At 38.2% G+C, this 69,732-nt stretch overlaps 1 pseudogene across 1 annotated transcript; it reads right to left on the reverse strand.

The window, feature by feature from the left end:
* Positions 1–9,321: 9,321 nt before the first annotated feature.
* LOC149807431 (carnosine synthase 1-like) lies at positions 9,322–48,796 on the reverse strand (annotated as a pseudogene). Its single transcript, XR_016420578.1, has 9 exons — positions 48,655–48,796; positions 47,269–47,424; positions 46,670–46,840; positions 42,803–42,895; positions 38,243–38,456; positions 36,647–36,975; positions 36,079–36,344; positions 34,514–34,727; positions 9,322–11,325 (listed from the first exon to the last, which is right to left on the reverse strand). The product of XR_016420578.1 is annotated as a carnosine synthase 1-like (transcript).
* Between the last annotated feature and the right edge of the window lie 20,936 nt (positions 48,797–69,732).

A 69,732-nucleotide genomic window follows, 5' to 3' on the forward strand; every position in this document is an offset into this window, starting at 1 on the left:
TTATATATAGTCATGAATGATGCAGCCACATAGAATACCAAATTAACACGGATTGAGTTGTATTATTACTGACTTTGTGAGGACGGAAATATATTTAGTTCTGCTTTAATACAGATGGAACTATTCTTAATACTGGCTTGATATCGACGGTGCAATTTTTGTTTGACATTTAAATTGATCATTCAAATATTCAAATACAATTTTAATATCAGGAAATCACTTGAAAGGATTGAAGGCCTTAGTAAGTAACTGTTGCAATATAGTAACATGTGTTAGCAGAAAAATGTTAAATCCAAATATACAGGCGCATAAAGTTTTAAAACATATATATGTTGCTCCCCTTGTTTCCAACAGATCTAAACATTTATGATCATATACATCCTTAAAAAATGCTTAACGATGCTGTGACCGGAGGTACAAAAGTAGAAGTCAAGCACTCCCCACTCTATCCTACCCTCCTTACCATATGCTTGAGTCAAATTATATAAAATGACCATGCCATTTAGGATGCACAACTGTAGCGATACAAATTTCAAGGTGGAAAATTGGAAATATCACAGTTTACCTTATTTCTTGGCAACATTAGCAATGTATTTCAAAGGTGAAAAGTAATGCCTCCACAACCTTTTTGGCACCGGATTTTATGACACTTTTGCCAAAATAAATACAAAATAGTGACTATAAAACCCTACATATTAATGAAAAAAATGTTATAATCTAATTTAATTTCCGCTTTTTAACCTTTACAGAACGCACGTGATAAACTTTAAAATCAACTGTCATACCACATTTATCTGTAAACATTACTAAACATTATCGCGTGTAACTGATCTTAAAATAATCTTTGGCACAACTTAAACACAAGGTTTATTGTCTGAAATGACAAATACACGTGACTCAAACATTAACACATAATAATATAGTCAAACAGTTGTATGACTTATTAGAGAGTGGACACTTAAACAGACCTCACATGCATACTGCTAATAGATCTGTTGCTAGAAGACTTGAACATTAATAGATCTCTGTACATACAGTTAATAGGTCTGTTGCTAGAAGACTTGAACATTAATAGATCTCTGTGCATACGGTTAATATACTTGGTTATAGATAGACCTCTCTGTGTCTACTGCTAATAACCATGTATCTACTAAGGCAGACATATACATACACCTAGCTGTGTATGCTGCTAATAACTATGTATCTACTAAGGCAGATATATACATACACCTAGTTGTGTATACTGCTAATAACTATGTATCTACTAAGGCAGAAGTATACATACACCTAGCTGTGTATACTACTAATATGTATGCTTTTAGTAGGATGAATACATAAATGGATCGTACTGTACATATTGCTGATAGATAAGTATATATATAACACGGTCGTCATGTGACAAAGTCATATTTTTAATGACTATTCTACATGTAAATGAAGCAACACAATTGCTTATGTAGATTCAGCAATTTATTTCGATGCCAGGCACTTTGTGTAAAAGGCCATCATGTGATGCCATGATGTCAATAATCTTAAGAGATCATTTGCGTAAACCCCATTCAATGACAAATTTACCAGTAACGATGTTCAGTTTCAACGGCAACCAGAAAACATAGATCCGCCAATTAAAAGGGTTCGTTTTACCTATCAGAAACTTGCGATTTCTACTCTATGATATCTGACATGAATTTCCTTTTACCAGCATAAAAACACTGGTTATTTGTATCATTGTTTCGTTGTTTTTGTCTTTATTGACACTTTTGTCTGCCTTTTATTTGTGGGTGTGGATCTTTTCGTTTGTTTTGTTTTATCTTGTGTTCTTAAATCAACGGTTACGTACACCCTTCTCTAATGAAAACTGGTGTTTGTTCTACTGTGGTATCAGTTGTTGAAAATATGTCAATTCATGATAGTTTTTTTTTTTTATTATTATTTCAAACTATCATAAAAGTGTTTATCTCATTAGATATCATACATCATCAGGTATGCACTGTGTATACATGGATGTGCAATCTAACCTAATGTTAAATACCCATCGCACGTGTTTTGTGTCAAGTAAAAATGCAATGTGTGCAAACCACGCATGCTGTTTCCTGCCTTTTTTCATAATTTATATGAGTCACATCATGTTTCCGTGGTCGCTGTCCTCCAAGTAGTTATTTTCAAAGTATCGCCAACTCAAGACTCATTCATAAAGCATTTTTTCTAAATATATGCATTTAGCATAAGATAAACCAAACACATAGCATATCCACAAACACAACAGTAATTAAAGGTAATTTTAAAGACTGGAAACTGTTACAATGTGCAGTTATTGCTTAAAATCATCTTTATGTCTGGTTAGGAATAAATTATCGTTCCATTTACCATATTGGAAGTCCTCGTAGCTGTCCTTAGTACAGTGATTTCACAAATTGTCTTGTGTATCAAAATTCCGTGCTTGTAGAAAATAAAATTAATATCTGTGTATATGCCTTTGGGTACGACTTTATATCTGGTTAGGAATAAATTATCGCTCCATTTACTATTACGAAAGTCCACGTAGCTGCCCTTAGTACTGTGATTTCATAAATTATTTTGTGCATCAAATTCAGTGCTTTTACAAATAAAATTATTTTTGTGTATATACCTTTGACTGCGATATGGTACCAATGCCTTCTATGACGGATAACTGAATATTTTTGTACTGTCTTGGCGTATGTGTCTGTACATGTTCAGAGGTTAATGTGATAAGACACATGAATGAAACCATACTTCTGTTATCTCCTTTATTTTGACATTCTACGGCGTTTCTTATAATATACAAGATAACTTTTTTTACGTATTTACGATTGATACCCAAAATGTTAAGAAGGTTATATCTGTTACACTTTTGCGCTCAAGAAAGCATTTGTTTCTAATTTAAATCTTTGTCATGTAGATTTATTCAAGATGTGATATCAGATACAATTACAATACATACTCGATCTCATCAGTACAATGAGACGTGTACCAGTCAGGCTTTATTGCATTGTACCTGCTCTAGGGTAACCTTGTGTGTCTAATCTATTAAATTCGATATGTAATCTGAGCCTTTACATCTCTAGATATATGTACTTTATATATAACGATTGGAAAGACGACGATACGCAGTATAGTTAGTGACGGTAGTGTGTGTGTGCGAGGGGGTTTGCATTACCTTGACTAATCAGAGCCAGGGTCACCGAAACTGGACAGAATAGAAAGGTAGAACATGAGTTTAATTCTTTTTTTAAAACTTTTGGAAAGATGTTAAGGTATTATCTAAATAAACTGAGATTTTTCAAGGAAAGGTGAGGTTCCACGGCCCAAAAACATGTTACCATACTGGAGTACAAAGTAAAATATGTTGTAAAAGCTGATGTCTAAATATGACATTCGAACTATAGATTTCTGAAACTCGAATTCCTGACTCGAGGTTCATGTTCTCACTCATGCGATAGACTAATCTACCTGATTTGCTAACCTTACTTATCTCAGTCCGGATGTCTCAGTCCGGTCGTCTAAGTCAATGTGTCCATGCGAAAGACTAATCTACCTGATTTGCTAACCTTACTTATCTCAGTCCGGTTGTCTCAGTCCGGTCGTCTAAGTCAATGTGTCCATGCGTTATGAACTTCCTGTAAAAAGAAAAACCCGTTTGGTGTTATGCTTAGCTTGATGAAGTTGTTATAAAATCAAACAAACACAACAGCCGCATAGACATAACAGAAAAAATCTTCACTCATAAGCAACGTATGGTCTTTGATAACCCGTCATACAAAACATTTTGACACACATAAACACACACAGACACACACACAATATCTTTTCTTTCTAAATATGCAAGGTGCGCCAAATCTAAGTTTTAAAAAATGATCCATATGCCATCATTCCTGTTCGCACACTTTAGCATAAATTATAATTCTTGCAAAACAGATATAAAACACAATATGCCCTACATACTGTATGAAGAAGCCACATTAAGCGACAAGTCCTAAGTGTCTGTATATATGTATGCATGTATATATGTATGTATGTATGTATATGCATGTATGTGTGTATGTATGTATGTATGTATGTATGTACGCTCGCACGCATGTACGTACGTACGTATGTGTGTGTGTGTGTGTGTGTGTGATTTGGATGTTTAACGTAGCTTTAACAATTATTCAGTCATATCGCTAAGATGTCTGTAGTGTGGCAGTTTATAGTGAAATCGAACCAACGACCTCCCGCATCTGAGGCGGACGCTGTAACCACTAGGCCACCTGAGCGGTCCGTACGTACGTACCTACGCATGTATGTATGTATGTATGTATATATGTATGTATGTATGTATGTATGTATGTATGTATGTATGTATGTATGTATGTATGTATGTATTATGTATGTAGGCTCGCACGCATGTACGTACGTATATTTGAATGTGTGTGTGTGTTTGTGATTTGGATTTTTAACGTAGCTTCAACAATTTTTCAGCCATATCGCTCCGATGTCCGCAGTTTGGCAGTTTATAGTAACGTCTAGCACTGGGGCATCATGATCCAGATAATTAGCATAATGTCCCACTCAGTCACATTATCATAACACAAGGCCGACCATTCCTAACACTAACCTCTTAATGCTAAGCGCTAAGCGAGGCAGCTCTTAGTACCATTTTTATATGTCTTTGGTATGACTCGGCCGGGTATCGAACCCACGTAACCACTATTCCACAGGAGCGGTCCGTACGTATGTACCTACGCATGTATGTATGTATGTATGCATGCATGCATTCATGCATGCGTGTGTGTGTATGTATGCATGTATGTATGTATGTACGCACGCTCGCATGTACGTACGCGCGTACCTACGTATGTATGTAGGTATGGTTCGACCTTTCCGGTGGCATAAGTGGTTAGAGCGTCCGCCTCGGTATCGGAAGATCTCGGGTTAGAACCCCTTCCGAGTGATACCAAAGAATAATAAAAATATTACTAGCAGCTGCCTGTCTGTGCATTCAGCATTAAGAGGTTACTTTTAGGATTGGTCCGCCTTGTTTCAGGTGGTACATGATGCTATATGGCTGCGCTATAATGTCCCAGTGCTGAACATCAGCATACATTGCCAAAATGCAGATATCGTAGCGACATGAGCGAAAAATTGTTAAAGGTACCTTACAAATCTAAGTCACAAAAAAACACACACACACACGAAATCAAGCTATTGGTACAGCTCCAGTCATATAGGCAATGAACATCACTACAAAATACAAAATCTCTAAAGATCTACAGCAAACCGGGCAACAACCAGAAACGTGTTATGTCAAACTAATTGCATCAAACGTAATAATGTGATTGTCAATGAAAACTCCTTCACTTGCCAATCAGAGTCGTTCATTCATCAGTCCACATTCTATTCCACACGATTACTATGCAGCATATCAGTGAAAAAGTGATAGCAACACTTGCCTATTTCAAAGACAGAAAATGCCAATTTCCAAGAAAGACAAAAATCTCCTCAGTCACTACACACTTGGTTAGAACTGCACCCAATATTGTACTTCACAGTTGCCTAACAAATAACGTTTTCCAAATTAGAACCAATGAAAGTTAAACGTTAAGCATATAAAAGATGTTCATGACTTATTGTTATCTTCATATGCCATCTATTGAATAAACGTGATAATAAAGCAATACTAAAAAAAATGTTTTTATGTTTCTATTATCTCATGCGTAGAACTTTACTACTTCATGTCGACGGGTCACACCCCATTGCCCGTATTATCATCATCGAATTAATGCGCGGTATTTGCAAAACAAGAGCAGGTTGCTTCAGACGCCCATTCTGCAATAATTCCAACACAAAACAGTTTTAACTTTTTACTAATGGCGGCATATATAGCCAGATTCAACCTACATAATTATCAAATATACCTGAAGACCTTTATCAAAAGCGAGAGGCTCATTAATTCAATATGTATATGACAGCTAACTATATTGCAAAAATGCAGGGTTATACTAATTTAATCAGAAACGAATGGGTGCGAAAAAATATATGTTGATGTTTACCAAGGCAAGAAAATCCCAGTCGCTGGGTTACATTATCTGTCTTGCCACACGACAGAGCCCTTTGAGGAGATACATTATTTAACCCTTCGACTGGGATTCCATGGTCGTGATTCAAACCTCAAAATAGATTCTATTGTCTAGAATCTCCTGATTTGAGATTCTTAACAGCCTGTGCTATTGTTACTCTTTATTTTGCTAGTACAAAACAGTATCACAGGCAAGACCCATGTGCCATCGTACACCTTTGTTGAGCTTTACTTAGATGTACATCATCATGGAAACGGTTCATACAGCAGGTCAGATGAAAACTCACCCGCTGTAATACTTTACAATTCTATCATATAGACGTATGTATTTGTGAACTTGTAAGATGAGGAAGAACAATGAACTAAAAGGTTGCGTGATAAATATTTTCTTCTTTCATATATATGCCCACCTGCCTTCCACGTTGAGAGTGTGTCAGTGAAACCCTTCACTTTCAACACCATCGCAGATTATGGTTTAACTATATAATGCAAATCACTTTAGTGGAGACAGATCGAGGGAGATTTAACTCTATAACTAGAAATATGTTCATCGAAGATAAATATCCACTCTTGCTAATTTTGCATCAAGGTCAGGATCTAGATCAACACCTGGTGTTTATAAAACTAACAGTTAAGGTCAAACTATTTTCTGGAAAAAGTTTCATCTCCAGTGAACAAATTTACATTACAATATAATGTAGTAACAAAATAAAAAAATAAAACTGGGAAACAATTAAACTTAAATAAATATATATTAAATCAGATATAATTAAATCAAACATACATAACAAGTTGCAAAAAGAACAGATGAAGTTACAGAAAGAGGAGAAACAGATGAAAATGCAAAGGGAGAAGGAAGAGAGGGAAGATCAGTTTAGAATAAACAAAATAGGGATGGCAAGTGAAAAGCACATTCCCACTTTAGATACAAATTCAACTTTTGATGTTACAAAGAATAATTGGTTAGTGCCTTCTTTCAGAGAAAAAGAAGAAGACAAGTATTTTCCTAGTTTTTTAAAAAATAGCGGAAAATTTAAAATGGCCAAGAAAGCATTGGACTCTATTTATCATTACAATGTGAACTTACCGGTAAAGCTACCATTCACTGTCACTACAGCAAAGTTATGACTATGATCTGGTTGAGGATTGCATCTAAAAGGGTTGTGAGGTAGTCCCTGAGGATTATCGGCAAAAATTCAGAAACTATAAAAATGAGGCTGGAAAAACTCATGTCGAATTTGCAAGAGAAAAAGAGTAGTTTTTATAGATGGTGCTTAGCCTAGAAAGTTGATAAAGATTGTGAAAGTCTCAAACAACTTGTATTACTTGAAGAGTTTAATAGCTGTGTAGATTGTGACATTAAGACCTATCTTGATAAGCATTATGTCGACACCTTGGATAATGCTGCTCGTGCCGCTGACGATTATTCTTTAGCTTTTGTAGGCAGGTTATCCACTCAGCAGTGTTCTGGCAGAAAAGTATTTCAGCCTAATACAAGCCCTTCTAAATCTCAATCTGGCACAACTTTTAAAAGTCAAGCTTCTGATTAGCTTGATGAAAAACCCTTGTCTCTTGCTATGTGTACTTATTGCAAGAAGAAAGGGAACGTTATTCTGATTGCTACAAATTGAAAAATAAGCATCAGAATCAAAACAAGCATTTCAGAGAGGTCAAGGTCACGGTCATGTATTGAAAGCAATACATTTGTTGGGTGTAATAAACCCTACACTGATTTTATTATGGAGAAGTATGAAACAATCATGTAGAAGGGTTCTATATCACTCTTGGGTTATTCGGCCAATCATATCTCTATTAAAATTTTAAGGGACACGGGAGATTCTCAGAGTCTTTTATTATTAGGTACGTTGCCTTTTTCTGAGGGGTCTTCTTCTAATGAGAGTGTTCTTATTCAGGGAGTAGAGTGCGGCTTTCTCAGTGTTCCTCTCCATTGTGTACAATTGTCATCAGACTTAGTCTTAGTTACAAATCTAAGTCACAAACAGACACACACACACACACACACACACGCGCGCGCGCGCGAAATCGAGCTGTTGGTACAGCTCCAGTCATATAGACAATAAACATCACTACAAAATACAAACTCTCTAAAGAGCTACAGCAAAGCGGGCAACAACCAGAAATGTGTTATGTCTAGCTAGTTGGATCAAACGTAAATAATGTGATTGTCAATTAAAACTCCTTTACTTGCCAATCAGAGTCGTTCATCCATCAGTCCACATTCTATTCCACACGATTACCATGTAGCATATCAGTGAAAAAGTGATAGCAACACTTGCCTATTTCAAAGAGAGAAAATGACAATTTCCAAGAATGACAAAAATATCCTCAGTCACTACACACTTTGTTAGAACTGCACCCAATACTGTACTTCACTGTTGCCTAAAAAATAATGTTTACCAAATTATAACCGATGAAAGTTAAACGTTAAGCATATAAATGATATCCATTACTTATTGTTATTTTCATATGTCATCTATTGATTAAATGTGATACAATAGAAATAATATAAAATGTTTTTTATCTTTCTATTTTCTCATGCGTAGAACTTGACTACTTCATGTCTACGAGTCACCCCATTGCCAGTATTAACATGATCGAATTAATGCACGGTATTTACAAAACAATAGCAAGATGCTTTAGACGCTAATTGTGCAATAATTCCAACACAAAACAGTTTTAACTTTTTTACTAATGGCGGCATATATAGCCAGATTCAACCTACATAATTATCAAAAATACCTGAAGACCTTTATCAAAAGCGAGAGGCTCATTAATTCAATATGTATATGACAGCTAACTATATTGCAAAAATGCAGGGCTATAAAAATTTAATTAGAAACGAATGGGTGCAAAAAAATATGTGTTGCTGTTTTACCAAGGCAAGAAAATCCCAGTCGCGGGGTTACATTATTTGTCTCCCCCCCCTCACAGAGCCCTTTGAGGAGATACATTATTTAACCCTTTGACTGGTATTCCATGGTCGTGATTCAAACCCCAAAATATATTGTCTAGAATCTCCTGATTTGAGATTCTTAACAGTCTGTGCCATTTTTACTCTTTATTTTGCAAGTACAAAACAGTATCACGGGCAAGACCCATGTGCCATCACCTTTGTTGAGCTTTACTCATCATGGAAACGTTTCATGCTGCAGGTCAGATGAAAACTTACCCGCTGAAATACTTTACAATTCTATCAAAGAAAGAACAAAAGGCTTTCACGTGTTATGAAACCAAGCATATTACATTTAAGATTAAAGCAAAATCTAAAGCAAGAAAACAAAACAGATGACTCTACAGTTACAATGATTCTATTGTGCATGAAAATCAAACCCCAACGACACCAAAATTTTAACTATCGTCGTGTCACTACTAAACTATTGACACTCTCTGACTGATGTAGCCTCTATATCAAAACCTAAAGAGTACATTCATATAACATTTACTCATTTTAAATCAAATTTAAAGTGTTCTTTTAACATTTAACACTAATGCTTTTTAACCAAAGTCTATTCAGTCCTGATTATTGAATGCTCTGTACCTTAACTGTCACCAAGAAACTTCCAGACGAAAGGTATCTATCGCTATGGACTTTTATAGTGGTGGCCATCTACTACGCTTAGGTCAATGTAAAAGTTCGTCGAGTGGAATCGTCAAAATAAAGTGTAGTACGAATTTCTTTATCAATATGCGTAGCTTTCACTGTGACATAACAGCGCGCGACATTCAATATAGATTGTACTGGATCTCACCTTTAGGTTCATTTGATCCAAGCAATGTCTACGTACTGTAACATTGATTTTGCCGTATGCACCTCTGGGGGTGGTGGTGGTGGTGGTGTCTAAATACTGACCATCCGAAGGAATATGGATTTATATAAATCCAAATGAAGTCAATAATTGCCACTATAAGGTATATTTAATCAAATTCTTACAAATGACACCCATTACTGAAATAGTCTGTATTGAATGCCTATATAACCCGTGTGGTTTGTACTATAGGTGTAGCATGTATACATCTTAGTACATTTTAATTCCGGATGTATATATTTTAGTTCCAATATATATGCATATTAGTTCAGCATGAATACCTTTTTATTCATTAAATTCTGCGTCTTGCTGCTGCAAAATTTTTAAACATAAAAACCAGACACCCATACCCCCCTTCCAGTCTGCATTGGCCAAAACCTGCTCTGAAACGTTTCCATTTTTTTTCATATACTCCAGAAATCAGTCAGGAAGCTATCTACTATGTAATCAGGATGGTCCATATTCAGTTCCTTGGAGATTTCCATAAGTTTATGTTTGGCTTTTGGACGGTCTTCCTCCATCACAGCAACGTTGGCAAACTGTTTCTCAAAACCACCAGGACCAACCTCAGGATGTTGATCGAATAGGTTGAAGTGAATTTTCCCGGCTGCCTCTAACTCTACACTTTTGGAGATATAGTAAGGGTTCTGGAGAAGATGGCTATGCAGAGAAGGGCTGCACATTATTCCCATCATCTGACCCTTCGGTATCCGATCTGGCACATATGGCTTAATACCACAAGCGACCTCGAATGCAGACTGGACCAAGTCTACTCCATATATCTTTTTAATCCAGGCCTTGGATAGGAGCCACCCATCCTGCCGTTAATCTCCACCAGTTTTGGACCGGTTGGCTCCATCTTAAACTCCACGTTGAAGACAATTCTTCAGGCCAAGCTCTGTGCAGCATTGGTAAGCAGCGGCAATAAGCTGTCGTTGTTTGCCTTAAGGAAGAACACTTGGCATACGTGTGACAGTCTCGGTGAATGCCTTTCCTCTTATTGGACCATTTTCAGAAACAAAGGCAGCAACCAGCTTTCTTTCATGGAGAATAAGATCAACATCATGCTCTGTACCAACAAAATACTCCATAACCATTAAGGTGTTAACATGACCAAGTCCAATGCCAAAGTAGTCTTTAGGCTCCTGTAACACTGCACGAATTTCCTTGTGCTTCTCCATTTCATCGGCGTTTCTTACGACGGCGACACCAACATCGCTGGACCCGTATCAAATTTCATAACCAGAGGAAACGTTTGTACTTTCTGGACATTTTCAATGTCAGCTTGATATCTCAATGCTGAGAACCCTGACGTGTAGAGGAAAGTCTTTGGCCAGTGTGGGATGTCAGCAGTCCTTTTTCTGATGACAGCTAGTGTTTCACTCTTGTTTTTTGCACTCAAGGCGCCCTTCTCAGTCGATCCTAATGACAAAAAAATTAAATACAGAATTTGGTATTTCAAAAACGGACAAGGTATCATTCGATCAAGGACTTCGCTTAATTGTTTGGGAAGATCTGGTAGCTCATTTGGTTACAAAAAAAACCTCAAATCCAAGATCTGCTTGTTAGATGACGGCGCAGGCCATTCCTGACGCAGCTGCTTCAGTGTACCTATGGGAAAGGTACTTGCTGCAATTGCTTCGGCATAATATATCCAACAATGTGTACAAGGAGCCGTTACAACCAACAGAAACATGCATTGCTTGAATTGGCACATAACTTTAAGCATGTACGAGCTATTTATAACTGTGCTACCCACCCACTGGGTCACCCGTGCACCTGTAATACTTAAAGCTACACATACTGTATTATCAGACGAGAAAGCAAACATGCTGTCATCGAATATAACAATAAGTTGCTCTGTGCGTATGTCGGAGTAATTTCCTTTACCCGATGTGACGTCCAACGATGAATCTGTCGAACGAGGATGATTTAATTAAAGTAGAAAATCCATATTTTTCATGAAAGTCATTCATAGTTGATATGTAATTTTACGTTTCCGTTTTCTTCTTTATCGACCATAGCTAATTACAATATCGTCATTTCTATGAAACTTCATGAACTTACCTTAATCTGACAATATCTTTTCGTTTAAATTAAACCTATGACATCGAAGTAGTAAATGGGGATACCCTAGCCTCAATGGGAATAATCATTACAGGACCCCCTGGGACAATCTAGCCTCAATGGAAATTTAACATGGAGAAAAATCGTGGGACAATCTAGCCTCAAGGGGAATTTAACATGGGAAAAAGTCTTGGGTCACTCTAGCCTCAAGGGGAATTGAACATGGAGAAAAAACCCTGGGCCACTCTAGCCTCAAGGGGAATTGAACATGGGATTTTTTATTATTTTTTTTTAATTTAAATTTAAATTTAAATTTAAAAAAGGGTAGGCAATGGAAAGGCTATCTCTTTTCGAGAAATATGGCTGGCCTTGAAAAGGGCCTTTGGGTTTTCTTCTTCTTCTGCTTATAATTTCTTCTTTTTCTCCACCAACTTCTTATTTTATCTTCAACACTCTTTCTCTTCTTTTCTTTCTTTTTTTCTCCTCCCCTTCTTTCTTCTTCTCTTCCTCCTCTTCTTTCTTCCTCTTTTCATTTTCTTCTTCTTTTTCAATTTTTTCATTCCATGCTCTCATCCTTATCCTTTCCTCTTCATCCTCCTTCTCCTCCTTTATCTCTTTCATGACACCACTTATCTTGTCCTTTACCTTTCTCAAGTTATTAATTTAAATCTTTACACGATGGGGACTATAGGAATAGTGGTCTTCAACGAGTCTTATTAACATCTGCTCCATCATTCCTAAATTGTCTAAAACGCCTTGCAATATTTGCATCTTGTCAATTTGGTTCGAAGCCATCTTCTTTGTAGAATGGTTTGAACGACGAATACTGTGGGTTCTTATAGTGAAAGCGCGGACGTGATGGAAAACATCCCCCTTAAAACATAAAATTGATATTACCTAGATCATGACCTAACATCGTGCAGACGTGAAAGAAAACATCCCTACTTTTCTCATTTCATATAATATACTATCCACATAAGTGAAGCAACAATAAACAAACCCCAAATCTACTATTTACACACGCAAATTATTAAAACAAAATCCATAATCTACTATCCACACAATCGTACGTGAGCGCTTACAAAACCCAAACTATACTCTCCACATACGCTAAGAAACAATAAACAAAATCCATAATCTACTATCCACACAATCGTACGTGAGCGCTTACAGAACCCAAACTATACTCTCCACATACGCTAAGAAACAATAAAGAAACCCATAATCTACCATTCGCACAAACTTACGTGAGCAGTTACAAACACAAACACACAAACACATACCCTCGCACTATGAAAAAAGAGTCAGTGTTTATAATCACACTACTCTACCTACACACACACACACACACACACACACACACACATTGGCAAATCGATAGTTATTTCTTTTCTAGAGTATTGGGTAGCCCTTAAAAGGGTTGTTTTTTTTTGAACTCCAGATGCACCTATCTAATGGTTGCACCTTCCTGGCCTGGCGCCACACACGCATCTTCTTCCCCAGTCTCCTTTCACCTTTCTTCTAGGGAGCGCAGAGGGAGGATGATTCGCTTCAACACCCCAATCCTCTGTCTCGGGAATATTGTACGACATCCTCTCTTCTAGTTTCTTTTCCTCCTCTTCCCTCTGTCTTCTCTCCTCCTCTTCGTTCTTCATTCTTTCCTCTTCTACTATAGCCTCCGCGGCCAGTTCATTTAACAGGCGCCTGACATATTCCAGATGTATCTGGAGTTCAAGAAGTTTGCTTATTCTGCTATTCATTCTTGTGTTGATCAATCAACAAGGGTAGCTAGACTGCCCAGCGAGTTTCAATTTATAGTGAAAGCGCGGACGTGATGGAAAACATCCCCCTAAAAACATAAAATTGATCTTTCCTAGTTAGTTAGTTAGTTAGTTAGTTGGATTATAGTGGTTTTCGTTCTTTTGAACATGTACCACTTTTTTATTCACGCACTGCGTGATTTTTAATTACTCCTGGGGGAAGGAAAAGGAGCCTCATCCCCCAGGCTTTTATGTACTCAAAGAGTACTTTTTAATTTAGCCACTCAGGTGTAGGACTAACTAGTCCTTAACAACCTGACTGAAAGGCTAATAGACATGAGTGGGAATAGTCACACCACACACTCGTGTTTCTTAGTTGGATTGAAATGCCCCAGGTGTCAAACCAAGCAGTATGTGACTCCCGCAACGATTGGTCGGCAGCGATGAGGTCACATTAGGACACCCGGTCTTGTGGCATTGACGAAGTGGCCCGCTTTTTTGATATCATCAATTGCCTTTCCCAGTCCGATATTCCGGTAGACAGAGCCTTCCTTTTTTCCACTCTGTTTAGGTGGTGCAGGTTCATCAGCTTCATCGCCGCTGGATGATGATACTTCCAGGGCCGCTGCCAGCGTGGAAGTTTCAAATTCTTCAGTGTCGTCTGCCAACATTGCCTGGATTTGGCTGAGTATGTTAGTAGAAATAGCTGTGGAAGCTTGATTTAAAAGTTCAGCCAGATGTTGTTTAAGAGACAAGGAGACGGTTAGGAGTATTTTTTTTTTTTTTTTTTTTTTTTTATTCATCAATTCCTTATTTATTTTGATTCCCTATCTTATTGGTTTGGAATGAAAACTTGTTTTTATGGTTGTTTGTATGTTATTATGGAGTCCTGTTTTAATTAATTCCTATTTTCCTATTTTAATTTTTTGTGGCCTTAATTGGTTTTTATTATTCGGGGTATGAACGGCTGTGTCAGTTTGTGAACCTACGAGACCTAGCAGGCCGTCATAATTCCCAAACAGTGATTTTGTAATATTCGTCCTTAACTGGTTTTTATTATTCGGGCTATGAACGGCTGTGTCAGTCTGTGAACCCACGAGACCGAGCCGGCCGTCATAATTCCCAAACAGTGATTTGTTATATTTTTAACTGGTCTTTGATTTACTTTCTTAGATTTTTTTGAGTAGATTGGATTCGTGTATAAAACTTATGACATTTTTGAATGTTAGATTAATATTGGGGTTTGTGTTCATCAAGAATTCTGGGTATGTTGTAGGGGATCCAATTTTATGCTGTTTAACTTTAAACTTAGCCCTTTCTTTTTCAAGTGTATGGCAGTTGTTAAAAATATGCTCTATGTCTTCTGGGACCCTGCAGTGGTAGCAGTTAGGGTTATGTGGTTGTGGTCCTATGTACTGTCCGAAGCTGTTAGCCAGCTTGGTTTTGCCCGTGAGTATTCTATTTATGAATTTTTGTTCACTGCCTTTTGTTTTGGGTGGTTTCCTATTTCTACATACTTCTTTAATGATGGTTTTTAGTTTCCTGCCTTGAGTGCTTGTGTTCCATAATTCCTGCCATTTATTATCAATGAGGGTTTTAGATATGCTATTGAGTTCGCATATGCTATAATCTAGGTTGATGTGAGTGGTTTCGTTTAGTTTTTGTTTAGCTGTTATATCTGCCATATCGTTACCTGGTATGTTAATATGGGATGGTATCCACATAAATTCTACTTGTAAGTTATTATTGTTCAGTATTTTTAACAATAAATTGGTTTGCCTAAGATAGTTTTCTCTTGATTTGGTGTTGTTATTAAGTATTGAGTTTATGACGCTTAGCGAGTCACTTATTATTACCGCTTGGGGTATTTTGTTCTCTTTGATCCATTTGAGTGCTTCAAGTATGGCCCAGAATTCAGCTGTGTATATAGAGCAGAGGTTAGGTAGTCTTCTTCCTACTTTAATGTTAAGTTCGGGGATTACGTAAGCTGCTGCTGTTCTGGGTGGTTCTGTAATTTTGGATCCATCAGTGTAAATCTTAATGTAGTTGCAATATTTTGAGTTGATTTCTTCTGTACAGATTGTGTTTAGTTTGAGTTCCTGTTCGTTTTTATTGCCATATTTCGTAATGAGGGTGTTAACTGTGGGGTTGATATTTATCCATGGTTCTTTGTCATAGTGATTTGCAATTTCTGCTTGGAGTTTGTCTATAGGAAGTTGTTCAACTAATTGATGGACTAATTTCCCTGCTGGTATGTTTTGTGATAATTTAGTTCTAAAAGGTATGTTGCATTTATTTATAGCTAGCCGGGTGGGGTGTGTGTCGGGGTGTGTTGTTAGCCTGGCTGCATATCTGAGGGTGAGTTCTTGTCTTCTAAGGTGGAGCGGCAGTTCTCCAGTTAAGATTTGAAGTTCCACTAGTGATGTGGATGGTAGTGCACCAGTGCAAATAATTAGGGCCTTTCTTTGTATGCTATCTAGTTTTTTGAGGTTATTTTGCGGTGCCGAGTTGTAAATTTGGCATCCGTAATCTAGTTTAGATCTAATTAACGATTTATATAAAGCTAGTAAGGTTTCTTGATTGGATCCCCAGGTGGTTCCTTTAAGGGTTGTAAGGAGGTTAAGGTCTTTATTACACCTTTTGACTAGTTCGTTTATGTGGTGTCCCCAGTTTAGCTTGGAGTCATAATGCATTCCTAAAAATCGTGCTACATTTACGAATTTAATTTCTTGATTTTGGATGGTGAGTTTGGGAAACTGATTTTGTAATTTACGTTTGGTGGTGAATAATACTGCTATGGTTTTTTCATGGGATATTTTGAAACCCCATTTATCAGCCCATTTCCCTATTTTGTTTAAACTTGTTTGAATATCGCTGATTACTTTGTGGTTGGAAGGGTTTCCTGCTCTCCATAATCCACTATCATCAGCAAATTGTGAGAGTTCAATTAGTTTTGATGTTAAGTTGGTGTCCAAGTCATTAATCATGATGTTGAAAAGGGTTGGGCTGAGTACGCTCCCTTGTGGTGTACCGTTTTCAAGTGTGTGTGGTTCAGAGTAGATCATAACCAAAAAAAAAAAAACAACAACGCGCGGACCTAAAAGAAACACTCACTCACTTTTTTATGCTACCCATCACTATTTTAAAAATTTTTATAAATCACTTCAATAGACTATCCACATACGCAAAGCAATCCAATCTAACCCCAAATTTACACCTCAAACACCAAAAAAAAGACATCATTTTAATCTACTATCCATATCAACTTACTTAACCACTTACAAACACAAACACACAAACACATACCCTCACATTTTTTTAAAAAAGAGTTAGTGTTTGTTTTCACACTACTCTACCTACACACATTGGCAAATGGATTGTCATTTCTTTTCTAGAGTATTGGGTAGCCCTGAAAAGGGCTGTTTTTTGTTTGCTATGGCATTCTTTTTTAGTTTCTAAGAATGCGATGTCCTCTGAGGATAGACTTTCTGGCGATAGGTCTGCTTCTTCGAAAAGAGAAGAAGAACTCTTTGGTGTCGATACGACAATCGACAAAGCCTCTGTCAGCTTCAGGTTGCTGCTGCTGTTGTTGTTGTTGCTGCTGTTGCTGCTGTCTCTGAAGTCTGTACTTCTCTGTCCATTCTTCTTTTTCCCTGTTCATTTCTTCTCTGAAGAGTTCTTCTATCAGGTCTTCAGTGATTTTTAACATTCTCACATTCTCTATTTCTTCTGGCTTCGGTATCAGACTGTGTCTGACCCTATGCAAATTCACGTAGGCTTCGTTGAGCTTAGCTAGTTTGGAGCACATCTTCGTAGGAGGATGAGTCGACAATGGATGGTTAGACTGGAAACAACCCCGGTTCCTAAAGTCAAAGCGCGGACGTGAAGGAAAACATCCCCCACACGGTTTTTGAGTCGCAACGTTTAGTGAGTGTCATGAGAGGGATAGTAAGAAATGAAAGAGCATCAATCCAACATTCTTATAGCCAAACAAAAGGCAAAGGCATTTTTTTCAAAACACAACATTTTTTATTCAAAAATCACTTAACACTAAACAACAACTCTAACATTTTTAACAATAATCCAACAGTATAACATCAAACAATTTTTTCAAAACACAACATTTTTTATTCAAAAATCACTTAACACTAAACAACAACAACTCTAACATTTTTTAACAATAATCCAACACTAAAAGTTTCTCCACTAGGTAAAGAGGGATAACAGTCTTCCATGGTTTCTAGTAATCTAGGATGACTTCTCTCAAACTGTTGATTTCTATGGTATTATCGAATTCTGCATACAGGATGACGTTCACCGTTTCATCAGGGTCTCGGTCTTTAAACTGAATTTCCACACGAATCTGGCCGGATTTTATAGGGTAGAAATGTCCCTCGTCGCTGCCTTGGTCTGGAGTGAAATCGAAAGCCCACAAAGCGTAGCCTCCTGCATAATCCTCGTACGTAATACCGTGACTGGTATTGGTTCCTAACTGTCCGGTGGCTTCGTACAGGGACAAGTACGATCTCAAGTAATTCTTCTTGGTAAAGTCAGGTTCGAAAGGTCGGGTACACAAGGTCTTGCCATCGCGACTGACTTCGATTTTGGACACGCCAAAGTGTTGAAAGTAGAAAGGACTTTTTTCGGCAGCTCCGTTGAAGGCTGTATTCTCGAAGATACCAACGATCAAACGTGTGGGTAACTGTCCTTGGAACAGATGATCTTCGATCATGGATCGCTGTCCCTTGGGAATGGTGAAGGTTTTCACTTCCACGCGTCGTATGGGATACTTGGCAGTCGTTCTGCTCAACGTCTGACTGATGTCGTTTCCCACTTTAGGTAACACTTCCACACGGCGTACGTAGAGTCTGGCTTCTAGGATTTTGGTTTTGTAACCGTCACTATCAGCCATCAAATGGAAAGCGGCACTGCTACGATTCAGTCTCAGGCGGACATCCACCCCGTTCAGCAAATACTTTTCTTGCAACCACATGTCCAAATGCAAACGATCCATCAGTTCTAAACTTGTGTCGGCTCCCGTGATTCTCTTTCTTCGTTCTACAAATCCATCTTTGTTGTCTTTCTTTTCATCAGTTTCCAATATTTCAAACTTGGATAGGTTCGTCAGCTTCCCATACCACACAGGCATTGAGATGAGTGTTCTTGGCATCTATTCCGTACGTCAAGAGATTTTCCAGGTAGGCACGATAAGGGTAAGTATCCATGCTGCTACTGACCAGTTTGTTATTCAAGTACAAGTCCACTCCACTGAACAAGGAATGCATGAAATTGTTGACGGGAGCTACTGCTTCATCGTCTATAGCACCTCCAGTCTTATCTAGAATTTTGACTTTCAGGTACAAGTAACTGCTATTCAGATCGATGTAATCTTCGGGCTGTCCTTTGATTTCAAACTCGATGGGAGCGGAATCGGTCAGTGAGGAGACGGGGTGAAATTCCACCCACTGGGATTCTTGCATCGTCATCATCGTGGGGGCATGGCAAACAGATCCAGTTCCGTCTTGGAACAAGCGCAAGATTCTCGGTGCATCATTCTTTTTGTCTCTTTTCTCAATAATCGAAAACGTCTAAGTCTCGAACGGTTCTTCTTTTCTTGGCCTTTCTCGCTTGAAGTCTGGTGAAAGGGTGTTTTCTTCGTCGTCTCTTTCTGCCTTGTCCTTGCTGAATGCCTGACTCGGTAGCGTGCAGGGCATTTATAGGTGTTTCTCGGTGACCCAAAATGTCTTTGCCCGTTTGCAGCAAGACATTTTTGCCTGCCCTCATGAAGGCTTCTTTAGGGTTTTGTTTGTCGATGATGACATTTTGGAGAAATTCTTTGCCTTGCGTCAGTGCCGCATCTTTCAAGGCGTGCAATCCGCGTGTCACCATCGGTTTCAACACAGGGGACACCGAACGAAAGGCCGATTTTAACATATCTCCTAAACCGTGTCCTCGCTGTCGAGCAACCCCTTGGTACACTGGATACATGACTTACGAATCGTGAGAAAACCGTTTTCGAAAATGGAATATTTTGTCCCAAATCTCCTTTTATAGCAATGTTGACCGTGTCCAAATACGACTTACTGACAGGAAAATAGTGAGGACGTACAAATTCGCGGTGGACGTGGTAAGTGTTTCCACCTTCCTCGTCAGTGTTCGTGGCAGAATCCACTTTGAAAGGAATGACACGCAGTAACGGTACGGAGGTGTGTCCCACCACGTTGTACTCCACCACATCGGAGTACACAAACATCAAATTCAGTCCTTGGTTCAGTTCTACCCGGGCACGAAATAACTTGCTAAAAGACTCGTTGTCGTAAACGATGGGTAATTCGCTTTTCTTCATCATGCTCATTCTCAGGTTCATGTCTCCGCCCAACATGTCATACAATTCAGGACAAAATAAGATGGACAGGATTTTACTCCGTTCAAATTTCATCAAGAAGCGACGAGCTGTTTTGTGGTACTCCATGGTGACACTTTTGTTAACATGCTCCAAAGCTTTCAGAAACACGACATTAAACCTGGAGGTTATGGTGCTGACCAAATGTTGACCACTAAAATAATAGCCTGGGGAAATGAACAAGTGATAGGTGGTCTACTTTTGTGTACGGGTTTTCTTATCATATTTGACATTGTTATCCATCCACTGTTGCAATTGTTCGTCATGAACTTCCACATCAAAAAAATTTTGATTGGGAAGGACATTGAGGACTTGGGTCGGGTGAATCATTTATACTAAAGCCACTTCCCAATGGGCTTCGTGATCTAAGGGGATGGCTTGAGGTAATTTGGCCGTGTAACAGCACAACGTGTTCTTGGGAAACACCTCCATGGAACTGTCACTAGGTAAGGTTAAGTAAAATTGGTTTTGGTGACTCATAATTCCAGAGATCTGTGGCTGTCCGAGGGGTTAGTGGGCGTCAGAGGCGTGTCTCCGCCCAAAATGGGGTTCTGGTTGTGGTTGGATTGGTGACTGGCAATGGCACTGGACACAAGGTTCCCGTGGTTCCCGTTCGAGGTGAATTTCAGGGAGGGATTAGGAAGCAGGTAACCGATGCAACTGCTCAATAAAATGGTCCACAATTGTTTGTCTCCTTGTTGCAAACTCAAATTGGCGATGGCTGCCCCGATGACACAATACAAGACGAACATTTGGCAGAAAAAGACGATTTGCGTTTTAGGCACACGTTCTCCACACCACACCCACAAGGGTTGATTTTGTAAATCTTGCACAGAAGAACTGGGTGAAGGAGGAGTGGTCGACGTAGCTGCGTCTGTGTGAAAAGGCATGATGGTCACTTCTTTTTATAGTCGATGACTTGCGAAGCGTCGATCCAAGAATCAAAACTGGGCGGATATCCTTTCCAACGTACTTTGACTTCTTTGACACGTCGTTTGCCCACTTTACGGGTTCTGCGTTCGAGAATGCTTTCGATGTCGTACACGTCGTCTTCTTTTTTGGTGACACGTTGTAACTCGGGCAAATAAAACGTTCCTTTGAGCACTTCTCCGTTCATGTCTTCCAATTTATAGACGGCAGGATGACGGCCATGCACTCGTCCAGTGACGCGAAACAGTTCGGTCGTCCAGTTAGGTAAGTAACCTTTGTCAAAAGTGCGTTTGGTTTTGCCAATGCGCACCCAATCTCCTACGGCCAACTCTCCACTTTTCTTGGGGACAGCCCTCGTCGGGGACGTACCAAATAGACGCTCACACACCAGCGCTTCGTTGTCGGGAGTCACGTCTTGCGGGGCACGTCCGATGCTTCGATGGTAAGATTGGTTGTACGCTTGCACCAGGTGCGGTAAGATGTCGATGTATTTCAGAGTGTGGTGATGCGTAAAATATTTCCACATGCGTTCTTTCAAAGTGCGTTGAAAACGTTCCACGATGCTGGCTTTGGTTTCGGGATTCTCGGTGGTAAAAAAATGAATGTCACGTTTCTTTAATTCTTTTTGGAAAGCTTGGTTCAGAAATTCGGTACCTTTGTCCGTTTGCCATCGAAGAGGGTGACGACCGCTTTGTTTCAACACCCGTTGCAGGGCTCGCACTAACTCGCTGCTCGATTTGGAAGTCAAGGGTACGACCCAAGCAAATTTGGAAAAGACGTCGATGACACAAAACAAATATTTGTAGCCACGATTGTAGCTGGCCAAATGAGAGACATCGGCTAAATCGGCTTGCCATTGATGATCGATGCCTTCCACTCGGGTGCGACTTCTGGCAAACTTGCGTCGAATGGGTTTGTGTAAAGTGTAGGTAACTTGTTCTTGTAACCATCGTTGCACTTGAGGTAAACGGAGACTTTTCAGTTGCGTTTTGGCAGCACGATACAATTTTTGCACTCCTACGTAACCTGCAGGATGGGAGGGATCGTAGCAAATGCTGGCTAAGACTTTTTCCATTTTTTTGTGTTGGTTGGTGTGTTAATAAGGCACCCACTCTTGGGGGAGGCTACTCTTTTTCTCTTGGGGTATTTTTTTGGATTGCAATGCTTTGCGTGTGCGACCGGCAATAGGTGTTGAAGAGGAGGAGGATGTCTGAGCGGGGGATATCGGTTCTTGTTTCACTTCTGTCTTCACTTCTGTCTTCACTTTCTTTTTCTCTTGTGATGAAGAAGGGGTGGCCATCATCTTTTTAATCCATCCAATTCTGGAGGTAGGTGGTGTTGTTAACTTGCGTACTTTTTCTGGTGCAGTTTGAAATCCTTCTTCTTCTTCTTCTTTTCCTTTTTCTGTCTTGGTCACTGGTACTGGTGGTACTGGTACTGGTACTGGTGATGGTGCAGGACTTTTCATCAAGGTCTTAAAATCTTTCAGAGTGGGTAGAGCTGTTTCGTCTAAAGCTTTCTGGTGAAAGAGTTGCAGTCGTTGCAAGAGTTGACCGTACTTTTGCGATTTTTCTGTTTCGGACAAATCTTGGCGATCCATCAAGGACTGCAATTCGTGTTGTAACTGGGACATCTCGCTCAAATGGGGATTGGGAGGTAAATGTGGGGTGTGTTGTTCTTGCCACCGATGGTATTCCATCCATCGTTTGTAAGGCACTAAAGCTAGTTTTCGTCCTTCCATGGGGTTGTCAGGGGTCAATTCAGAGATCTTGGAACTTCCGAGGCCTTTTTATCTTGCTCCCACCAGTCCTCCCAACATGGTTCCCAAGACTCCTTTCAGTATGGGGCCTAACAAGAGAGGTAAAATACCTCCACGTTGCACTAACATCTTCTTTTTTTGACGAATGGGAATTTTCTTTTGAACCATTTGGCGAAGAACGTGACGATGTTTGCCTAAGCATTGTTTCTGGTGTTTGGACAAAGGGATCGTGCCTTTCAAAACGTTCAAACAACATTCGCACACGGTATCGATGACCTCTTTGGAGGCTGTTTGAATGAGTTTTTTTCGTAGGGGTGGAGAAGCTTTGGACAGGACAGATAACATGTCCCCATGTTTGGCTAAACGTGGTGGCAGTCCTTTCCTTTTCTTTCCTTGGGGTTTTCTGGAGGGTGACATCTTTGAGTCTTCAGGAGCACCAAAAAACACTGATACCCGACTTGGTCACATGCCTTTTTTATACTGGAACGCGTCGCCACTGATTGTCTTTACGTCGTATTAGTTTGAGGACAGGCATGACACGTCGTGCAGGGGTACGTAACGGACTAAATCGAGCCAGTTCTTGCTTGGACAAATCCAGTAAACTTTGTAACATGCCCGATCTTTCTTGAACTTTGATTTTGGGAGAAGGTACTTTGTGAGCAGCAGCCACTGCCACTAAATTGGAAGGTCCTGCCACTCGGGAAGTTCTTTTGTGGGTCATCAACGGAGAAGTTCTTGGTGTGATCAACGTCTCCAAGTACTCTTCAGTTCTGGGTGTCATTAACGGAGAAGTGGACAAACGTGAGGCTGCCGGAGACGCAGTCACCGGCGTGGCAGGTCGTGGTTTGCGAGTGTAAGGTTGCGTCTTGGCCGAAGTGCCTCTCTTGCGACTAGTTTTCTTCTGTGGACTTTTCTTTTTCTGGGGACTTTTTCTCTGTTTCTTTTTCTGGGGGCTTCTTTTCTTTTTCCGGGGTGGTGGTGTCTGGTCAGAGGAGGGCCCTGCCACTGGAGAAGTTCTCCTTGGGGACCTGGTCTTTTTCTGCTTGGGGCTTCGTTGAACTTTTGTCTTGGGTATAACTTTGGGGGCATTAGGATCCCATCTTAAGAGTGAGCGAATGATGACCCCTCCTAGAGTACCGCTCCCTCCAGGTTTCAAAATGATTTGTTTTTTGGTTTGAGTGTCGATGCGGGGATCGGCCAGTTGGACCAAAGCGACTTTGTTTCGATCAAAAAAGCGTTTGGTTTGATGAGGAATCTGAATGATTCCTTGGAGTAATTGACGTGCCGTCACCGTGAACCATCGTAAGACTTCTTTGAGACTAGCTTCTAAGACACGAGCTCGTGTTTGTGGATCTTTTTCTCGACTGATGCCATACAAGGCACGAATCAATTTGACGGGAAGATGCGACTGAAGGGACGTCATGTTCACACTGTGTGAGACAGACGAAAAAGGGTCTGAGGTTTTTATAGATTTTTTTATGGGGAGTGAAATGAAGTCGAGGACGGAGACGTGTACAGGACAGGCCCTCCGTCTTGGCACCAGTGGTGAAACAAGTGGGTACGAAATCGCAAATCCTCGGGGGTCGTAGGTTTCAAATCGACGAGTAAATAGGCGTGTGGCGTTTGAGTGGCATCGTCGTACGCCTGCGTCAGCCAAGGCGTTCCTAACTGTTTGGCTAAGACTTGCACTTGCGATTTATCTCGAGGGCTTTTAAACAAGACCACGTAATGCGCATTGAGACTGATAGTGCGATGGGCTTTACTTTGTTGAAACAAATTCTGGGTGATGTAAACGACACTGGCATTACGGTGATGCCCTTTGCGCGTGAACCACAGTTTAATTTCTTCTTCGTCTTCTCCTAGCATGTCGTCGAAAATGACCAAATGGGTTTGACGGGAGTCAGAGACGATGCCGTCGTCTTCTTCAGGAATGCCTTCCACAAACACAATGGAATTGCCTTGACTTTCTCGCAAGAGGCTGTACGCCGATTGCCACTCTTTGTAACACCACACGATTCGTTGAGGGGGTCGATCGATCAAATGATGTTTATGTTCGATCAAACGTTTGACGAATTCGGTTTTGCCAGAAAGGCTAGGTCCAGCAATGAGCATGTTAAAGGGATGGCGAAAATACAAAGCCTCCCAACTGGCACGATCTAAGTGTTCGTCGATGACTTTGACAGTAGAGGAAGAGGGAGCAGAGACAGCAGAGGTAGCCATAGTGTGAGGAATGTCACTTGTGACACGAAAAACAAACAAGACAAGAGTTTATATACTTTTTTTTCAGAACACGTTTATTGAATGTTTTTTTTTTTAAACATGAATACGAAAGACAAAAATACATAAAAGCCAAAGGCTTAAGTACAAGAATAAAAGGCACATGATAACCATGAACGTGGAATAAAAACAAGTGTCTGTACAACAGCCACATGTTTTGGGTAAAGTTCTAACCAGTTCTATAGTAGGGGGTAAGGTCACACAAGTGTCCTCCCGAAAGGGTCTTTCAGGCCTGTCCACGACAGTCCCGTCCTGGGTGACGGGTTCTTCAGGCACCGTCACTAACACGGGTTGAAAAGTAACTTTTTTCCTTGAATAACTCTCGTGCATACTGGGCCACCTCTTGTGTCCAAGCCTCAAAACCCTGGTCTCGGTGATGTCCAACATTTGACTCCTAACCAATCTGGTTTCTTCTTCGTCAACGACATGGTAAGTTACTTCAATGAACAATGAACAATCGATCTTGCCTAGGGTTCCTTTTCATATACAGACCAATACCGACGTGACCGTACGGCAACGTAAAGTGATTGGGAAGTCTCACTCGCTACTGGTACACGATTTGATAGACTTTTTCTAAGGGCCGACTGACGATGTGGTGAGTGGGTAAACGTACAATCTTGTTCGGTTGATAAGTGGTCACTTTAAAGTTTCCATCCTCTCCCGATTGCAAGGCTTCTTTCAATACCCCAAAGTTGACCACTCGACTGGTACGATGATTCAGAGTCAGTCCTTTCACTTTGCACGTCGTGTGCACTTCTCCTTGTTTGTCCCGGTATTCGTAGCAGTAATTTTTGGGACCACCACTGACGAAACTTAGAATCTTGTCGTCGGGATGCTCGTCTGTCCAGGCTCCTAAACGGTCTCCTTCGATGTCAGGGTGATGTTGACTCGGGTGATGGATGTAAATGCAACTGTCCGTGTCAAAGATTCAGGACGCGTTCTTCTAACAGTTCTAAAGCTTCGTACAATTTTAAGCGAGCATGAGCTGTCACGTAAGCCGCAATGATGACATTTCCAAAAGGGTCGTCTTGTACAAAGTCCAGATCTTCTTCGTAATTGACCAAGATCAAATCCTCCCGAACGACGTCCACGTGTTTCATGTATTTGGTTTTGTCGTGAATCATCTGGAAGTAGCGGGAAGGTTCTGTCAAATATTCTGTCTTGGGTAAACACGGTCGTTGTGCCATTTTACCCCACAAGCAATTTAACATCACTTTGGCAAACGATCGCCTGCCTTCGTTTTTTTCGATGTGGTCTAAAGAGATGCCTTCTTGTTCGTAGTATTTCTCTTTGAATTGTATTTGGTCTTCGGGAGTGTGACACCAGGAAGGATAGCCGCTGGCTTCTTGCTTCGGTTTCAAAAAGGCATCCACGTAGTCAGCGAAAATGCCTTTCTGAGTAGGGTCACCCTTGTGGTACTGTTGTGTCTTGGGAAAGTGGCAAATTTCGTACACTTCTAACAGTTGGTATCCCATGTCCAGAGCTTTGAACAATTCCACGCTGACCCAGGTTCCCGTCAAGGCCCGTTCTTCCTGGCTATGATGGCAAGGTTGGTCCTGGTTGCACGTTTCGGCACAAGTACGGCACAAGGGAAACATCAGTTTGCCTTGACAATGGTGAGGTAAGTCGGGATGGTATAGGTTCGTGGGAGGCAAAACTTTACACTTGATCAAGCCTTCGTATTGTCGAATGTTTTTCAGGTCGATGTGTTCCGTCAGCAATTGCGGGTGCCCTACAGGAAAGCGACAATATTTGCACACGTAGGGATACAGTGAACACACGTCCAAGTATTTGATTTATTCTCCTTTCTCTTCGTCGGCTTGGTACAGCAAACAGGTGGCATTGGTCCTTCCTCCGTACAAACTATCCCTCGGGTTCAACGGGTCCATGAACTGGTAACTTTCCACGAGGCGTTTAAACTCGGGATCGGTTTTCATACGGTGATCGTACTCGTGTTCCCACATTTCCACCACTTGGTATCCTTGCTGTTCTAACTTTAGGCGTCGCTGACAAGTGTCCTGGTACAAGTCTTCCATGGTTCGTTGTAAAAACTGATTTTTAGTGCTACGGTCAGGGTAACAGACGAGACATCCATGAAATAAGCAGCCGTTAAACTCGTACACGATCTTGGGGTTTTCTAAGTCCCAGCCATCGACCGAATACGTTCCGATGGTCTTTTAGCCTCCTCCGTTGCGGGCATGCTGAATCCATTTGTCTTCCTTGTCGCACAAGTAATGTAACCAGCGTAGGGCTTTGACCGAGTATTGACACTTGACATAGTGGGTCGTTTGAGGGCTGATGACAGCCACGGTGTTTTCAGTCATGAATCGTTGTCGGTACACTAAGGAACACGCTTTGGCAATGGTGCAAGCTTCTTTCAAAGGATCGACCCCTCCGTGTTCCATGAACAGTTCTCGAAATTTTCCACAGCAACGCCGTAAAATGTCCACGTCGGAACGACAATACTTTAGCATTTCTTTCTGAAAGTCGAAGGGGTCCGAGGCGTGAGCCTGGTACCAAGCGTAGAAAGCTTCTCGTTGTTCGGTACGCATGTTGTCGGGGTCGTAATAGTGAGCCTCAGGCAAATGGGGTAGAACGGCATGTTGATTGGCTTCCGTATTGAAAAAGTGTGGAACGTACCCGTTAGCCATTTCTGTCATTCCAAACGTTTTAGGCATTCGACTCAAAGGCATGGCCAAATAGCTCATCGAATCTTTAAACTGCACTTGTCCTACTTGCATGAAAATGATTTTAGCTCCGTTCAAAGTGACTTTAGGACGCTCGGTGCCTTGTTCCGTATAGTACCTCAAAAGAAACTGTCCATCGTATCCGGAGAAATTGTGAGCCATCACCGTGGCATGACGATGACAATCTCCGTAACGTTCGATGTCCTCTTGGCTCCACGTCTTGTCGATGGGGTCTAAGACCCATCGGGCAAAATCGGCTAACGTGTTCGGTCCCCGAAAGATTTTTTCACGCCAGGAATCTTGCTGCAGTGAAGGCAATGACTGAAGATAGGTTCTTGAATGCACTTCTCGCACGCTCGATGAGCCACGCAGAATTTAGGAATGTGAATGCCGGTCTCTTGCATGCATTCGAAATCGAAAAAGATGAAATTGCCATTCTTCTTGCGACCGTCCTCTTCCTCTGGTGGGGGTTGGTATTTTTGCACGTAACATTCGTGTTCCAAGTCCACGATGTGGTGACAAATGTGACATTTTTTCTTTCCTCGACATACGTGTGCCTTGGTACTATTGGTACGTATGCCTTGTCCACACGTAGGGCACAATCTCAGGAGTTGACAAGCACATTTCTTCTGTGAACCTTGTGTTTTCAAATGTTGCTGGTAACAGGTAGGGCTGACAAACGTGCGCAGACAAGTTGAACAAGGCACTGGTTCTTCGCTCAGACAGGGTGGAGAGGCCAAACATCCTGGACATTTCCATCCACAAGACTTGTGTTGCTCTCGATTGTTATAACCATAATCACATTTCTCACAATAATAACCGTATCCCATGAATCCAGTGATACTGGTAATGGTATCGAAATGTTCATCGTGATAATAGACATGAATGTATTTTCCGTCCTTAAAATCTTGGCCTCGAAACAACAGAGACCCACGCATTTCTTGAGGGTGCACTTTCAAGGTGTAGCGTGGAGCTAGAGCATCTTGCAATTTTTGCATCTCAGGAATGCCACAGGGTGTGTCTTTGGACAGGCCAGCTTGTTGCAACAGGAGTTCTGCTTCGTTTCGTTGTTTGGCTCGGTCCGATTGTCGAATAGTTTTCCAGGCTCTTTTCCATTCTGTCGTGTCGTTCTTGTTGGCATAGGTTCGTCCCACCACGATGGCTCGAGCTAAACACATCTGGTCTTGAGGGTTGTTAATTCGGACGAGACTTGTTTTGGTGTTGCGAAGGTCGTCCACCAATAACATCTTTTTGCGTCCAGTCCCTTGAGGAGGAGAGACGTGGGCCATTTTCAGTGTGGCTTTACCATCGGTGATGTCAAACTGGTCATTAGATTGTTGTACGTGTTGAATCTTGTCCATGACTTTGGAAGGGGTTAGTTCTGCGGGTCTGCTAAACTCGATCCAAACAGGGGATTTCAAACCGTCGTGATCTATGGATAGTGTCAAGCGATCGTCTTCTTTGGCTTGACATTGTCGCTTGAGTGCAGTGAGCAAAGAATCCCACATCTCGGTGATAAACCCTTCTGCTTTCTCTAAGGGTACGTCGCACTTGAAATCTTTAAACTTCACCGTGTAGGTGTAAGCCGTGGTTCTAAATTTTCTAGAGGAGCGCTTTTCCGTCTCTCGAATGGAATAGTACTTTTCAGGGTTGACTAAGGGTTGTGAACTTGGTTTAGAGGGTTCTGATTCTGGTTCACTCATGTCCTCTTCAAAATCACTGGCATGAATTTGTGCCAAGATTTCAGCCCTGGTACGAGGCGATAGATCACGTTTCTGCCTCTTACTTTCTTCTTCTTCTTTCTTCTCGAATGAATAGGATCGTTTCATCTTGAGTGAAAAACGTCAAATGACTAAAGTTTAAACACCATAGATTAATTTATAGTCATGACAAACCAGCGTATATAAAAGGGTGTGTGTCTTGTCCTTTCACTATTCATTTCACTCTCAAACCGAGCACAACGATGGAAGAGACTACCCAGATGGAACGTTTCGTCAGAGCTTTGCGAGGGGTCATTAGAAAATTCTTTTCAGACCAGCCTACGGACTACTCTCCTTCCTTTCGAGATAAAAGTCAGGATACTTGCTATATCTGTCAGAAGAAAGGGCATTGGTCTTCAGAGTGTCCAGACCGTCAAAAAAAAAAACAGGGACTAAAAAAGACAAAAGTAAAGATACCTGTTATTATTGTAAAGAAAAAGGACATTGGTCTCCAGATTGCCCAAAAAAGAAACAAGTGGAGTCAGAAGAAAAGAAGGATTCTTCAGAAGAAGAGAGGGATTCTTCGAAAGAAGAGAGGGATTCTTCACAGGAAGAAGAGGAAGAAAGAAGACAATTATATTTAAAAGAGGCAAAGAAACAGGAGAAGAAAAGAAGAAGGGAAGAAAATGAGGAAAAAACGGTGAAGAAATTCAAAAAACAGAGAGACTAAACAAGGAGAAAGAAGAAGTCAATGAACTTTTAATTAAAGTGTTCTGTGGTGAATTGTGAATTGGATTGTAAAAAATGGAGAAAAGAATACATGAATGATATGAGGTAAGTGTCTTTGAGTTTTGATTTTAAAATAAGAAGCTACACTCACGCACTCATACACAGACACGTACTATAAGGGTAAAATGGGTGGGGTTTATTTTTGAGTTATTGGCAAATTGAAATTGTATTTCTTTTCGAGAAATGTGGGTGGCCCTGAAAAGGGCCTTTTTTCTTTATGGTGTAGGAGTGAGTTTAACCAATCAACTTTAACTGCCTTAAACCTTTGCCACGGCCAAGGCCTACTTCTGATGATTGGGTTGAAATCACTAAGGGTGGTACGATAGGCTTAGTCACAGGGTTGGCGTGTTTAGCTCGGGAAGGTCGTATTCTCTTCGGTCGTGATAAAGAAGTCTGATACATTTGTTTCAGACTTCTTAGCTCCGCTAAAATGTACAACAGTACCGTAGCCGTTTGATTTTCACCCTCTTGTTTCTTTGCTGCTACTTCTTCTTGCTGTTGTTGCCGTTGTTTTTTTTCTTACCTCTTCTTGTTGCTGTTGCTGTTGCTGTAGGAGAAAAGCTTGTTCCGCTTCCTTTTGTCGTTGCATAAATTTCTCCAATTCTTCTTTCTGTCTCTGTCTAAAATTCTCCACTTGCGGTAATGACGAAGGTTCCGGAACAAATTCTTGCGAGGTAAGAAAATCCACAAAATCCCAATGTACCTCTTCTGAAAGTAAGTCCGGGTTCCCTTGGGCGGTCTCCCCTGCTGGTGCACCCCAATGGATCGTTTTCTGAATTTCCGTCATGTTGAATCACTGTCGCATAGATTGACTGCACACAAGCGGTAGCGAATCTATATAGACCAACTGAAGTCACAGACTAATCTCTTCGGATTGGATGCGGGCTGACTGAATTTTGTAACGCGTGTTTGGATTGGTGAATGAACTCAATCCGTTTCAATCCTACCTCTACCTATAAATAAGCGCAGTTCAGTGCATTGATTCACTTGTTCTCGTCGCTTCAAGATGTGGACCGATGTGCAATCTTCTACGCTTGTGTCTTCCATGATGTTCCGGACGGACATACCCATGTATGTCCGATCCAAGTGGACCGTTGTCCACAGGACAAACACCAGCCTGTGGATACGTAGGATCTACGTAGAAAGACAAGGATGCCTGAAAAGAGTGCTGATTTACGGTCCTACAGTGAAACGCAGCCTAAGGACAAGAAGAAGACCAATGCGGTGCCCTTTATGTTAATGGATACATTAACATAAACCCAAAGGCCCTTTTCAGGGCCAGCCATATTTCTCGAAAAGAGAATTACTTTATTCAATTGCCTACCCCTTTTTTAAATTTAAATTTAAATTTAAATTTAAAAAAAATTAAAAAAAAAAAATCCCATGTTCAATTCCCCTTGAGGCTAGAGTGGCCCAGGGTTCTTTCTCCATGTTCAATTCCCCTTGAGGCTAGAGTGACCCAAGACTTTTTCCCATGTTAAATTCCCCTTGAGGCTAGATTGTCCCACGATTTTTCTCCATGTTAAGTTTCCATTGAGGCTAGATTGTCCCAGGGGGTCCTGTAATGATAATTCCCATTGAGGCTAGGGTATCCCCATTTACTACTCATCGATTTCTTTATTTAATTTAACCTGACCTAATCTAGCAAATGTCCAGAGAGTAGCAATAAACTCCATATATATATATACTTTATTCACTCTTTTTTCAGTAGGCGTACATATTTAACCCACTTATATGACTTCGCAGATTTTATATCAACATATAAAACTGGATTGAAGGCAATATTTATATTTCCTATTTTATGCAACAGATATATAACTCTTTAAATAAGTCCTGTTATTTTGAAATACATTTGTCTTCTTTGCTCGGATAATTAATGATTCTTCAAAAACGTGATGATAAAAGTAGAACAAAAGAGGAAGAACTGGGATCTTAATATACAGTTAATGGGTCAAAGTAGAGATCACGTCGTTTTAAACATATGGTATTAAGTATTAGGGAATACAACTACCATATAATAACAGTTCATATCTTTACTGATTTATTAATCCATTTTTCTTGCAACAAGATCACTATTTAATTTATAACTGCTATTCTGATTACAAACAGTATTATTGTTATTGTTTATATATTTTCATTCTTTACAATAATAAAAGTACATGTAGTTTTAAATAACGTTTTATAAATGTGAACCTAGATTTTTGGCATAAAGTTTTAATCTTGATTTATAAAATGATGAATCCAGAACTATAATCTCATATAATAAATTTACAAACAGCCAGTTTCCTTGAACGGATAGCAAGTTAATTTAAATACTGGCTTGCAAGTTGAATTCATCTAGAAACAACATAGACCCAAATTTGCCGTTTCATGACCCACCGGGAAATTAGGGTGTATGTTGTTTGGTTTAATGATTACTCCTATAAAATTGCATACACCCAGATGTGCAGGCCCATAACGAGACTGCAGATCGGAGTCTGTGCAGTTTGCAGTTGGACTCGAATACAACACTCTTTCATTAAGTGCAAAATCATTTGACCGAAAATGTTTATCAATTGCAAACTAACCGAATAAGAAAATTTAAAATTTATGCAATCTACATTGATCTCACCAAATAACAATAGTTAGGATTATTATAGTCTACCATGATTGCACTATAACCGTGTTACAAACGTTAAAATTATTGGAATATACTTTCGTTCAAATATAACATAATAAACAGTTAACATTATTGTAATCTACCTTGATCACAATATAATCAAAAAGCTAATATTACAGATATTGTGAGTGTGTGTGTGTGTGTGTGATTTTGATTTTTAACGTAGCTTAAACAATTTTTCAGTCATATCGCTACGATGTCTGCAGTGAGGTAGTTTATAGTGATCTCTAGCACTTGGGTATCATGCCGCAGACATGTAGCATGATGTCCCTCCCAGTCACATTATCCTGACACCAGGCCGACCGGTCCTAACACTAACCTCTTAATGCTGAACGCCAAGCGAGGCAGCTGTTAGTATCATTTTTTAAGTCTCTGGTATGACTCGGCCGGGGATCGAACCCACGACCTCCCGCATCCGAGGCGGACGCTCTAACCACTAGGCCACCGGAGCGGTCGACAGATATTGTAATCTACCTCTAATCTTCAATTTGCATTGCTTAAGACGTGATAGCTTCATTAATTGAAGACAAATACATGGCGATAATTTTCATCTTGTAAGTGCCAATAATTGGGTCATTTAGGACGATTTTCGTAGACTGCTTATGATACATGAGTTTATTGATCGACTGTAGCTTATAATAATCAACATCTATGTTTATACAAGGATACCAGCAATAGAGAATCAGAACTGTTCAACCCCATTTATATATAATTGCTAGCAGTATCTTATATGCGCTTGTACGTTTTAAGTGATTTTTTTTTTAAATTCTGGTTTGACGTCATCGCGGGAGCCATCTCAAACCTGCTACTTATCCAAAGGTTATAATGTGCAAGTATATATTTCTCTGTAATGTTTCTGACGGATTAAAACATTTGTGAAAAAGAAACATTATATGTATTCCAACTGAGGGCTGATTATGCAGATTGATGACATTTGAATACAATGTGTTAAGAATGAATATTACAATTTAAAATATGTTCACAAAATACATTTTTCATATGAGTACACCCGTAATATATTCTCTTGTATGACGGACACTGTTCAAACACTTATACGGTCACGCAGTTGTTAAAGTGTGTCCTGTTCACTTGAAGTTTTTAAGAACCAGTAGGAAATGCTATTATATGGCGGATAATTAAAATACGATAGAGGATAGATTTCCTGTCCGGACTGTGGTGCATCTGATATTCGCACGTTTAGGGTTGGAAGGAATTCAAATTCGAAAATAATTTTCTGGACAAAATACACAGTTGCAATGGGAAGTACATCAACTTTATAATAAATTGGTAAAATCACATAGGGCATAGTTCATGCATATTTTGAACTTGTCTGCCAGGAGTACCACATGTTTTAAATCATAATAAAATCCCTACTCTAAAATAGTCCTCGTACATGTGCTAAAATATTTATAGAGAAATTATTCAGTAATATCTTTAGAACATGAAACATTTGATAAGGTTTTTACTTCAATATTTCGTCTTGTCTTTAACTTCATGAATTCGTGATGGATGAAATACAAGGTTTACTTGAATAAAACGATCACTTCAAAATACCCAAACGTAAAGACTGTCATCATGCCTGGTAGGTGAAGATGGCACAACTTGGCGGCTAGGGGAACGCAATCCTCCCAGAAAGTGAGGCAACTATCGATCTTAATTTTGTTTTTTTTAATCTGCTTGTAGATCTTCGTGGCATGATTGTCATCATGAGTATGATCAGTGAAGTCGAAGCAGATGAACTCTGAAACTTTGTCTATGGCAAAATGATTTGGGTTCGACTCAATCAATGCTACCTACAAAATATGAATCACGTTTTATCTAATTCGTATTACATACAGGGCTTGAGTAATTAAATAGAATACAATGGCCTTTATCAGTTTCCTCCTCGATACAATATTAAGCAAATCTATGAAATTGCACCTGAATGATCACTAATGTGTAAAATGTTTTGGTCGCCATGTCTGTTCTCACATTTGCACAGGCACAATGAACTGGTTAGAAAGCCCCGATGCAGCAAATGCTGTAAACTACGTACACTAGCGTCGATACCATATCAGCAACATTGGCAAATCTGAGTTTTAAATTCTCCTCAGCCGTTCTGGACCAAAGTAATTACAAGTTGATGGTACTCCAACACCATCCCATAATTCTTAGCTATATTGAGTTAACTAGTGACGCCGATTGTCGTTCTCGAAAAAGTAACGTAAATCGCATAGGTTGTCAATGAACCCGTGGTCCACTACATTGGAATCCCAGCGCTAGTCACATAACTTATTTGCATCACCGATCATTTGTGTACAGGATATGTACTTTGTCTCTTACATAATATGCGTTACACTTAAATAGGCCTGAAATAAATATATTTTTACGAATGCCACTCCACAGTTAATCACACAAAATCTCTAGGGACGGACAATGTTAAGATTATATTCGAGGAAGGGCATGTTTTCAGTTGTCGATCATGATTCACGAAGTTTACGCAATTCATTATTGCAGATTTCATTTCATATATTGCAAATCGACGTACTTGTTCTAGCCACTAAGATCACATTAATGTAAGTTTTATCTGCGTGACTCTATACAGACAATGTTCATGTTTATATCTTAGAAATTGTCTGTCGTATACAATATCGATGAATTCTGATGTAAGTAATGCACATGCCAAGTGTCAAATTGGCTTTTCCTGGCATTTTTTTACTTCTTTCCAACACTTGCTACTAGGCCAACAGATACATTAATGGACAAAAACTTCAGATATTTATTTACGATTTCTAATATGTCTTTTCATGTTTTACCTGTTCAAATTGTAGATCGTTGGAGAGCTACAAGAACACGTTTATCTGTATCCGTATGTCCGAAGCTGCTGGAAAATATAATTCTTCCTGCAGCCACCCATTTAAACTTGAAATAATTTTACAGCGTGTAAACCTCTCCGCTGTCTCTTTCACGTCAAAGTAAAGGTAAATGCCTGTTCGGGTAACTATATGGGTACGTAAAATATATTATAACCGTCAAAGTGGTTTTTCTTGGCATTTTCATATTCCTGCATCACTATTTATCGAGCCTACAGCCAATTTAGTGGCCAAATGCTTCTGTCGAACGGTACACACGTTAATATTTTAAGAGCTGCAATAACATATTTACCTTTATTCCGATTTCCTGAGCTGCCGGCCAGATACAGTGTTTGTTGTAGCCACCTGCTCCTACCACAAGTACTCTCTTTCCGACCATAAAAAAAAACTTCTGCGATCTTGTAATCATGGTCTCCACAAGAGGACTAACTGACATGCCCATCATCTTGGGATACAAGTTCTCGAATATCTGACAGTCGATGGTACAGTCGTGGCTGTTTACCTCAATGCCAATAGGCGTAAGAACCCCATTTCTTCTGGTGGTCACAAAGTCAATACCTGCAAATAATATATAAATATATACATATTAAAGCAAAAAAATGGAGCAAAGCAACATTCAAACAAATGCAATGATACAACGCAACTGTTAGAAATAGATATAGCACGGTTCCGTTATTAAACAAAAACCCACCCAACATATTTTATGATCGTATTGTCAAAGATTCTTGATTACAATAGTCAACAAAAATCACTGTCTCTTTCACGTCAACGTAAAGGTAAATGCCTGTTCGGGTAACTATATGGGTACGTAAAATATAACATAACCGTCAAAGTGGTTTTTCTTGGCGAACGATACACGCGTTTATATTTTAAGAGCTGCAATAACATATTTACCTTTAGTCCGATTTCCTGAGCTGCCGGCCAGATACAGTGCATGATGTAGCCACCTGCTCCTACCACAAGTACACTCTTTCCGACCATAAAAAAAGAAAACTTCTGCGATCTTGTAATCATGGTCTCCACAAGAGGACCAACTGACATGCCCATCATCTTGGGATACAAGTTCTCGAATATTTGACAGTTGATGGTACAGTCGTGGCTGTTTACCTCAATGCCAACAGGCGTAAGAACCCCATTTCTTCTGGTGATCACAAAGTCAATACCTCCAAATAATATGTAAATATATATATATATTCAAACAAACAAATGGTGCAAAGCAACATTCAAACAAATGCAATGATACAACCAACTGTTAGAAATGGATATAGCACTGTTTCGTTATTAAACAAAAACCCACCCAACATATTTTGTCAAAGATTCTTGATTCCAATAGTTCGTCAAAATCAACAACAACAACAAAAAAGACGTTTAGGACCGATTGATCGGACAAAGACCTAATAACATAATTGATTTAGATGGTAGAACTTGTCGAGTTAGACGCTGGCATTTAATTTAGATTCTAGCATGATCAGGCCTGTTTTGTTTTGGTGGTTGGTAGAGTGTGAGTTTGTAGCATCGGTTGTACTCAAGCAATGGAATTGCACCTTCTGTTTAAGCAATGGTCTTATGATACTTCTAAAAACTCCTTTTTGTAAATATTGTAAATAGAAGTTATATATGTAATAATTAATCGGGTAAGAAAAAGAAACTCCCTTGAAGATGAACCCTCCTGTCGTTTATTTAAGTAAGATCATTAGGATTAATGTTAATCGTGGAAGTGGACGGAAAGATGAATATACACAAAGGCTACAAAATGATATACACGTTTAACGTCTTCCAATGCAGGCTCTAAAATAAACGACAACAACGGCTAGCTCTATGTTAATCGCAAGAAAGACGAAAAGTCTTTTCTCATGTCGGCAAATCCATATATTCGCTCATCTCCGGGTAATCCAAAATATCCCTTCATATATCCACAAAACACAATATTTCGTCATGTCAAGGCAAACGAAAATATTTCCTCGTGTCCCAGACAGTATTTCCAGTCTTCAACTGGTGTATGATCTCTATAATTGGAGATCAGATTCATGACTTCTTAGACGATCGAGAAAGTGTAACACTCATTACTCTCAGATAATAATTGAATTATATAAAGCTATCTTACTTAACATGCTTCCCATACATGTCAGCCCATGTTTGTGGTTTAGGTAGTTTAGTGTCCTGAAAGGGGGTGGGGAGGAGGAAAAACAGGCGAACTGGCTTGAAATTACGTCATCGAACAGAAACACCTATTACAATGTACTAGACCAAGATATTAAAATAGATCAATGTATGCAGCTTAAACGTACATCATGTTCATTTGAACTTTTCGTTCCTTTTTGTTTAAGACAGACACGTACTAATATTGTTAAAGAGACCGTTTGATTTAGATTTTATGCATAATGCAGCCATTGCTTTATATACGATGCATATCTCTGTATCGGTTGTATTTGAGTTCTTTCAGACATTAGCTTAACCTACCAATAAAATCAGTCTGGGCAAGAAGGCATCCTCTTTCAGTGGTGTCAAGGTCACTATCGTATGACATAGTACTGTCCAGAACAGCGGCGGATTTTTCCCTGACATCTATCTCCAACTTTTTTATTTCGCCACCGTCAGTGACACGATATGCAATCAGGGTGGTTCCCAGAGGCTGGCAAATCATATTGTTACCATTTACCGGCTCCCCCACTAAAGAAAATCAGCAATTGACCTATATGCATGTGAAAGCAACCGATGTTACAACCACCCTAGCGAAATATAAAATTTAGCATCGAAAAACGGGTATATCTTAATCAGGTCAACAACCTGCAAACCCCATAAATGATTTGTGGATAGGAATGCAGTGATTAACAATATACACGGGAAGCAGTAAGTACAAATCGGAAGAAGTTATACGTGACAAATGTATATTTTTTGTACACAATTTGTACCTAAAGAAGTATAAAACACTCTCATATGTATATGCTTTAGTCTTAAATGATGTATGGTTTCATTCAAATAAATAAATAAACTGTTGTGCCATTATATCCATCTAGCCCGCAAGCAAGCTATCTACCTTAATCTCTTCGTGATCACTATTTATGGAGCAGACAGACCATATGTGGCAGTTGAACACTATATACAACAAATTTTACGTATTGACATGTGACTAGATCCAATGAATACAGCCATTACATGTAGACGGTCTTTGTAAGGATGTATCTGATAACAAGGCTTTCATTGCTTTGTGAACGGGTCGTCGTTTTAAACTGTCAGATTTTGACGAATCTAGTCTTAGAGTGTGTGTGTGTGCTTTTGATTTTTAAAGGACCTTTAACAATTTTTCAGTCATATCGCTACAATGTCTACAGTGTGGCAGTTTATAGTGATGTCTAGCACTGTGGCATCATGCTGCGGACAAGTAGCATCATGCCCACCCAGTCACATTGTTTGACACCAGACCGACCAGTCCTAACACTAACCTTTTAATGCTGAGCGCCAAGCGAGGAAGCTGCTAGTACTATATTTATAAGTATTTGGTATAATTCGGCTGGGGTTCGAACCAGCGACTGTCCGCATCCAAAGCGGAGACTCTAACCACTAGGCCACCAGAGCAGTGACAATAGACAAAGTGCAATACGTCTTTGTTTTATGCAATCTAAGTATAGGGACAGCGGCTGTAGCAACTAGAAGTCGTTGACTAAGGGATTAACCTTTATCGTCCATACCATCCAATGACTAAAATGAATTACCCGTTTGGAAAACCCACACAATTCTGTTTATGTTTATCTTTTATCATAAAACTAGTGTACTCCCATCCAGCTCTCAGATGCCATATGTATACATTGTAGCACATTCAAGAGACCTAACGGATATATTTTGGAAAAAAATGCATCTCCTGCATAGATGATGTACCAGTATTGTAAAATTGAAATCGTCTATTGCGTTGTTTTCTTGATGCAATTTGACCAATGATCTAATCATGAGCATAGAGATCTTGCTAGAAAGGCATGACGAAAATTAAGAGTCTCAGCAATGTTCATGTGGCGATTTATCGATGACAATTAAATCAATCTAGTTAATGTGATGTTCATTTCTAATGCAATTTAGAGATGAATGAAATTGACACCATAATTGTACACATAAAATCCAGCAATGACTCTAACAGAATGAGGCCCACCGATTTCAACAACTTACATATGGAAATTATATAATTTTTTTAATGGAATTAAACAGAACATGTAACTTCTATGAGTAATCAAACAAGAATCAACGTATGTAACTTACATAAATATGACTGATATATGGATGAATCACCATGAAGGATCAATGTATGGAATTCATCCACAAATGCGAATAATGTCATCACCAAGAAGGAAGTATCTTGTTTTGAGTTTCACTCATATATCATATTCAATTATATTTTCACACAGAAAATGATATTACATAATATTTGTTTTAAAATGGATGACATGTAACTCGTGGCGCCCACTTGACGAGAACTGCGTATTTCTCGTTCCACAAATCTCGTCGAATAGTCAAGGACACGCGACGCATGGCTCATCTCTCCTACTAATTCCCTCCAGATTCATTGGTTCCAAAGCAGTTTTGTATTTAGCTATTATTTTCAAATTATATCCGTAATAGGTTTACCATTGGAAGTCCCAAAACGTAGGCACTTCACTCCGAACCAATGATTCCAGTATGCGGGTTACACAAAACTCCACATAACATGTACAGCTTGCTGACGAAATGCTTTTTATTGCGATTATACAATGGTAATTGTGGGCCATAAGTCAGATCTACCACCAGAGTGTTATAGGTAATTTGGTTTCTCACTGCAGGCGCATTGCACGTGCAGCAGTGATTGCACCGAACTCATATTTGAGATAGCCACTGCTGCAAATAAACCACGCTGTCCTCGGAAACGAAACCCGAGTAAATTTTGCTTATGTATAATGCACGGACATTTTACTACACCCAATCCCCGAATGGCTGAGTGGTCTAAAGCGCTCACCGTTACGGATCGGTGGTTCTTTCCGCGGTTTTCCATGGTTCTTCCTCCACCATTTATACTGGCTGCCATATATAGCCTATCTTGTGCTGAAAAATGGCTTTAAACCCAACAACAACAACAACAACCACAACTACACTCAATTCAGTGGTATCAGCCACGAACAAAAACTAATGAAACCATTATAACTAAGAGCATTTCTACCAAAATTTAATATAGATTTCAAAATATCTAAAATGATATTAGTTCATTGTACACAAACGTTGTATATGTACATACAGGAATTAGAAGAAGAAAAAACTACATAATCACAATAGATGATTTGAAACTCATTAGTTACATGCAGGAAAGAGGAAATATCACAATATACTGAAGCTTCCGTTTTTAACTGTATATAACGCTTATCAGTGCGTAGATAGCATAAGCCATCACCCGCCCTCAAATTACGACCTGACAGATTAGGCTCTACATTGTTCGCAAGCAGACAAACAATATTGGCACTGATATCAAATGACATTCTGGAAAAAGCGGGTATGTACTATTCTGATTAAATTCAACAGTGCATACCCTGATCTTATGGAAAATACATCTCTGGGTATGAAAGCAGATGCCGTACACCATCAACTATAATCAAATTACGCATAGGCAGATCAGGGTGTATATTTTTATTAGTAAATCAAGCAGGAAAGGCCTTGATTTCACAACATATTACGTGACAGCGCGTAATGGTCTACTCTTTTCGTGATGTGGTGCCCGTTATGCTTGGTTACATGTGGTACACTAATTAGCATTTCCGCATGACACGAACAATTACCGAGTCCCGAAGTACTAGCTACAGATACCTTCTTTAGGTCATGTTGCATTTCCCTTTGACTCCAGGATGATATAGTTAGCTATGAGAGATCGCACTTCCCATTGATTCCAGAGTACTATGGCTGGCTAGGACAAACACCATTTCCCTTTGACTCAAGGATAATATAGTTGGTTAGGACATATAGCATTTCCCTTTGACTCCAGGACACTAAGACTAGCCAGGACAGACAAGATTTCCCTTTTGCTCAAGGGTAAAATAGATGGCTGGGATAGATAGTGTTTCACTTGACTCCAGTATACTATAGCTAGTTAGGACAGGTAATGTTTCCCATTGATTCCAGGATACTATAGCTGGCGAGACATATCACATTTTCCATTGATTCCTGGATCTTATAGCCGGTTCGGATAGATCGCATGGCTACTTTCATCTTAACTGTTCAAGCAGACATTATTACCCGAGTCGACATAATATGCTGTTAAATATTCTAAATCTGTTACAGGGTCAGTCTGTACAACTGAAACTCCTCTTAATATACGGACACGGTCATGGATCCGTTTAAATAGATTAAATTTGTTATATAAATGCCACCTGAATTACCTCCCTTAATATCAGTTATTAACTAATGGAAACAACATATTCTGTGAGTTCACAATATTTTGCAGCCTATATTTGGTGATTTATAAACTATTATGATATATCAATCTTTTACAAAGCGGCTATCGCATGCCCACCATAACACAATTAGTCATAAACAATGAACCTAAGTAAAATGGTTCTAAAGAATTGCAAGCTTCCTGGTAAGTACTAATTTATTAAACAGCAGCAAGAATTGCCTGACGAGACCATAATACCACAACAATAGCTAGCGACCGAAAGTTCTTCGCACGGCTTATAATTTAGAACATTGTAAATGTGCACTTCACTGACTGTTTTGCAAAACAAAAACTTTCGCTCGCGTCCACGCCGATTTAGAAGAGTGCGAACGGTAGCACTAGAACAAAAACAAAATTGTTATTCTTCATTTAGTAACTCGTATGAAATAAAGAAACTATAATGAGTTATTTAAAAACGAGGTATCTCTTTTAGTTTTATTTTGAACTGACAAGACCGGGACTATCATGAGCAAATCGATCTTGGTCAATAGATTGCGCTACTCAGTTAGCAGTAAGTATCTCTACGTTATATTCTACAAAGTAACAAGAATATATGAGAATGAAAAAAACTAACTCACATTGGTTGTCACAGGTATATCGTCATGACCTCGACATAATGTTGATCTCAGACGAACAGCACAGTCCTCTGTACAAGACCATCTTGGAACTGAAATATGTTTAAATCCAGATTTAAAAAGATTACGATATAAGTTATATATATATATATATATATATATATATATATATATATAAACTATTGTGTTCCATCAACACTTACGAGCTCTTGGCAAAAATCTATGGTGGTGGTAATCTAGGCCAACCAGTATTTTTAATTAAAATCATTGGGGCAAGAGATTACAATGGTTTTGGTAAAGTTTACCGAAGCTGCATGGAAGTAACAATCAAGAATTGTCCTATTTAGATGATGCTAATTATAACATTTGCAATCCAGTCATTTATCGAAAGAAGAAAAAATCCACATCTTGTCATGCGACTATAAATTTAATTTTCTCCCTAATTTGACATATTACGTTTATCAGTCTGTCCATAGGTCAGTCAGTTAGTCTGGTGCCACTATCCCCTTGAAATCGTGTGGTGGAAATGCTACCACACGTATATGTTGCTTATACAACGAACATCTTTTATAATGGTATGATTAATGGACCCCTCTCATAGGGTCAAATTGAGGCTGTCAAGGAACAAATATTCAAAACAAATTGCATTTAAATATTTTTAACTAACTTTGTACATGCGTGTCGATATGGAGGACGACAATAAGTTTTTGGATATAGGGTTATCATCCATAGGTCACAGTTCAAAGGGATGGGTGGATGTCATGGTCAAGGTCGGAGGAAACGTGGCAAATGCAAGATACGTGTGCAGATATATCACGGTGAGCCATGGAATTCATGTATCTTTCAAGAAATTCTTCGACTTCAGCACTAACGATTTCTTCCAGATTATCTTTTTTATTATCTTTGTGAATAGTACGTATGTACGACCCTTGATTTGGATAAACCATGTCCGAGATGTAAATGAAAGCAACATTGTCTGGAAAAGCCAGCCCGACCCTGGACATGATGCTGCGAGTCCACAATTTATCGTCCGTCAGTCATCTCAGTTTCAAGGGGCTGCTCGCATGACAAGTAAGATCAGCCTGTGATACAGAAAGGAAAAAAAATCTGTAAGATAAACCATGAATTTACACAGTCTTACTTTAGTAGCCCTCTAATTTTTCGTACGACACTCAATCTACGAAAATTATAAAAATACTTGTACCTTACCATTTATCTCTTGACGTCACTATTTACAAATAAAACTTTTCAAGGATTTGTGCTTAAATATTAAGTCAAAAAGAATAATTCGGATTTGAAAGTATGAATTTTTGTCCAAATGCAAAACAAAATTTCAAGAGGATAAACCAAGTTTACATTTTCGGATGAGGCAAATTAGCAGAGTACTAAATGCTAATAAATAATGCTTATTATTATCAACCAAGGCTACTACTTTCGCAATTTAGGGACTATTGTTAGTTCACAAATTACAATTTACAAGAAGCGTGTCAAAGGTGACTGCTGTGCTAACGTGATTATATACAGTTCACAAGTTTGCATTTCAGCTTGGCATTTGGGGGATAGGGACATGACTTACTTAAACATCTGGTTAGCCACTGCTATTTTCTTATATAAATATAAAAATGATATCAAACAATTTTTTATGTTTATTTGCATTATTTTACCTATAGGCACCTATATGAACGGACAGTATTCTACGTAAGGTTTGCCAGAATTAAAATTACTGTACAAACAATGTAATAACTCAAACTTCGATCGTTTTAAACGCCAAGGAAGAGTGAAAAGTGCTTACTTCGATTTCCTTTCCCTCTTGTTTTTGTCCATTCGTGCAGGCCTTGGTGAAGACATTAGCACAGTATGTGGCTCTACGTAGAGGACTATAGGTCTACAGAAAGGTTTAACAAGCCATCCCAAAAGCAATGGCTTTGTGGATATAAAGCGAAAGCATGCCTTCTTCTATCTTAGACTTTTTCTTGGACAACCATGTGGTTGACAAAACCAGGACCATGCTACCGGGGCATCGTCTTACGCCTGTCATATGTACCACAGTACAAGCAATAAACTAAACACAAACCATAATATAGGTATGCTTGGAAAACTGACGGACGGGTGGACGTGGTTAACACCATATAGCCTTCTACTGTTGTGGTGCGATATACATAAATTAGACTGTAGGTTTTGAAATCACAATACCGTTGCCTAAACCGGAACTGTTTCGTACTGGATTTTATATAATGACATAGTCTATTTTAATTTCAATGGTGCCATTGCCACTGTAAATTCGTCCTTCCAATGCTTCTGTATTAAAGGAGCGAGAGTCGTGTGGTCTACATATAAACATCATTGGCGCCTGACTCCTAGTTTTATAGATGATGAGGATTTTCCAGTCCGTGTTGAAAATATAAATTTACATATGTACATGGAGTACTATATGTAGGTAAAACCTTCAAGACAAACAGAGAGTTTCCAGACATACAACATCAATAAGAAACGAATGATGAAAAGAACAAGAGGTTATCATATATCTATAAAGCCACGGTTCAAAAGCGAAAGTTGCCAGTGACGATATGGCTGAATTGAACACTAAGAAAAAAGCAAATTGGAATGAATTCACCCATCGTGCTTCCTTACAGAACACCATACAGAGTCAGAGAAACGGAGCTAAACACAAAACACAATGTAATAAATGTAACCTGAAAAATAATATTACTGTGCCTATCAGTAGCAGAACCTTTCAAGATACTTACACTCGGTAAGTCTTATTACTGTATACAGAATGGGAAACATAAACGGAGATCAGTCCAACAGTTTAATGTAATCAATGGCTGGTAAGAATTAGGTGGCTGTGATCTACTTGTGCCCATTGTTAGGAGCACCCTTCAAGATGAAATATGCCCAATTAGCTTATGACTTCACATATAAAAGTGCTGAAACGAAGCTAAGTGAAAATCCGTGCTTAACCAAGGATGCATGTCAAAGAAGGTAGCTAACAGAAACAAATTAATATAATTGGTGGAGTATGACAAGTAGGTCGTTTAATTGCTATTCGTACAAACGTGGCAGAGAAAGGAAGTTGATTTGAATACGTAACGTAATCGCTAGGGGAAAAGTACCTGACCGTGATCTATATCTAACGCGTTGAAAAGTACAGTCAGTGTTTAACATAGTCAACAAGTGTCATTGCTATACATAAACAACTTGAACAAGACAGTTAAATTAAGAAACTTAACATAATTAATGACGAGTGAAAATCAGGAAAAAGTCATATATTTGACTATCATGATTAGTAATCTCCAAAATGAACACAATTAGAACAGTTTCTAAGAAATGTCAAAACTATTTAAAAAATTACTTTCATAGCCATCTGCTTTACAACACGATTAGTTATAAATATAAACACAAAACAAAATGGCTATATACAACGGTGACATATGAACGGGGCTAAATGTAAAGCAATGATGTAAACACTGGTGCATGAAAATTGCGTCACTGTCATATAATTTAACATGTAGTGAGCAGCACATTATAATCTAACCACTCCCATCAGTTCACAACTGTATATACAACGTTGTCAGGGAAAGTTAGCTAAAAATGCTACAATTTAATATTAATGATTATTGTAGCATCGGCGACAACGCCAGGAATATGATCTCTGGATTGTAAAATATATGTAAAAGTGACCTAACTGACAACGAAAGGTTTAATTTTCCACATGACACATCAAACTGCTAACGTACATAATTTTACAATGGTGTATGAGGAAATGAGCTACTCTGACGTGACCTGAGAGCTGATGCCACATGGATGGGCGGATAGACATTATCAATCCATAAGCCAGAACTGAATTTACAAACATATTCACTAACCTTCCATGAGAATGGCCATGCATTCCATAGGGGAAGAGAGAATACAGATAGACACAGTACCCTTTGTCGCATATGAAGGTTGACTCGTTCTGTCCACAGTTTCAGGATATCCAGTCTCATATAGCATATACTGCAGTGATTCGTAGTAATCCATAACATGATCGCCCTCTTCTGGAATGGGAATACCAATACAAATATCAACGAAACCTTAGGCAAGGCAAACTACCAGTTCGCAGTTCTGAAATATGAATATAAAATAAGATAGTGTGATCTTGCAAAGTAGCAAACATGTGGAGTGGTTATTTTACCTACGACAACAGAACAATGTTGTAGCCTTTATTTTAATTTACTTGATAGATTTTCATCCGAATCATGTTTGAGGTTGTGAGAATAGAAAGTAATTATTCCTTATTTTAAATGTTACATAGATTGAGAGAGAGAGAGAGAGAGAGAGAGAGAGAGCGATAGAAAAAGAGAGAAAGCGAAGCAAACATCTTCCTGTACTTCCATTTTACAATTTGAATCTGACATTAATGAGAAGGGTAACAGTAACAACAATAGCAGTAGTAGTTTGATGGTAGTAATAGCGTTAGATATACCGTCACGGAATGGTCCTAGGTTAACCTTGGTTGACCATTCCTGGTATGACCCAGTTCTTGTGCTATATTTATCAATCATGGTTGTAAAGCGAATGGTGTTTAACAACTGCTCCTCGGCTTCACTTTGATACTCCTCCTCATCAGATTCTTCTTCCTCTGGATCCAGATTAAATTCACAAAACAAGTTTAGTTATGGAAGGATCGGTGTGAAAACTGTCACAAGCTCAAGCGTGACTAAATTCCCGTTTAACCGAATATATGCGAGTAAATGCAGTAGAGAACATGTTTCATGGGACTCGGCAAATGTATCAAAGGTCCATGTTGTAAGCGGATTTACGTTAGACTTAAGGCTGCAACGTTTACACTTGTAAACGACTCAGTTTTGTCTACTGCCTGCAAACGTCTACGAAATCGGTAATCGTGTAACGCAATATGCACGTGGCCTAGAAATTATGTTTAGATTATATTATATATATGTTCATGATTTTCACATCCAATGTGGCATCGTTAGGAAAAAGAAAATCCCAAACATAAAGAAACTTAATAGCACATCTTGAGATGCATCATGTCTTCATAATGGTAACCAATTTTCTTTAAAGTACATTATTTACCCTTGAACTATACTAATTAGCCTTTAACAACAATGTCGTTAACAGTTATTTGCTGACTCCTATGAAACATGTTCTGTATTGCATTTACTCGCATTATTTGGATAAATCTAACTTTCGTTAACAGAATCTTTGATGCCAAACATTTTATTTTAAGGAAACAGTTTCAAGTCCATCTATTTGTCACTAAAAGGTGTTTGTGCTCACTGAAGAGCCCACACAAATATTTTATTCGTATGTACATACGGTTGCACTATCGATTGTTTCATCAAATACGTATATGTTGAAGTACAAAATAATATCGTGATATACCTAAGGAGATGTTACCTAAGTTATCATATATATTCAAGAAAGTCTTATTCTGAAAGCTGAATTATGTCATAATGAGAGGCGAAAGACTTAAATAAAGCAATCAAGCATTGTGTGAAGCATTGCATGCAAGCTGTCAATGTCATGTCTATGCACATTAACAGCTCTCATCTGTACGAATGATCTACATATCGTAGAAAGTTCGAATGTCGATTTGATTAACGGATCAGTTTCGATTATGGTATAAACGTAACTATTAATCACCATTACTGCCTTCGTCATTTCAAAGGCTGTGTAACGATGAAGGTTCCTGCACTTCATTATGACCGGTTCTAATCAATAAAGATCTGAAATGAAATAACGTAGAATGAGCAACAATGGTACAAATATAGTTAGGTATTTAAATGAGATTTTTGGTCACATATGCGTAATAGTTAGAACCATTATAGTGATGACTTAAGTACAATACCTGCTTCAACTGAGACCAGTTCATGGTTTATAGGAAAAGGCTTGCTGTTAGGCAAATATACCCCACCTTCGATCTCCATCTCTACACCTCCCACTGGTTCTGCCGGCAATTTACATTTCGTCTCGGCGACTTTATCAGCCATTTCATCAAACCTATATGCAAATACAGAAGGTGCATATGACTTACACAGAATATATTATATTTTACCACATTCAAGTTTGACCAATTTGCCATCATGCGATTCGCTGTTAGTGTTTGTCTAGTTTGTTTGTTCTACTAATAATTTAAATCTGACATCATATCAACCTGTCAGCGACGGCAGACGTAGGTGAATGCTATTTACGAGTGTAGGTAAGTTGTACGCGGTAAATTAAAATCTGTATTTCATAAGAACAGTTCTGTGGAGCGCGTTATCTGGTCTGCTAATGACTATGACGAGACAAGGCTCTGCTGTGGATTTTTATGCAAGGATTTTCTTGAATAAAGCTATTTATTTTAAAGAAAGATGATATTCCTCAACTTTGAAACTACACAAACTGTTAATGACTATGAACCGGTTACGTCCAGAAAAAGTGTGACCTATGTCTTCACCTCAACGGAGATTCTATATTATTGATTCCTTTGTTTTGGATAAAACCTGAAAATAATTAATCGATGATAATTTGTTTTATATTTAAATTAATATTACAAGGATGATAAGAATTATGTTTCATATCGATCATCTTTGTAAGATCTGTTAAACATGCAAAACCCAGAGAAGCTGACCAAGAAATCTGCAAATATGTGGTCCAATTATGCCAAAAGCTTTCTTATTCTGCAAATGTTAGTTTGTATAAAGGTGTGTCAATTGTTTTGTTTTTCTTATTTTGAGTGACAACATCCATATTTCATACGGGATTGGTATCCTCCCTACTTATGTGAAATAATTTAAGCTATGATGTTTTCTGTCAAATTTGGTTAAATATTGTTCAATATATTTTTGTAACAGTGGTCACACAAGTGTTTGTGGATCAGCTTCCTTTGAAAGGCCATTATGTTATTGGCTTTTGTTGTTGTCAAGCCTTGTCAAATATTGCTTTTGAAAAGACAGCAGAGAATGGAAGACACACGATGAACGATGGACAAACGTTTACCTCACATGTCTTCTTCTTTTGTTTATTATTTTTATTGTTAGTAGTAGTAGCAGAAGTAGTAGTAGTAACAGTATTGGTTTATATAATAGTAGTAGATATAAAGTATGGATACAGAACATACAAAACTATGTAACCATGAGCTAAACGCAAAACCTTAACATATGTCCTAAGTCACCAAAATGTGAGATGTAGGTCACTGACCAGTTTTGTATGGGTGTGGTACTAACTTAAATGTGAACAGTCACATGGCATGGTGATTTTAGCGTGAACATATCTGCAGATATAAATAAATGACACAAAATTGAAGACAAAGTCAATGGCGCATGAAATATTGATCAAAGTTATCTACTTTGGAGAGGAGGGTTTAATATATGTAAGATGCAGATGTACTCCTTATCTTACAAAGTTGCACGAGTCTACGTATACCAGTAGGCGTATCCATTGTGCAAAAAGCAGATATGCCATAAGCTGGATGAACGAAAAATGAAGCTAATTCAGTGCATGTGTGAACTGTGGATCCTGGTGACCTTTTCTTTAGGCTTGATTTGTGCTTTACCGCACATGAACACATGCAGTTACTTTGTGTCGACGCAATAGGAAGAAAATGTCTTACCCAAGGATACGCCACGGTGTTTTGGTTTAGAGATGGGTTACTAATCGAGATGTACATTATCATTAAATTTCACTATTATGCGTTTGGGAAATAAACTTAATTCATGGATTTGTAAAATAAAACTTTTTATTTTTTGTTCTTATTGGTTTTTAAACAGATAACATCTATATGTGATCAGTCACAAAGATCTCGACACTTGACCTCCAAATTTCAACCAGTCTTTTGTCTTGTACAGATTATGTCATTTCAAAGTATGGTGAAGGTATGAAGACACAGAATTTAGTTTCTCCAGTATAAAACATATTCTAAACTGACATACTAACAGGAGAACGGATGAATAGACACGTCCATAATATATTACGATCTATCTCACAATTTTTCTTTTCTCCAAAAAGTCAATTAAATATGGAACAACTACTTTTAAATATGACTTAGTCACTGTTTACCCAACTTGTTCCAGCACATAACAGTAGCGAAGGAAACAAATTACCTCTCTCTGTTAATTCTAATGGCAGCATAGTACATTCACGGCATTCTAAACCCCTTTATCGTTAGGTGTTTGTTTACAGCCCGAGGGAAAGCTTAATGATTGTTGGGTTTTACTTATTATTGTTATATAGTGTAAACCTCTGATATATAAATAAACATCCTTTAGATGGCTCAAAAAGCTATAATCCAAACTGATCTTGACTAAATTCGGTATGATTCCAAAATAATGGATTAGTAAAAAAAATATTGTTGAGCACTTTGCAATTCCTGTGAATATTAATTTGAACTGAACAAAATATAAGACTGATTCCGCTTCGAATGTTAAGAAAGGAAGGAACAATCCATACAGTAAACAATTTTATATATCCCTCCACTTGACCTATGTCACAGTTGCAAGTTTCTGGAAATACTCTATCAACTTAATGGAGATTTTCTTTACAGGAATGTATTATAGTCAGGATCAAGGCAAACTTCAGCTCAAATTGAAGTAAACAAATTTTAATTAATAATGATCTGCATATTTAGTCTGTAATCATAGAAACTTGTTAGCGATGTATTATACTGTTTACAAAATAACTGTACCTTGTCAGGGAGACCACTTGCTTGATATTGGACTGAGGCGAATTACAAAATACAGATATACATAACATATAGTAATTTAAAAATACATACCACATCCCTTCATAAAGGAAAGGAAACATTTGCACACTAAAGCTTTCTTTTAAATTTTAGTCAATTATACATCTGACTAGAATTATATCAGAAGTCTTATCAATGACACAATATATATATATATATATATATATATATATATATATATATATATATATATATATATATATATATATATATATATATATATATATATATATATAAAGCAGTATACTACTTCTATACACACGAGATTGCATCTGCAATTTGATTGTATTATCCGTTGATATGTCTGATGTCACTATTGAATCGTTGCAGCATCAACCCGACTTTCAAAATATTTTAGTCTTGTTTTTCATTTTGGTAAGGATATTAATGGGGTTTTGATCACTCAATACAATAATCGAAGAATGAGCTGAACTAATATACATCCCACATTGTTGTAAAGACCATATTAAAGATAAACAGTTCGTCACGATTGTTGAATACTTTCTCTGTGCTTGTTTAATTTTGTTTAAAATAAATATCACACTGATGTACACCATATTTGTCTTCTTGAATTGATACACTCACCAACTCAGACATCGCTTCCAGCAATATATATTTTAAATGATTAACTGACATTTTGGAGCGGAAAGAAACGGCATGCTTTAAAATATGGCCTTTAACTTGTATAAGCCTACTGACATTTTCTTTTCAGACAAATTAAGCGTGATTTCCTACTCAGTAAATTGGTCATGGGTTCGACTATTATGGAAACAAAATTGGAGCAAAATCTATGATAATATTCAGATGTTTTCACACGTAGGTGAAACGAATTCAGAGATAGCCTTGACCTTAACATCGAGAGAGTAACCTGACATCGTCATATTATATGTCTTAAACGTTTAGCACTAACAAGGCAAAGCTGACATTCCTATAATTAACTGTCAAATTTGTATCACTGAGACTATCAAAGAATTTCTGAGTGATTTTCAGGTGATCCTTTCAGTTGTTGTTGTCGATGAGGACTACATCGATGCAAGCGTTTGAATTAACTTCATGTTTATTAAACGTTTAAAGTATAAGCAAACGGCATCACTTTATAGTTACATTAAAGTCGCTGAAATCCGATTGATTTCCATCGCTTAACTCCTTACTGTGTGGGGCAGGTACAGCTAAATTGACTTCATGATTAACATCACTATTAACATACTCCTATAAAACATTTATATCACAGGAGTATTTATGATGCAAACTAACTCCTTAATTTTCTTCTTAACTTTACAAGGACCATACTACTTAGCTTGGACATGATTTTGAAGTATGATCAAATGAGCCAGAACTCTATCAACAGGCTAACAACTCTCCTATTTATTTGGGCAATACCTTAATATAAGTTATGACTGAGTAGAGTGAAGATTAGTTCTTCCTGCTTCAGAAGCCTTTGACAACTTATGCTTGAAATCAGAAACATAACGAGGACGATTAGTTTCTGAATCTACAGTTCAAACACGTTTTTCCATAAATACCTTCAGTCGTACATATACAGTAAGTCCAAAAATGTTCAAAAGGAATAAAGCCTATTGAAGCTTGAAACGATTCCCTACCAACCAGCAACATTAAGTGAACACATTCGGCTCAATCATTTTCGGTATCAAAACATGACATTTTTCAAAGTTTGGTGAATCTTTCTAAAACCACTTGATGTTTGGGTGATAGAAGATTTGAAATGTTGGGTGCCTAATTCATCCCTAACTTCCATGAAAATCCCAAACATACAATTTGCCCCTTGGTCAGATTAGACAGATCTAGGAAAGCCAAATTGTGTAACTGTCGCGGAATTGGGTAGGAGTTATATCAATATGTATATGTTGTCAAAAATGTACTTTGGTTTCGTTGCCACGTACAGCGTCACCAGAGGGTGGTATATTTTTAGGCATAGTTATTTCGAAATCCTGAGCGAAACTCAGACCATGCTGCACGAAGAAATGGCTTGCAGCGGGGAAACTAAGTACCTAGCTGCGCATCTGTCACAGCTAGTGTACTTATAGAGCAAATTCTCGAAAAACATAACATTACGCCAAGTCTTGTCAGGACGCTCACCCCTTTACGGGAGCAAATCTCCAGCTGTAGAGGTAATGAAATTCTTTATTATCATTCGTCTATATGACAGAATTGATTTTATACTTTAGATGTTTTAGAACCTTAATGTTTCAAAAAGACTTCTATCTGTAAACATATTCATTGAATGCAGTAGCTAACGTGCAGGAAACATATATTTATTCTAAATTCTACGGAAAGTCAATACCTAGGTTATACAACGCTATATTATAACTAGTATGGTCTGGTTCGAGTTAGCTATTTGTTGCAACCGAACAGACAACTTGTATTTAATTATTCAATGTTTGCATTAAACAATTAATGTATTGGATAATGAATTCATGTGCGCGCATGCACTACATATGACTGAATAAATACTTAACCGTGTCGTATGTACTACACGGTTTAGTTATCATTTAAGCTGCCTAAATGCCATGCCGTGTACATCGTTTGATGTGGAGTCACCAGCTGTAGAGCTGCTATATACATGCCTGACATGCCTTGTACATCGTTTGATGTGGAGTCACAGAACTCTGGGGGGTTACTGTGAAGTATACGCTGTGTTTGGTGACGTTGGATCGGAAGAGGGGACTGGTTTTCTTCTGTGCGAGGGACCAGGTCTTAGCGACCAAAGGGTCTGTGATGTGTGGGGATCCTTCAGCAGACCGAGAGGAGCGGACCATGCGTGGGTGCTTCTCTGACCATTACTAGAGCGCGTGGAACCAGAGTTGACATCTTGGTCGTCGAATGGGCGCCAAGATAGTTGTAGTGTTCCATGTTATCTCCACAACTGCATTTGTCATTCATCCCTATTGCTATGTCGTTATATGAACGATCGATAGGTTCATTTCATTCATTCATTCATATTCCTATTATGTCGTTATATGAACGATCGATAGGTTTATCATTTCATCATGTCATTCATTCCTATTGTACTATCGTTATATGAACGATCGATAGGTTCATAATGTCATTCATCCCTATTGCTATGTCGTTATATGAACGATCGATAGGTTCATCAATCCATTCATTACTATCGTTGTGTGAACGATCGATAGGTTCATTCATCCCTATTAAATTATTATACGAAAGATCGATACGTTCATAATTACACATACTGTTATATTGTTATATGAACGATCGATAGGCGAGTAATTACACGTATTGCTATCTCGTTAGGTGAACGATCGATAGGAGAGTAATTACACGTATTTCTATGTCGTTATGTGAACCGTCGATAGGCTAATAGTTACACGTATTGCTATATCGTTATGTGAACGATCGATAGACGAGTAATTCACACGTATTGCTATATAGTTATGTGAACGATCGATAGGCGAGTGATTGCACGTATTGCTATATCGTTGTGAACGATCGGAAGGAGAGTAATTACACGTATTGCTATATCGTTATGTGAACGATCGATAGACGAGTAATTTACACGTATTGCTATATAGTTATGTGAACGATCGATAGGCGAGTAATTACACGTATTGCTATATAGTTATGTGAACGATCGATAGGCGAGGGATTACACGTATTGCTATATCGTTATGTGAACGATCGGAAGGAGAGTTATTGCACGTATTGCTATATCGTTATGTGAACGATCGATAGGCGAGGAATTACACGTATTGCTATATCGTTATGTGAACGATCGATAGGCTAATAGTTTTATTCATTCATATCGTTATATGAAAATATCGTTATATGAACAATCGATAGGTTTGTTAATTCCTATTGCAATGCCGTTGTGTGAACGATCGATAGGTTTACGTTGTTCATTCCTATTGCAATGCTGTTGTGTGAATGATCTATAGGTTTATTCCTATTGCAATACCGTTGTGTGAAAGATAGATGGGTTTATAATGTTGTTCGCTCCTGTTGCAATGCCGTTGTGTGAACGATTGATAGGTTTCATCATTTCATTCATTTCTATTTCAATATAGTTTTACGATCGATAGGTTCGTAATATACACTGCTTTTCTAAATAGTTATTTGGACGATACGTAATTACATTCTTTTGTAAATCGTTATTTGAACGATACCTTCAAGACTTTTTATATTGAGGTGTAGGTCACTTTTATTTTGTTGATCAGTGATAGGAATTCACGTTTGTTTTGAAATTCCATTCGTTAAATTAATGTGGAGTTTTGTTTTCTTCGTTGAGTTAATTGTTGATAGTTCCATGTTAGGAGCTTTATAATTTTCCTTATCTTTTGATTATAATGGTGTCAGATTTGTTATATTTAAATTGCGTTTATAAATAAACATCTTGTAAACGCAGTTGCTTTCGGTGTCTTCCCTAATCCAGTCCCAACCCGGCTTCATCCTGTGACAGTAACATCTTGTAGACTCACACATTATATTCAGCCAGTATTGGCTGCCAAATTTGGTCATAGATAAGGAACCCAGAGTTGCGAAATGGTCTGTCAAATGCATGAATAGGTTGCACATGAGCTTTTGGTATGTTCTGATTCTGAACACGAAAGTTAAGCAGCAAGGTTACTTGCCTTTCGCAAGTGCTACGGACAGTGCTTGTGCAAAAATAAATCGAACATGACATTTTTGTCGTTTCTTTGTTTATTTCTGTTTTGTGCAGAATCAATTAGATTGGATTTTGTTGCCATTTGACAAGCGTAACCAGATCTACAATATTTACAAACATCACTTTTAATTTTCGGCCAATAAAAATGACTTAAGATCTTGTCATAAGATTACTTGACTTCTCAATGACAAGCTGAAGGAGCTTAATGAGCTAGACTAGAAACGACCTCTAACATAATAACAAAAACGTATTTGAGTTCAGCGTCACTCATAGCCTTCCGAAACTGGTTGGATATCTCAGGATTTTTTTCCTGTTCAATATTTAGTGATTGTCGTTTAGAATAATGATATAATAATGATAATGAATAACAAAAGGATGACTGTGATCCATACCTCTCGATTGATGAATACTAGGAGCAAACGTCACCTAGTTAATCCATTGTTTGGGTAATGCCCGACGGTACGTACAGTCAATTTCTAGCATGCGTAATACCTGAGAGTACGTATAATCAATCCCTAATTTACATACAGCCTGAGAGTACGTATAATCAATCCCTGATTTACATACAGCCTGACGCTACCTATAGTCAATCATAGTCTGGTCAGGCCCTAGCTTTGTGTAATGCCTGACGGTACGTGTAGTCAATCATTAGTTTGCCTAATGCCTGACAGTGCATACTACATGTTTGTTCGCATAGTCAGTCACTACTTTGAGAAAGGTTTATGGTATGGATTTGCATAAACTCGTTGGCTATTTTTTTAAATGTTGTCCCCATAAGTATACTAGTATATAAAATATACAATGTTAACGGGTGAGGGGGATGAGGAAGATACCAATGCATTGAATACCGTATTAGATTGTATGTGTAGAATGAAAGAAAACAAGATGCACTATCAGAGTGATGGTTCACAATTTTAAAGCATAAAGTCTTCATCCCGCTTGCATAATCAATTGTCCTTTTTAACAAAAGCTTAACGAATGTTTTAAGGACTCGTTTGTCTTTTTCGCCTGAAAAGTGCTTTCGCACAAGTTACATTTCCAATCAATATCTCTCTGATCAAAATCAAACAAATTTTTTAAACATGCATTACCATGGTGTGTGTGTGTGTGTGGGGGGGGTCTTTACTTTAAAGTCTTAAGACAACAAATCAAAATGTTCAAGATTACAGCCAAAAAAACAACTTTTTGAACCAAAAGTCTCCCGTTAAAATTTGGAATTTAATAAAAGACTGTAACATGTATTTAAAAATCGGTACCCGTTCAAAATGTCACTTCATCAATTTTAGTACAATAGGTTTTCACTCGAAACTGAATCAATAAATTTATTATAGTCAACATATATTTAAACTCCCGAGGTTGTGCAGTATTCCATCGGACAGTCTCGTTCATATGTTCCCATACAAATGGAGGAACTTATGATCATGCATCAGGATGGTACAACAACTGCCTGATAAGGTCAACATTATTAGCATCTTATAACGTTACCTTAGAAAGGCCCTAGGTAATTTGTCAATTTTGGTGTCCTAAAATAATACATCACCACGCAGAGGGTTTGCAAGGTTTTAGCAAAATACCCAACATTCAGAATCATACCGCTGTCCAAAAAAATTCAGGCACTTAATAATTCATTTAATGTAACATGTATTTCAAAATCGATCTACACAAATTCTCTTCTATTACCACCAAATGATAAATATGCATGGCATATGAGAACTTAAGTTCCATGTATGCATAGCTTTTCTGGTGTTTCTTTTTATCCAGTCCTCCATCTGCTACTGACTATCAATTATTCATGGATGTGAAGAAGGCACAAAAACTGTATCACATTCAGTAAAAGATTTTTGTTTCTAACTTACTTGTAAACATATATCTGTTCAAGCAATGATTGGGTTCAAACAAAACATGTCTCCTTGTCAGTTTAGTCCTGAATGGACGCAAAGTTTATGTAATGTATCACATATGTTTTAATAAATTGCAATATAAACAATAGATTCAATCCAGTTTTATTTACACCCTAGTAATCAACAAGAATTTTTTTAGTAAGAAAGATAATTGTTTCCACCTTCGGCAAAAGGTGTTTTCATCTTTTAATGTACTTACTAGTTTTTCATTTTAAGTTCTAGGGAATGTTGTTGTTGTTGTTGTTGTAGGGTTTAACGCCATTTTTCAGCACACGATAGGCTATACATGGCGGCCAGTATTAATGGTGGAGGAAGAACCCGGGAAATCCCCGGAAAGAACCACCGACCCTCGAGAAGCTACTGGCAAGCTTTCTCACATACCCACATTGGCCGAATCCGAGACTCGAACCTACGTAGATCTAGGGAATTATACTACTTATAACGATGAGAATGATGTAATGGAGTCTACGTCTAATATGTAATCAGTAGCACTATTTTCGGGTTCTAAGATTGTTATAATTATCTAATCTGTTCATTTCCACGTTTAAAATGAATTACCGAAATACATTGGTTCATGGCCCAACCAACGTTGTAAGTGATAGGTACATAATGAATGACCCTGACCTTGCCCACCCTTACACCCCATCCATATTAAGATTGATTTGTCTGTTTAGTTATCTGGTATGACGCTAAATCCACCTTTTAATCAGGTATCCATCATTAGAAATAAGCCCTAGGTTAATTTAGTAGCAGTAATATTAGTGGCTGTTCTTCTTGCTGTTTTTTATGTTGTTGACGCTAGCTATGTATTTATGTAATTAGATTGCTATGGATCTAACTTGTACGTTGTATGCAAATTATGGAGGGTGGAAGATATTGAAACGAGCTGTGTCATGCTATAAATTATACCAGGCACTCATCAATTATTCCGAGACTTTAAGTGGTTAAACCCAAATAGTTATGTCAGGCATTCATCGATTATTCAACGACATTAAATAGTTACATCAGGTATTCATTATTTATTCAAATACATGAAATAGTTACTTTAGACATTTATTAATTATTCAAAGACCTTGAACAGATATGTCAGGCATTCATCAGTTATTCAAAACATTTAATTAGTTAAGTCAGGCATTCAATAATTATTCAAAGACCTTAAATAGTTACGTCAGACATTCGTCAATTAGTCATATATCTTAAATAGTTACGTCAGGAGTTCATCAATTCTTCATTGACTCCTAAATATTTACGTTGGGCATTCATAAATTATTCATAAAACTTAAATAGTTACGTCAGGCCTTCATCAATTATTTGAACTGGTGTGGTGGCATATTGGTTAGAGCGTCTGCCTCGGATGCGGGAGATCGTTGGTTCGAACCCCAGCCGAGTCATATCAGCGACTCATAAATGTCTCACATATCAACATTTGCCGAGCCCGAGACTCGAACCCACGTGGTCAAAGGTAAGATGGCACTGATCGATCAAGGAAAACGCCTTGGGTCATTAAGCCAACCAGGATCCAGGGTGGGTATTATTTTCAAGCTACGCTCTCACAGGAATTCATGAAACTGAGATTTTCATTCTTTCAGGAGTCTTTTCGCCTGTGAAGCGGTTTCTTGGAGTCAGAATCGAAAATCCCCATGCCATAAATATCGTATAGTCGGAAATTAACCCGACATTGTTTAGAATATGAATGACTGTTCGAAAAAGTATTGGAAGTTTGACAACTTAGACAAGTTGTCTAAAAACCCTAAATCATACTGAGACTGTATTCCAATGCAAACAAGATAATTACTTACAACGAAACGGATCTATGAGTGTAACTATTGAAACTTTATCTAAAATACTTTGTTAAACAGGAAATTGGTAACTCATATCACCCTCTGTTCAGGACTCGGTTTACAATTATTATTTCCGGTCATGTAGTCCCATTATATTTTAGAGCAATTTGTCATCACATCTTGGTGATACAGAAGTTAGATGCTGACATTCTTGTTTAAATGGAAATGTTTATTATTTATTGTTGAGAATGTAAGCATTATGGTGTGCTTGTCTGTATGTATATTGGAGACAGCGCACAGTGAGTAATGAGGCATTTATAATGATCCAGAAGTGAAATATGTGACTCTTTCAAAGTTACTATATTTACAGTCCAACCTCTCAAAAAAGAGCAATGGAATCAGTCTGGTCTGCGAGTTGTACAATGCCTCCATAGCAAGTTCTTTTGTAATGAACATAGCTCACGCTTGACGTAAACACGTATATGTAAAAAAAGAAAAACCATTCGTTTACACATACCGATATACAAATTGCAACCTTTTTAAGTTTAATTTTTCCCATGGATTTGAGTGCCGTGGGAAAATGGTTAGTTCTAGTTTAATGCGTTTGTCACTCATTGTTTTGCTAGTTTTTCGTTGCACTCAGTTTTTTTTCTTTTTTTGAATTTTATCACTATTACATCATTTGTTTGTATTTTCATACATGCTGTTAAACAAGATGGACGAGACTTGGTATGTATCTCAATACGGAAATAATAAAAAAGGGTACTAATATCACAGAAATTCGGAAGTCAGCTCGTTAACAGTTATGTGCTCTGAATAGAAGGAGAGCCCCAGACCAGTGGACATACACAACGCTTAAGCATCGCTAGGTGATATTATACATGACTTATGTGAATTACAAGATGGAGGAAGGGAAGAAATGTCTCCTCGATACAAACGGAGGATGTGGTGGTATTGGTGGGTGATGGCCTCCTACGATAAGATGAATGTAGAAATCATAAGTGAGATAATACGAGTGAAGGAAGCACCTCCCATTGAAAGAATACTTCAAAGGAAGAAGTTGGAGGTCGGTATAACAGGCCTCCGGCAGAAATTCTCTGAGTGCGTAAAATTGTAATGGAATGAAACTCTATGTGAAGTTTCAGACACATTTAGCTTTCTGAGATTTAGTCAGACCTATTTCTGAATATTCTTGTACAATTTGGCGTCACGAATCTCAAGTTGTAAGGATAAAATTGAACTAATCCCAAAGTGAACATCATTGTTTTATTAATATAAATAAAAACACACTGGTACATTTTTTTCAAACCAGAAAGAACTTGCAGAAATCAACATGAATATACCTTTATCGTACTTTACGTAGTAAAGTTGGAGTGGACCCGAATAAGCAAGTTATGAAGTTGTATAAGGCAATGACTTCAATCGTCCAATGGATTATATGATGAACCAATTCTATCATTTAAACAGATCGGCTATTTACATAAATATATTTGTGTTTGAAATGCGGTGGCAGATTTATTCCAAAAAGACGAGTACCTTCCTAATGTAATGTATTATCCCAGTTGTTTATGTAATTGATTTAAAAAGATTTAATGTACGGGGACTCGTATAATTCTGTTCTATATACCTGTTCAAATCTCTATTTATTCCATCTATAACTTCACACTTTATTTTAATATTTACTCGATCCGAGCAACACTACCTAGAGCGATCACCCTCACAACACCAACACCAGTAGCACGGCTACACATTATATCAACGAATATGGTTGATTTATACTTATTTTGCTGGGACTGATTTATATATCTTAAACTAGGACTGGATTACGCTTATTGTGGTAGGGCTTATTTATACACATACTGTGAGTTATGTCTACTTATACTATGACTTTACTAAAATGAATAGGATATGATAAACTTTAAATTTGTCTTGAAGGATATAATGTTTAACGTGTTTCTAAAATCAAAGGGCATATTCGTCAAGTACAAACTATGTCCCAATTATATGGTCAATTGCAAACCTGGGTGTGCTACTATTTATGGAATATTCACAGTACAACTACACGATATACAATATCATATCCCTTTCCTCTAACATACGCTTCTGTCAAATACATTTTGTTTTCCCCCACATCAACATGACCTAATTATCATCATTGTTTCATATGCGAAAGTGAAAGCTTTTAAAGAAGCTTCTTCTAGCACCCTTGCTCCAACAAAGTCTGACATACATGACATGCAGCGTTGACAGGATGAATGACTGCCTTGCAGTGATATCTCATCTTATCCCGGAACAGTTTAAATATCTCTGCTTTCTTGATTTGTTCAGGTGTATCGTTTGATACGTTATTTGCAATCCTTTGCATATTGGTGCAAGACTGAGGAGAAACATTCATTAAAGTAAGCAAATATTTGGCTTGCAATTTCGATTGGTGTATCTTAAAGTCCCGCGTGAAATCACCAGCTGTCTGTAGCACTAGTTCACTGGATTGAACCTCATTGTAAAGAATGCATTTAGGTGATACGAAATCCCTATTCACGCATTTTTAGAGCATCTGCCAGACTCAGCATGACTGGACACCAAGAATTTGAATTACGTAAAATATTCAACAGTGGACACGTAGTCATTCATAGCAATAAGTCTTTGTTGGCGCTAACAAAGCCAATTTACACTGGCACGTCTATACTTGGTGTTTGAGCATTACTGTGACATAATTAGCAACATTATTGCTATGAGAACGTTAAGCCATTATACGGTGGCAAAACCAATATGCTCTACAGAGACACGCTACTGATGTACATTACCACGCACGATATGTATACGGGCATGTTACAAACAAGTTTGAAATCTGAAGTTGGTAACAATGAATATCCGTCAGATCATCCTTTGGCTGTTTTAGAGTTTTGTTTCTTAAAAGATAGCCCTTTGTCTAATGTAAATGCATAACTGATTGTCCACTGGCTGTTTGAAATTTACCATGGATTAGCCATTGGTTATTGGAAATTTAAAAATGATCGACCCATGCCTAATTATCAAAATTAAAATGTCATTGGGTATTTAAAGATGAATGGCATAGAAAATACATCGATTAATTTATTGTAGATATGCGATAACACTAATGGCGACGGAGAAAAATAAAAGATTAAAACCTTAAAGGAGATCCTCCAGTTGCTGAAAGAAAGGATCTCCAGCACGACAAGTATGTTCAAACGTTTCAGCAAAGACGTTCATTCAGGCACACGATGAAATTACCAACGTCGTATATGTCCACATTCGTAAACAATTTAGTGAATGATGACATCATTAGCAAGTAGATCACTGCAGTAATTCGCAGGCATGACTTGTAATTCATCTTGAACATGTCTACTTGGGAGCGGCAGTGACTTTGTCACCGATAGTAGAGTCAGATAGTGCGCCGCTAATGCTGACCTGAGCTGTTTTTACTACTATCCCAATGGTTGTGGCACCTTTCAAACAACCATGTAGACTTTAATAAACTTTGCGCCCATCATCAGTAATATTACTTGAGTGGTACTTATAATAACCATGCCAAAACTATTTTGTTCACACCTGTGTTTCTATTCGTCATTTACGGGAGAGCTCTTCCAGTCGTTCAATGTCACATCCGAGCGTAAGTTATATTTTCTTACCGTCTTTGCCGATTCATCGTGTGAATTGTTCACCAGTCCCCGAGGACGTAATCGCGTTCAAGTAATGAATACAATTTACGTCAGCGACTTGTCGCTAACAAGCAGTATCAACACCCATTACGGATTCCTCAACACTCAGTGGCAAATTGTTAGAATCCAGTCATGTGTTTAATCGTGCACAGGTCCTCAGTAATTATATCCGGGATATATTTTCCACCGGCATATTCAGTACTTGGAAATCCGGGAACCTTTACAAACCGGAAAGCTATATCACCACCGCCTATATAACTATATTCCATTTACGTCGAGGTGAATTTGATTCCGGTGAAGTCATTCCTCTGAATGAATATTGTATTTTTCTGCAGCGTGCACATAATCCTTTGATGGCATATCTAACATTGGTCAGCGTGACCGGTGTTGCGTCCTTGGTTCGCGTTGTGTATGACAAGGCACACAATATGAACATGTCAAGTAATACAAAACAAACAAAGCTGACCTTGACGGAAACATCATGCGTCATTTCCAAATTTGATCGGAATGATTTGTTCATTCGCCTTGATCAGGAAAAACTCAGTTGTTAAATCTTACGATGCAGTGATTCTCTTGGGGGGATAAACTGAGTTGTTTCATCAGCAACGGTCAAAAGCGATAATTAACAGCGTCACTAATTCGCTGACGATTGCTGATCCTGTACTTGAACAGATTGATGAGGACAATGATTACGCTGATCATGAAATGAACACAATGATGAGGATTAAGAACAACACTATCATTCTAATTCAACTCGTTAATGAGAACTGTGACTACGTTAATCCTGTACTTGACCAGAACGATGAGGACTACGATTACGGCGATCATATACTTGAACACACAGATGTGGCCTATGACTACTCTCATCCTGTATTTTAACACACACATGAGAACTATAACTACTCTCATCCTGTACTCGAGCACACAGATGAGGACTATGACTACGCTCATCCTGTATTTTAACACACTGATAAGGACTATGACTACGCTCATCCCGCATTTCAACACACACTGATAAGGACTATGACTACGCTCATCCTATAATTTAACAGACAGATGAGGACTATGACTACGCTCATCCTGCATTTTAACACACACTAATAAGGACTATGTCTACGCTAATCCTGTATTTTAACACATTGACGAGGACTACGCTACTATTGTACTCGAACACACAGATAAAGAATATGACTACGCTCATCCTGTATTTTAACACATTGGTGAGGACTATGACTACGCTCATCCCGTACAGTAACAAATTGATGAGGATTATGACTACGTTAATATTGTATTCGAACACACAGATGAAGACTATGACTACGCTCATCCTGCATTTTAACACATTGATGAGGACTATGACTACGCTACTATTGTACTCGAACACACATATAATTACTATCACTACGCTCATTCTGTATTTTAACACATTGGTGAGGAATATAACTACGCTCATCCTGTATATTAACAAACTGATGAGGACTGACTACGTTCATCCTGTATTTTAACACACAGATGAGGACTATGACTACGCTCATCCTGTATTTCCATACATTGGTGAGGACTTTCAATATGCTCATCCTGTATTTTAATACATTGGTGAGGACTATAACTACGCTAAAATTGTACTCGAACACACAGATGAGGAATATGACTAAGCTCATCTTGCATTGTAACACATTTATGAAGAATATGACTACGCTCATTCTGTATTTTAACTCATTGGTGAGGACTATGACTACTATAATCCTGTATTTTAACACCTTGATGATGAATATGACTACGCTAATCTTGTACTTGAACACACGGATGAGGACATTGATAACGTTCATTCTGCATTGTAAGACGTATATTAGGACTATGACTAAGCTCATGCTGCATTTTAACACAATGATGAGGACTATGTCTACGCTAATATTGTACCTTAACTCACAGATGAGGAATATGACTCCCCCCATCCTGCATTTTAACACAGTGATGAGGACTATTACTATGTTAATCTTGTACTTGAACATAAAGGTAAGGACTTTGACTACGCTCATCCTGTATTTTAACACATTGATGAGGACTATGACTACGCTCATCTTGTATTTCAGCACACACATGAGAACTATGACTACGCTCATCCTGTACTCGAACACACGGATGAGGACAATGACTACGCTCATCCTGTATTTTAACATATTAGTGATTACTATGACTACGTTCATTGTGTATTGTAATGCATAGATGAGGACTATGTCTACTCTAATCTTGTACTTGAACACACAGATGAGGACTATGACTACGCTCATCCTGTATTTCAGCACACACATCAGAAATATGACTACGCTCATCCTGTACTCGAACACACAGATGAGGACAATGACTACGCTCATCCTGTATTTTAACATATTAGTGATTACTATGACTATGCTCATCCTGTATTTTAACTCATAGATAAGGACAATGGCTACGCTAATCTTGTACTTGAACACACATATCAGGACTATGCCTACGCTCATGATCTATTTTAACACATATATGAGGACTATGACTACGCTCATCCTGTATTTTGACACACTGCTGAGGACTATGTCTATGCTAATCATGTACTTGAACACACAGATGAGGACTATGACTACGCTCATCCTGTATTTTAACACATTGGTGAGAATTATGACTATGCTAATCTTGTATTTTAAGACAGATGTGGACTATGACTACGCTCATTTTTGCATTTTAACAAATTGATGAGGACCATGACTACGCTAATCTTGTCCTTGAACACACAGATGATGAGTATGACTACGCTCATCCTGTATTTTAACACACACATGAGAACTATGACTACGTTCATCCTGTACTCGAACACACAGATGAGGACTATGTCTACGCACATCCTGTATTTTAACACATTTGTGATTACTATGACTACGTTCATCATGTGTTTTAACACATAGATAAGGACTATGACTACGCTAATCTTGTTGTTGAACACACATATGAAGACTATGACTACGCTCATCATCTATTTTAACACATATATGATGACTATGACTACGCTCATCCTGTATTTGAACACACTGCTGAGGACTATGGCCATGCTAATCATGTACTTAAACATACAGATGAGGACTATGACTACGCTCATCCTGTATTTTAACACATTGATGAGGACAATGACTACGATCATCCTATATTTTAACAGACAGATAAGGACTATGACTACGCTCATCCTGTTTTTTAACACACACTGATGAGGACTATGACTACACTTATCCTGTATTTTAACACATTGATGAGGACTATGACTACGCTACTATTGTACTCGAACACACAGATAAAGACTATGACTACGCTCATCCTGTATTTTAACACATTGGTGAGGACTATGACTACGCTCATCTTGTATTTCAGCACACACATGAGAACTATGACTACGCTCATCCTCTATTTGAATACATTGGTGAGGACTATAACTACGCTATTATTGTACTTGAACACACAGATTAGGAATATGACTAAGCTCATCCTGCATTGTAACACATTTATGAAGAATATGACTACTATAATCCTGTATTTTAACACATCGATGATGACCATGACTACTCTAATCTTGTACTTGAACACACGGATGAGGACTATGACTACGCTCATCCTGCATTTTATCACATATACTAGGACTATGACTATGCACATCCTGCATTTTACCACAATGATGAGGACTATGTCTACGATTATATTGTACCTGAACACAAATATGAGGAATACGACTCCCCTCATCCTGCATTTTAACACATTGATGAGGACTATTACTATGTTAATCTTGTACTTGAACACACAGATGAGGACTATGACTACTCTCATTAAGTATTTTAACACATTGATGAGGAGTATGACTACGCTCATCCTGTATTTTAACACACTGCTGAGGACTATGGCCATGCTAATCATGTACTTAAATATACAGATGAGGACTATGACTACGCTCATCCTGTATTTTAACACATTGATGAGGACAATGACTACGCTCATCCTGCATTTTAACACATTGATGAGGACCATGATTACGTTCATCCAGTATTTTAATGCGTATGTCAAGAACAGCTCGATGTAGGATGTTTATACTTTTTGGACTCCAGAATGTGAGTTCGGAAAGGTGAAACCATGCATTGAAGCGTGTGCTCGACATCAGTAACAGTTAGATATCTACAAAATAAAGGCATCCAAGCCGAAAAGTAGTTCAATTTAAATTTCGTTGTGCTAAAATGCATAAGTAGTATTATAGACGTTTGTGTTATTCAGTAAATGGTACGTGAGAAGCCTTGCCAGTAGATTCTCGTGGGTCGGTGGTTTTTCCTGGGGTTTACCGTAGTTATTCCTCCACCATTAATACTGGCCGCCATGTATAGTATATCGTGTGCTGAAAAATGGCGTTTAACCCCCACAACAACAACAACATCATTTAGAATGTTATTCCGAGTTTCTATATTCCCAAAAACTAAATGACGTGTGTACAATTTGCTTTTATCTATTGATTTGAGTATTTTACTGTCCCTTTAAAACTGTTTCATTTGACAGATACACATATAATGCACAACTTGTATATTTGGTCGATGTAATAGTTATGCTTAAATCATAAGCATACATGTATCCAATACAAGCCATCTTGATGTTGTACCAGTGTATCCTTGTGTCAATGTAGCCCATACAACCGCTTGTTATTTAATCAGTGTATTCCATTTCAGCCGCCTTGAAGTTTTATCAGAGTGCATTGTAATGATGGATTTAATAAGAGGTTAATAAACTGAATTAATATCAGTGCATGGCGCATAAATATTTTCCATAAATATGTAAAGTTTATTTTTCTTGCTATTAATGAAAGCATTCTAGATGCCTTATTTTTGTCATGTTTTAGTGGCGCTGTTTGATATGTCAGTGACCTTTACGCTCTTTGTTTTCTAGTAATAGTTGTCATAATTTCAGGATATCAAAGTGTTCAAAAATAAATATAATTAATAAAAATGTACATGTATTAGTTTTACCCAGCTTTACATAAACAATATGCTTCGTTCAACTTTATGCTTGGTGATTCCGTTGTACAGGCGGCAAGCTTTTCTGTATAATGACCAACGTCTCACTTCTGTGGGAATCTTCCTTTCAAAAAAGTCCAAATTTAGTCACATGTATACATCCTTGCGTGAAATAGCTCAAACCCTTCCGTAACACTTTGCTAGAAACTTGATCAGGTTAGTATTCAATTTAAAATGTTATCAGCGATCCGCACAAATGAATCTGGCATGACGCCATAGTCTCTGATGATTCCTCTACTTGAACTATATAAGCTTGGTGTGTGTACTAACAGTCTCATCTCATCATTTCAAATCAATGCATTGAGATAACGAAATACAAAAAATATGTCTACAAAATCGCTAAAGAAAATCATCAAAACTGTGATTATTTTGCAGTCCCTGATAGAGATGAAAATACGGTCGACATGAAAGTTACCGCACCAGAAGAACTCATCGCTGGTTCTGAACCATCATATGATCAGTTGTATTACATCTAAAAAGTTTGTCGCACGAGCATCATCCGCGACCACAGCTGCGTCAAAAGAAATCATGTATTCCGTTAATCAATTACCAGTTCAAGTTCAGGAAGCATCTAGCATCGTTGATTGTGCGAAAACCGATGTTGATCTTAATCAAAAAGAAATGCAAGATATCGCCGATTCCCATACGATGGAGAGAAAGACTGTACGAAGACAGATAAGGAAACGTACGATGACAGAGTAGGTTGCGTACGACGAGAAAGAAAACTACGTACAAAGACGGATAAGAAGCCTGTGTCAATAAGACAACTAATCCGTTGGGACGATACTGCATGTATTTCAGGTCTCACAGAAAGGTCATTTACCTCGGCGGCTCAGTATGCTGAGGGCAACGAGTCCTGCATGATAGCTGACAGATGGACGTGGATGACAAACCTGATTTTGGACATGTAAATTCATTACAATAACCAGGAAAGATTCCATTTTGGTAATAAGGTGAGTGAAAACGGCCTGAATAATCAACATCGAACAGCAAGTTTGAAAGGACTGTGTTATGTTTAGTATCTTGACACCAAGATGTTGGAATGTGTTGAGATCGTGGACTGGTATCCATCTACGGTGATGAGGGCTAAATTTATGTCTTCAAGGAGAAAAAGAAAGAAGTTGGCCA

The sequence above is a fragment of the Sinohyriopsis cumingii genome, chromosome 1, assembly GCF_028554795.1.
Source record: "Sinohyriopsis cumingii isolate HCF-2022 chromosome 1, ASM2855479v2, whole genome shotgun sequence".
NCBI classification, from domain to species: Eukaryota; Metazoa; Mollusca; class Bivalvia; order Unionida; family Unionidae; genus Sinohyriopsis; species Sinohyriopsis cumingii.